The sequence below is a fragment of the Miscanthus floridulus genome, chromosome 15 (genome assembly GCF_019320115.1).
Source record: "Miscanthus floridulus cultivar M001 chromosome 15, ASM1932011v1, whole genome shotgun sequence".
Taxonomy (NCBI): domain Eukaryota; kingdom Viridiplantae; phylum Streptophyta; class Magnoliopsida; order Poales; family Poaceae; genus Miscanthus; species Miscanthus floridulus.
The window spans coordinates 5,885,608-5,946,555 of NC_089594.1; the positions used below are offsets into that span (position 1 = coordinate 5,885,608).

Genomic DNA, 60,948 nt, shown 5'->3' on the forward strand with positions numbered 1-60,948 from the left:
AATGCATATCTGAACAGTGGAGCAGTTTTTAGATCTCAGAGAGTCTGCAACATCGAGTCTATAGTGGCAGCAATTGGAGAGCACATTCGCCCATACTTATCCAATTTGCTAGGGCTGACAGATCTGATTGGATGGACATGCCTATATGTACCATCTTGGGTTCGATAGTTCTATGCTTCACTCTACATTGACCCACAGCACAAATATATTCACTTTGCATTCAGAGGTAGAGACTATAGGTTGATGAGTGGTAGGGTCAGAGAGATACTCAGGCTACAGGAGTAGCCCATCAGGCTCCATGAAGTTTGCTATGGATAGACTGCTCCTCCCAGACATCCTCATGGTGGTTTGGTGCCCCGACGGACTTGGTTCGCCACTGCTTCACTGAGCCGTTTAGCAAAGGATCAAGCAGGACTCCTAGTGATCTCACACTCACTGCTCGAGTTCTTGAGGCTATCATGAGGAGGACACTGCTTCCCAGGATAGGATATAGAGAGGGCTTAACACGTATATAGCTATGGCTCCTTAACTCACTGATGCAGTAGACAGTGTTTGACATTTGGGATCTTCTTCTGTCTGAGATGGAGGACACGATAGCTGAGAGCTTCAATGGTCACAGGCAGTAACCCTGGGCAAAAATAACCAAGAACCAAACCAAAATAACCGGAACCAAAACCGAATTAACCAGAACCGAAAATTTTGGTTCCTATTTCGGTTCCTAGTTCTCAGGAACCGAAATAACTGATCAAATTTCGGTTTCTGGGCTCGGTTAACCAAAAGAACCGAAGGAACCGAAATTCACAAACAAGCCCAATAAACCTTACAACCTAGGCCTAATACCAACTTAACCCGATATATAAAAGGTGGATGACACCCCCTCACAGCCTCATACCCTCACATTTTTTAAAATCTCGGCATTGTGTTTTTTTTAAATCTTTTTTCCTATTTTTTCTATTCTTTTTTGCTGCTTGTGTAAATCCTCGGTTAGTTCGGTCCGAACCGGAACCGAACCAAACTAACCGAAACCGATTTTGCTCGGTTCCAAGATTTGCGAAGAACCGATCGGTTCCTATTTGTAGAGAACCGAATTTGTGTCATAAACTGAAGAACCAAACTAAAACCGATCGGTTAACCGAATGCCTAGGCCAAATAGGCAGCTGCCCTATGCTCACTGGATCACATTCCTTATCCACATAGCAGTGACAGTTAGGCCTCCAGAGCTGCTTGCTGAGTATAGCGGTGCCACCATAGAGTTTCCTGTTTATAACATGGCATAGATGATCAGGCATAGTATGCCATAGGCACCTAGTCAGCCTCGCCAACATCCAGATGTACCAGAATCTACAGCTCAGCAGGACGAGATCATCAGAGACATAGCAGCTACTGAGGAGGAGGATCTAGAGGCACAGCAGGAGGGGAGCGAGCCCAGTGATAGCTCTGACGACGACTATCAGGCCATACCCTAGATGCCTCCACGTCGACATGATGCCAAGGCCGGTAGCTCTAGTTCAGCTCCACCTGCACCACAGACGGACCCCGCTCTTCTTGCTATTCTTGAGCGGATAAGACAGGACCAGGCCAGACAGGCATAGGAGACTGCTGCTACCTTTGCACAGTTTCAGACTCATCAGGACGAGTTTCAGCGATAGCAGCAGGCCTTCCAGCAGCAGCAGCAAGCCATACAGCAGCAGCAGCAGGCCATGCATCAGCAACAGTTACTCATGCAGCAGCAGCTTCTCAGATTCATGCAGCATGTAGTGACAGCGATTGGGGCTCCACCACCACAGCCTTCGCCCCAGCTTGGTCAGCATGGTACCACTTCAATGACTCCAGTGATACAGCCTAGTGGGCTTCAGAGTCAGGGACAGCCGCCAGCACAGTATGCTTCACCTACAGAGTAGGTGTCCCAGTATTTTGCTTCGCCAGTGATAGCCCTGTAGTTCACTCCACTTCAGACAGGTTTCACACCGGTAGAGACTTCCTCGCTGCTAGCGCCAGATCCATCAGTCTCTAGGAGTCCTAGAGCAACTTTTAGCGAGTTGATAGGGCAGCCACACCACCATATCTGTATGCCCTAGGTCCTTCTACAGCAGCTCCCATCGGTGTGACGACATAGAGGCTTCCCTCATTAGTTGCATCTTTAGATCCTCCTTCTACAGGCATACCTACAGCGTCACAGCCAGCACCTATCCGAGCTCAGACCCAGACCGCTTTAGTGACACTGCCAGCTACAGAGGGTCAGACAGCTCAGAGCTCAGGGTCAGATGATGATGGCACCCAGTTCCACCTCGCTCCTCGTACTTTAGCACCCGACTCATCCGCTGCAGCCCCACCGACTAACCCTTAGGTTTTGGTGTTTGACGCCAAAGGGAGAGAGGGTTTGAGTATGTAGACTCAGGGGAGCGGCTTATTTAGGGGGAGCTTAGTTATCTATTAGCTTATTATATATTACATTTGGAGTTTTATGTGTGTGATACATTACATTATGCATTCATGTTTACTATTTATGTGATATGTGATATCTACGTGATTGTGATATATGACATGTGTGCTCTCTACTTTGAATTATTTATATGTCATATCACTTGTGTTATGCTCATTTGTTTTGCTTCCGTGTTTTACTCCGATGCAAATGAGCTTTACTATTTGTACTCATGCTTATTTCATATCTTTTCTTTTGAGTACATTATGTTGGCTTGGGTCATATAAGCTTGCCTAAATCTTTTGTTCTTATTGTCAAAAGCTTATATGATCCAAGCATGTTAAAAACCTCAACTCTTTTACATACTCGAGGTGGTATTGTCATCAATCACCAAAAAGGGAGAGATTGAAAGCATCTAGGCCCCTAGTTAGATTTTGATGATTAATGACAATACAAGATTACTATGACTAACATGTATTTTGTAGAGGCAAATAAGTTAGGTTATGGTAATGGAGATTGATTGGGCAATCATGGTTGTCATGCCCCTATGATGGAAATCGTTTCGGTTTTCAAAGGATGGACGACAAGGTTAAGGATGACTAGCTCTAAGTGTTGATTGGAGCCGGAGAGAGACTTAGAGTAGTTTAGGACTTTGTTTTTCATTAGGGTATCGATGGGTAGTTTGACCTAGATGAGTCTAGTGAGTTAGGTGTGGTGCACACTTGTTAAGTCTAGCTCTAGGTAGCTCCAAAATAGCCCTTAGATCTAATGGAGCAAACTTCATTCACATATGATCGAGAGTTGAAAGTGAATGGAGGGTCAAATACTGACCGGACGTTGGCTCTGGGTTGACCGGACGCTGGCTTAGGGTCTGGTCAGTTCATTTGACCAAGGTGATTGCGTCTGGCGCGACCGGACGTTGAGAGTGAGTGACCGAACGCTGAGGGTCCAGCGTCCGGCCGACTCCAGTAAGGTTCCAGAGGAGAAAAATCATGACCGGACCCTAGGGGTTCAGCGTCCGGTCGAGCACTATAAGGTTCTAGTGAGGGTAAAATGCGACCAGACGTGTCCGATCAGTGCTGATCTGACGCTATCTAGCGTTTGGTCACTACTTGATCACTGCAGTTCGGGGTGAACTGACTGGAGCGTCCGGTCAACATGACCAGAGCGTTCGGTCATCCCACAGAGGCACATAACGGTTCGTTTTTCAGCCCATGTTATAAATACCACCTCCACTCGTGTGTGGGGGTACTTTTGCTTATTCCAACAGCTAAGAAACACATTTATGAGTGCCAAGAAGAGCAAGGTCCTAGTGAGGTGATTGAGATTTGAGAATCTAAGAGAGTAGCCTCATTAGTGAAAGTAAGAGTAGCAAAGTGTGCATCCACCATTCTCATTAGGCTTGTCATGGTCAAGTGAGAGTTCGTGCTTGTTACTCTTGGTGATCGTCATCACTTAGATGGCTTGATGGTGATTGGGAGCTTGGTGATCATCCGGCGGAGCTTGTGGATGGCCCAACTCAAGTTGTGAGCGGTTGTGGGTGATTCACCGTGACGGAGTGTCGAAGAATCAACCCATAAAGAGCACTTGATCCTTGCGTAGATCGAGGGGGAGCTACACCCTTGCGTGGGTGCTCCAACGAGGACTAGTGGGGAGTGGCGACTCTCTGATACCTCGGCAAAATATCGCCGTGTTCCTTTCACTCTATTTACTTTGAGCAATCCAATACTTGTCTTTACATTCATAGAATTGCCATGCTAGAGTAAGTTTGGAACATATGTTGCAAGTCCTTTTGTGCATTAGATTAATAGAAACACTTTTCTAGGCACAAGGGGTTAATTGGGCTAACCGTAGGATTTAATTATTACAAGAAAATTTAGAATTAGCCCAATTCACCCTCCTCTTGGGCATCTTAATCCTTTCAGCAAGCATGTGAACCTCGGGATAAAAATCATCGTGTCATCCTTGTCTTCTCGTTGGTTTGCATCCCCTTTACACAAGCTTATCTTTATATTTCATACATTGTGCTTATGTAGTTGCTCTTGTAATTAGTTAGCTTGTATAGCTTGCTAGTTACCTTCTTGCTTGTGTAGTATAGAAGTAGCTCCCTTGCTTGGCTAATTTGGTTTTGATAACCTTATTAGTGACATTGCTTAGTTTATGTAGCTAATAATTTGCGCTCTCTAATTTAGCATTAGTTGCCTTGTTATGGAGCATTGCTAGTGAGCTTAGGAGCTTTGTGCTTTTGCTTACTAGTTGTGTAGGAGCTCCCCCGTGCTTGAAGTACTTGTGGCATATGTTTGTGTGACCTTGCTCCTAGAATTAGTTAGGTGAGCTCTAGCTAGCCCGGCACCTTAGTTGCTTGTTTAGGATCTTTTCAAGGTGCTTGTGAACTTAGATAAAGGGGTGTAGTCTTGGCTAGACCGATAGTTTCAATTCCACATTTGTTTCGTTTAGCCGACACGATTATTTTTAGAAAGGACTATTCACCCTCCCTCTACCCTGCCATCTCCACCCTACAATGTGTTTTTGAACTTTTTTGAGATTTTTGTTGATTCAAATCTAAGGATCTCTAAAAACTCTTCAATTTTGTTACTACGTAGATGTTACAAATTAAATATGGTCAATTTTATTCAAATAAAAAGATTTTTCCATATGATATTATATTTAAATTTTTGGTTAACCAATTTAACCTCAAAATAGTCTATTAAAAAAATCAAAAGCACCCGAGAAGAACGGACACACATGTGTTCCGTCTGTGAGAGCTCCAGCTCCAGCTTCTCTGAAAAAACAATCACAACCAACCAAACGCTCAAAATGCCAACTAATTCAGGTGGGGATCAGGAGAGAATCATTTCTCCATTTACACTAGAAGCTAGGAGCTAAAAAGACCTGCTTCACCCTAGTCCTTATTATATTTTGGTGGGAATCAGTAGAGAATCAATTCTCGTCAGCTCACCACCTTGCTCACTCTTAGGAATCCAATGGAATCACTCCATTGAAGAATAAGAAGCAGAGTTGAAAAATCAGGGAGCGGAGCTCTTCCAAATGGGGCCAGCTGTCAGCCATGCCAAGCAAAATGGGGTGACCGAATTCTATATGGAAAGTATTCACGCTACACACCAACATATATTTAGTCACGCTAATGCATATGGCGTGGGTGTGACTATTCATTTGTCATGCCATGTCTAGTGGTGTGTTGCTGAAGATTTAGTTATGAATATGTTATTATTAAAATGTTATAATTTTTTCGGTTAAAACAAAAAAGATTAAGCTCTCTCCATGTGTTTGCTGGAGGAAAAAAAATTAGTGGGGACAGTCCTCACTGATCAACCATGGGCAGTCACCGTGAATTCACGACAAGTGTCCATGCGCATGCATCTAACTCATGTTGCTAATTCACGGTGGGTGCTCCTGGTTGGTTGGTGAGGATCGTGCCCACGGATGTTCGCTTATAAAATCGGTGCCAATGGAGACCCATCCATGTATGAAATATGAATGACAGATGAAAAATTAATCAACAACATCTCATCACCATGTCGACTTCTGCCCATGCAGAGCAACAAGAGCCTAACGCCCACAACCACCTTCACCACCGTACTTACGTGGAGCTATATCACCACGGCCTTTACCACATCAAGTCATCGGCGCTGCTGTGCGCGGTCGGACTAGGCATCCCCGGCGCCATCCACCACCGCGGCGGCGCAGCAACAATCTCCGACCTCGTCGCCAACACCGGTGTCCACCCCTCCAAGCGCTCACACCTCCGGCGGCTCATGCGCATGCTTACCAGCTTCGGCATCTTCGGTGCCGGCGAGCAGCGAGCTGCCGCTGCCGCCGCCGATGATGGTGAGAGTGAGACCGTCTACACGCTCACCCCCGTGTCCAGCGTCCTCGTCGCCGACGACAAGGAGGCATCAGGGGCCTCGTCGCTTGACATGTCGGCACTGCTCCGCCTCTTGGCGCGCCCTAGCACGTCCGTCTCCACCTTCTTCGGCTTGGAAGAGTGGTTCAGAGATGGAGGAACCACGACGCTCTTCGAGATGGCACTTGGTGTGCCTCCATGGAGCTTGACGAAGAACGACGCCGTCTACAATAGAGCCATGAACGAAGCGTGTGTCGTGGACACCAGCATGGCTATGGACATCATGCTGAAAGATACCTGCAGAGGCGGCGGCGCCAGCAGTATCTTCAGCGGGCTCAGCTCGCTGGTCGATGTTGGAGGGGGCCATGGCGCAGCCGCTATGGCCATCGCTACGGCCTTTCCGCTCATCAACTGCAGTGTACTAGACCTCGAACAAGTGATCATCAAGGTGCCACGAGCTGGCACTGATCATATTCATAGCACGGTGAAGTTCATCGCCGGTGACATGTTTGAGTCTATTCCACCTACAGATGCTGTTTTTCTAAAGGTAAACATAAATATATTCCAATAGATAGATAGATATATCATCCTCGATCTCCTCCTCGTCATCAATATTAGGTTCTGTTTGATACAAGGAGCTAATAGTTTTAGTTGCTAATAATTGGCTACTTAAATTCAAATAAGTCTAGCTAATAGTTTAGCTAATTGTTAGCTGAATACCAAACTAACAACTATTTCACTTGCTGAACAAAACTAGTTAGCTAATATTAGCTGTGGCCTATTAGCTAGCTAACTACTAGCAGCTAATGGATCAAAACAGAACCTTAGTGGTAGTACTGGCTAGTGATGATTTATGCATGGAATATTCATGTGGATATATAAATGATGTCTATGTATGCACCTGTATGTTTCAGCATGTTTTGGATTGTTGGGATGACGACCACTGTGTCAAGATACTTCAACAGTGCAAGAGAGCAATTCCCGCCAGAGATGCTGGAGGTAAAGTGATCATTATGAATGTTGTGGTCGGCTATGGATCACTGGACAAAGTTGTCAAAGAGACGCAAGTGTTGTTTGATATGTACATGATGCGATATGGTGGGTCTGAGCGAGAGGAGCACGAATGGAGAAAAATCTTTTCAAAAGCTGGATTCAGTGATTACAAGATCACGCCCATACTAGGTTTTCATTCAATCATTGAGGTTTTTCCATGAAGAAGCTCAAGGTGGAAACAATCTATCTATATAATTAAGTACCACGACAATAAGAGATAAATAATGAATAATTGTGACTATATATGCTATTGATGTTTGTTTGTATCATGGAAGGAATTCCATAAAATGTCAACACTTATTATCTCCATATATATTGTATAAGGCTTGTATTTCACAGGGACTTATATATTATCCCCATATATATTGTATAAGGCCTAGCTGTATTTTACAGGGACTTATTATCCCCGGCCCATATATATTGTATTGTTCTTTATAAGCAACTAGGGCAAGGCTTTGTTGTACTTATACCATCAAATATAATAAAATTGAAAGACCATGAACTGAATCTGTGTTTCTTTTTTTTCGTACATATCATCCATTTTCTAGTTGCATTGTTTGATTATTTTTCAAATTTCTTTAGGTTATTACAATAGCTGCATGTCTGCTTATAATATTTTGGTTATTGTTTTGGGACATGAGTGATTTGGGTTAAAAAAGTTTAGTTGTTTGAGAGATTTGAAGTTTGAGAGCCTTAGTGAACTTGTATATATGGACAGTCCATAGCCTTGAGCACTTGCGATAAGTCAAGAATCTCGGTTGCACATTTGTTACATTTGGAGGAGAAGCTTTCTAGGTGATTAGGTGGCGTCCGGTGCTCATGTGCTTGTGATGAATCAATATGACAATTTGTGAGGGCTATTGCCCCGCAAGGAAAAAAGATCATCTCTCAAGAAAAACGGTTGAAAGAGATGACCCATCAACTAGAGTTTGACTTTCAGAGGTCACTCACGCCCCCCTCATCAATATGGATACATAGGGTTCAAGTGAAATTGTTCTTCGGAATACACGTGTCAACTTAAATTATCGTGGCATTATTTTCCCTATGCGACACACAGGCATTTTTCTAGTATAATACAAATATTCAACAACAGAAGTTACTTCTTTCCTCCTGCTTCCATGCGTATGTGTAGTGTTTATACTTCATCAATTTTAGTTGTCTTGATGTTAGCAATGATGTTTACTTCAATTTCAATTTATCTATATAGTTCTTGGTGAACCAATTACCCACAACAAGGCTTCATCAGGGAATGGGAATGAAGAGACAAAGGCACTCCAACAGGCACCATGAAGGAATGGAAGACACTAACGAACTCGCAACAATCGCTGCACGGAAGGCTGTAATAAAAATAATATATTTGCTTTCATGATTTCACTATTTGTCGCTTTAGCCAACACAAGTCAATACGATAAATTCCTATAGCAACGCGCGGGGTATCATCTAGTAATACTAGAGAGGTGTCGCTTTTATAAAATAGTAAACATTAAATGGATTTATTGGTGATGTTGATTAGAGTCTTCTAAATTAAAGAGTAGATATTTCTAATTACTGTAATAATTTTTATGATTTATCTTTTTTCTAGCATATCTCATAAGGATTAACATAGCGTCTCTTTTGGGGCTTCTAATTAATAATAGTAAACATAAAAAAAACCAGTCTTTTGCATAGTTCATTCATAATATACATGTTTGACCTCACAAGATCACTGGAGAGCACTGGGTTTTTGCCTCTCGAAGTTGGTCCTTCATTGTTCCCAGGTTCTGACTCTGTCTTCAGCTCTAGTTTTTTTTTTTGGCAAAGTCTCCAAATCAATGTGCCTGACAAAATCTTTGGTTCGGCTTGATTGACCAAGTCTTCTTTGTTTTCAAGGTTACGCTATCTCTGAAAGAAAAAGAACCTAGAGACAAAATTCAAAAACATGAAGGGGGAGGGGGAGGGGGAGGGGGAGGGGCTGAGGGCAAAGGTCAATAGTCTCCAACACGGAGATTTGGTAATGTAAAACACTTTTGGTTTAATATATAACAAAGTAAGTTGCAATGCAAGTGGGTATGCAGAACCTCTTGTGTTGTTAGCTTAGCTTCATTGGGTTGCCAGTTGTTGACTTCTGTCATTGCTCGATGCATGGTCGTTGTTCGGTTACTATCCAGTTAATTTTTTATTTTTAATATAACCGACGGCTCTACTACTACTTGTTCTATAGAAAAAAAAACTCCTGGCTCTGACTAGTCTAGGTTTTTGTAATTTTCCACTGCTTTCTTTTTCACGCCAAAAAAATATGGACAATTGGTGTGAAGGAAGAATCAAAACAGTAAAGTGTTAGCTTCAACCCAACTAATAAAAGTGAAAACACATTTTTACAGTCAGTAATGATACAATTCAGCATCCACATAGACCGTGGGGAGTCCATTTCAACATTTCCCAAAGAAAGAAAGAAAGAAATGCAGAAATCAAGCTCTCTCTTTTGTATCTCGGAGCAAGGCAGTGGTCGACGAGCCTGAAGAAAGCTTGGAGTCGCCGGTGGTTGTCGTCGTCGTTGTTGTCGTAGATGAATCACCACCGCTGTAGCTCTCAATGGACAAAGCGCCGTAGGAACGTCCAGTGACGGCGAGGTCCGACGCCGCCTTGTACATCTGCGGCGGGAGCGCCGGAAACCTGGCGTCCTCCGACTGCAGGACGTGCATGGCCTGCGCGATGGATGGCCGCTCGCTCTGGTCAGGGTGCGCGCACCACAGCCCGACGACGAGCACCCTCTCCATGCACTCGTCGTGGAGCTCGTCGCCGGCCCTCAGCCGCTCGTCCACCGCGTCAAGGATCGCGTTCCGGCCATACAGACCCCACACCCACTTCAGCAGAACGAAGGGCGGCTCGCCTTGCCGCAAGACCACCGGTGACCGGCCGGAGACGACCTCGAGGAGGACGATGCCGAAGCTGTAGACGTCGGCGTGGGTGCTCGGGTGCCGCGTGTTGACGAACTCCGGGTCGATGTACCCGGCGGTGCCGAGCACGGCCTTGGTGGTCTGCCACCGCCCGCCGTGGTCGCTGAGCCGGGCGAGGCCGAAGTCGCCGAGCTTGGCGCCCAGCGAGTCGTCCAGCATGATGTTACTGGGCTTGATGTCGCCGTGCACCACGCGCTGCTCCCACTCCTGGTGGAGGTACCGCAGCGCGGATCCCAGGCCGAGGATGATCTGGTACCTCTCCGGCCATGTCAAGAAGCTCTCACCGCCGTCGCTGCTGTGGAGACGCCTGTCGAGGCTGCCTTGGGCCACCAGCTCGTAGACGAGCAGGAGGCCATGGCGGCTGTCACACCAACCCAGCAGCTGCACGAGGTTGCGATGCTTGAGCCGGCTGATGATCCGCACCTCCGCCTCGAACTCCTTCCTCCCCTGCGCCGACGAGTCCGACGACAACATCTTGATGGCCACAGGGCGCTCTTCGCCGGCGACAGTGAGGGTACCCCTGTAGACGCTTCCGAAGCCACCGCGACCGAGCTTGCCGTCCTCGGCGAAGTTGTTGGTGGCGGCGGCCAGGTCACGGTACGCGTACCGCCGGGGGCCGCTGGCAGCCACCCCTCTCTCGAGCTCCACCCTGCTGTTGTCTTGTTCTTGGTAATCGTTGTCGTCATCGCTGGTTTCCGTTGGTAGCATTTCTCCCAATCTTCTTCTTCTATTGCGTTTATGCCGTACAAAAAAGGCCAGCACGCCTGCACATGCCAAGAGAAACAGCAGAGGCACGAGCACGGCAATTGTCAAGGTTCCCACTGATCTTTTATTGGGATGCTGGATGTTGTCAGATGTCAGAGGTGGTGGCCGCGGCGGAGGCGGAGCCGGAGCCGGAGCCGGAGCCAGAGTCGGAGCCGGTGCCGGTGCCGGAGCTGGTGGTTCCTGAAGAGTGGATGTGAATGACCATGACAGTATCTGGTGCAGCTCGCCGCCGATGCCAGTCGCCGCCGAGAAGCCCACGGCGACATGCTCTGGTAGGTAGCTCCTCAGATCAACGGTAGCGTTGACGTTGTACGATGTGCCGTTGATGGTGAGTTGGACGGCGAGCAACCTGGTGACATTCACGTACCTCACGGTTGCCATCATCACGTAACCGGCGGAGGTGAGGTTCTTTGTCGGCGAGGTGGTGTCCTCCACTGCCGTGGAGTTGATGGAGTTGACGTCGATGGCCACATGGCTGTAGCTGACATCGGCGTTTTCCGGATTCAGAAAGGTGTCGAACTCGACGGCGACGATGGTGCCGTCGCCGGTGCCGTTGGAGCCCCCCGGGAAGAGGCCCAAGCTGCCGCCTCCGCTGTATCGGGGGATGTCGGACCAAAAATGCCCAAGGAAGAAAGCCATCCCGTCGCCAGGATACGTCCTCGCGTCCGGAATGATTCGAAAGGAGAAGGTGGTGGTGAAGCTGGCCGTCTCGCCGGTGGCTCCATCCCACAGCCGCACTGCCTGCATGTACTTGGCCCGGCCGACGCTGCCTGTGCTGCTCTGGTCAAGCCTGTTCCGCGTCAGCTCAAGTGTGTCTTGAGTGAGCAGCGCGTCGCCGGTGCAGTTTATCAGCTGGGACAGATTGGGGCTCTGGGGTTTGGAGAAGCGGAGGTCGAAGGACAGCGATCCAGCGCGAGGGACATGGATGGACAGTAGTAGCATCCAGAAACAGCAGAGGCTGCACGAGACGTGGAGGCCGGAGGGACGACGGCAGCTCGCGGTCACTGCCGCCATTGTTACTAGGTAAGCTTGAGCAAGGTTCGGAGACGAAGGAAGGACATAAAAATCGACAAAGCCCACCCGAAAATGCAGTCCCACATGTCACAGACTGTCGGACTAGATATTCCAACCACCGGACGGTACGCTGGCGTGTGATTTGTGTGGGGCCAGTCCAGCGGAGACTTGCCGTCAGTCAAGTCGTCGCGCGAGCGCGTCCCAGTCGTCCCGCTTGTGCCAAACTTGTTTTCTGACCACAAACTGCCGTACGGTTCGGTTGGCCATGAATAGTCTTATGGGCAGTGAGTAACAACTTTTTTTTTCTAGCTTGCATACGGCGTGTTCGCTGGTTGGTTTCTGGATTGGCTGGTGCTGGTTTGTTGTGAGAGAAAAATACTATTGACTAATTAAATAAGTTTGACTGAAACCAACAAATGAACATAGTTATAATTGTTACCCACCGATCGAGTAGATAACGGTTAGGAGCTGAAGGTCCCACTTGAGCATCCATTATTCTGCAAGGTCGTCATGGCTGACGCACATGTGCCCACAACAAACAAAGGACTGCAAGCTTTCCTACGAGACAGATCAGCATCGTCATCCAATATTTCGATGGGAACACCTTCACAAGACTTGCATATATTTTTTTAATTAATTCAACCACCAATTAATCAGTTCACATTTTATTTTTAGCAGCTACAGTACGCGTGTAGCAAATGAAAGTGAGAAACCTGAGACTGAACATGTAGAATGGTTAGGTTACCGAGAGAAAGAGCGTGCACAGAAGCTGACCAGTGTCCAGCCTCAGTCACTATAAATATGCTGCATCGGAGCCGCATCTCTCATCTCCTCACACTGCTAGAGCTAGACCATCTGAGTAGCATCACGCTCTTTCTCCTTTGAAGCCCATGGCAATTGCCTTCCACATCCACGAGATTCATCGGCCGGAGCGCCGCCCTAGCGGCCCGGCATCATCACCGGTCGTGTTAAGTTAATCGGGACGGTGATCCCACCTAACTGCCTGTTCGGTTGGCTGGTTCGTATCGTTGCTGGTTCGTTTATGTGAGAGAGAAATACTGCTGGCTGGTTCGCATGAACAGTAGCCATGGGAGGGGACTGGCCAGCCAGCCCAGCCCCAGCGATCAGGCTGTGTGTCCTACAATGATTATGTCATCTACTGCTACTTCCACCCTGGCCTAATCCACATCGAGTCCTGGTCCAAGACCTACAAGCATCACCCCCTGTCTTTGACCGTGTTTAATTCGGGGGCTAAAGTTTAGTCATATTACGTCGAACGTTCGGATACTAACTAGGAGAAATAAATATGAATTAATTATAAAACTAATTGCTCGGATGCTAACTAGGAGGACTAAACATGAGCTAATTATAAAACTAATTGCATAAGAGTAGACTAATTAGCGAGACAAATCTATTAAGCCTAATTAATCCATAATTAGCAAATGTTTGTTGTAGCACCACATTTGTCCAATCATGGACTAATTAGACTTAATAGATTCGTTTCACAAATTAGCCTCAATCTATGTAATTAGTTTTGTAATTAGCATATGTTTAATACTCATAATTGGTATAAAAGATTTGATGTGACAGGGCTAAACTTTTGCCTTAAAAAACAAATACAGCCTTCATCAGTCTCGGAGCGCTGAAGCTCTTCCAGCATAAATATGAGCCCGGACAATGTTTCCATACTCAGCAACCCCTCTATGATTTGCCGTGATTTTGCCGGGACTCAACTCGAGCGCTTACTCGACGCTATCTAGCATGGTGCGCCCACCTAGATACACTGTCCAGAAGAGGTTGTTATACTGTAACAACCTCTTCTGGACAGTGTATCTAGGTGGGCGTACCATGCGAGAGAGCATTGAGGAATTGCTCGATTTGAAGCCTGGCAAGCTCGTGGCAAGCCGCAAAGTGCTAGCCGAGTATGGCAACATATCTAGGTCGTCGCTCATCTTTGTGCTCGAAGATGACCGGCGCTCCAAGATTGATAAAGAAATAGTAAGGTAGCCAAGAGGAATGAGGAAGGCACGGCCAGCCGTCCGATGGGTGGAGCAAGCCGCAACAACGGAGATGTTCTTAGTCGACCAAGATGGTAAATAAATGCGCTTGCTGTTTGAGATTGTTGGGTTGTTGGCTCCGTTCGGCTGGTAGAATTTTGTGTGAAACTGTCTGGAAAACACTGTTCTGGTTGAATTGTTGTAAGAGAAAAACACTGTTCCGGCTGAAAAAAGAAGCTGAACAAGCCGAATATGGGGTAAGCCGAACGGGACTGTTGTGAGCACTCTTCAATTGGACAATGCTATTGCGTAGTGAATGATAAAGAGATATAACTAGGGTTTTTGTAGGTAGCATTTCTATAGAAATTTTTGAATTGGATCGTCAGTTTGGATGACCTTTTTGGTCCATAGCAGTGTACTGACATGGACCTAATAAAGAAAAAAAAATCAAGGAAAGAGAAGAGCCCACTCCCTAATTCTCTACTCTCCACTCCGGTCACTGGTGGGCTGACGACAATCGGGCTGCTCAGCATTGCAAGGAAATTAGAAGCCGTAACGTAACAGAGAAATCGGGCTGCCCAGGCCCAGCACCCTCGCACGCGCCTTGATGGTGTCGACGCAGGCAGAGCTCCGCCGCCACGCGCCTAGCGCCTGCCGGGCCACATCACCACCGTGCGAGCACGGCAGCACCAGCAGCGCTGAACCGCCATGCTCCCGGACCCAGGCGAAGCCAGCGCCGCCACAACCCTGTTCACGCCCGGCCCATGCCTCCAAAGGGATTAAAGAAAGACAACATATCATATGCAAACTAATCAACTTGTGCAAACTTGGAAACTATCAATCAGGACCACTAAATGATGATTCAATGAATGGGGTGAGGAGACCTAAGCGCAAAAAAAAGGCCGACGGGTGGAGGGCTTAAGCGCAAAAAAATCCTACCTCTCACCATATCCATTGGATCAGCATCTAATGGTCTTAATAGGTAGTTTTCAAGTTTGCACAGGTTGGTTGGTTTGCACCTGATACATTGCCTTAAAGAAAACCCAGTTTATAAAATGTTTAAAATAGAACATCGAGTACATAGGCCCTATTCGCTTTGCTGAAAAGACGAGCTAAAAAGTATCGTTGGCTAATTTGTTACGAGATAAAAACACTGTTCCTTCACTGGAAAAGTACGGCTGAAAAGACAAGTAGTACAATTCATCGTTATAACTTATAGGGGTGTTTGGTTCTTTATTCGCTCCTAAAATTTATGTCACATCGAATATTTAGATACTAATAAAGAGCATTAAATATAGATTAATTATAAAACCAATTAGATGGAGGCTAATTTACAAAACGATTTTTTTAAGCCTAATTAATCTGTCATTAGCATATGTTTACTGTAGCACCACGTTGTCAAATTATGGACTAATTAGGCTTAAAAGATTCGTCTCGCAAATTAGTCACAAGTTATGTAATTAGTTTCGTAATTAGTCTATATTTAATACTTCATACATGTGTCTAAATATTTGATGTGACAGAGCGCCCGTAGAAACAACAAGACCGTAGCAAGAGAAGATGAAATAAAGTAATAAACCTAATCTCAGCAAACCAATATTCCTTTTGTACTATTGTGGTAGCTCCTTAGAACTCGGTGTCATGGCACGTACTATGCCACGAACCAACAGTGTTGTGTGTTTTGGGCACTGCTGTATAAAAAAAAGCAAACTACAGCAACCGGCTAAGACTACCGATAGAACAAAAGACGTAATAATGCAGAGGAAAACGAAAGGCCGTGGTGTTGATGATCTGGCTCCGGCCAGATGTTGTGCCTTGGTCGCTAGTTTATTTATTACTATTATGTGGTAAGGGTCGGTTTGGATTCCATAGACTAATAACTAATTAACTAAAGTTTAACTCATGAAGATCTAAACAAGTGGGTATACTCGTATAACCCAGGTTTCGGGGACTAATTTTTGGTACCAATTAGAAAAGGACACCGCCAGCCCCTCACCCATCCGCAACCCGTCGGTTCCTTCCCCGGCTTCGTTCGGATGGTACGGTTCTGGAGGAATTTGGATGGTTTGAAGGAATTCTGAAGGAATTTGTGAGAGAAAAACACTGTTCCGGATGAAAAAAAGAAACGGATTAAGCCGGGTTCAAGGGCACGCGAACAGGGCTGGGCCCATCCTTTCTTCCGCATCCGCATCCGTGCCGCATCGCTCACACCCTGCCATGCTTCCCCTCCGCCGCGGCCGTAGCGGCCCCGGCTGCGCCCGTGGGCGGCCCTGCCACCACCAAGTTCCCCTCTGACTCAACGCCGGCGGCGAGCAGCCTGCACCGGTCCCCAAGTGGGATGGCGTGCTCCGCCTCGTGGCCGCGACGAGGTACCCCTTCTCAGCAAGACCTAATTTTTTTTTTCTTCTGTACTTGGCCATCACACTTGGGTCGATGGATCAGCAAACAATGATTCAATTTTTCTGTACCTGGGGTGTGTTTAGTTGCCCAAACTTTGGACATCCAAAAAGCACACAACACTGTAGCGGTAATGTAGCATTCCGTTTGTTTTTTGTAATAATTGTCCAACCGTTGACTAATTAGGCTCAAAACGTTCGTCTCCCAAAGTATAACCAAACTGTGTAATTAGTTATTTTTTTACCTATATTTAATACTCCATGCATGTGTTCAAAGATTTGATGTGATGTAATGTGATGGAGAATCTTGCACTGTGCAAAATTTGGAGGTGCAAAGTTGGTGGAACTAAACAAGGGCCTGGATGGAACAGATGAAAGGTCCTTGTTTGGTTTTGGTAATTGAGTGACAACCTAGGTGGACTAATTGTGTTTATGTGAGATACACAGGTGATTAGTCCACAGGTACATGTGTGTGAGCAACATATGCCATGAAGGTGAAAATGGCTTGGAGATGTTGCAAAGCTCACACATGTGATGATGAAGGAGCTTAAATGCACATGAGACATGATATTGAGTTATGCGATCAAGGTGAAGAAGATCAAGACAAGACTTAGCTTGATGGACCGGTTGCAATCGTGAAGGGCAAGTCGAAGGCTTTGGAGTGATGGACCGCGTGGCGGTGAAGCTTGAGCAAGACTTGGCGCCGATGGACGATAGCAACGGTGAAGAGCAAGTCAAGTCAAGATTGATGAACCAATATGATCATGTGATGATATAAAGTGGATCATATCATTGTTGATCGTGTTGGTGCATGTGTTGCATCGACATTGGAGGAGATGGAATGGAATGCGCAAGGCAAAGGTATAACCTAGGGTATTTTATTTCACCGATCATAGGTGTGTAGAGAAGTTTATGACCGGGTTTAGGATAAATGGCCGTACTATCAAGAGGGGCAAACTTGTTTGCATATCGGTCATCTAATGCCACTCGAGTGATCTAACTCTACAGCATCGCTAGGATCAAGTGGTATGGCAAGTTGAGTGGCTAACATCCTTTGGGAAATAATTGTGAAAAGCTAACACACATACACATGGTGGTGTACACTTAGTGGTGTTGGCACATTTACAAAGGAGGTGGTGTTTGTAGGGTTGAGATGGATTTAGGTCCCTCTCTCACTCCCGGCTCGCAAGCTCGACGGGATTCGACGCTTTATAGAAAATGGAATGCCTATTTTCTATTGCGCCGGATGCAAATCCTTGTGGTTCGCACATTGGAGCAAGGGTGAAGAAGTTAGAAATGAGAATGAGTTGATCGCGAAGACGCTGGTGTCGGTCAACTGACCGGACGCTGGGTCTGGAAGCTCCGGACGCTGGCAGGGTGCGTCCGGTCAAACTTACGGGTCTGCACAGTACCGAGGGTATTGCACCGGACGCTGGTCTGTGTCCGGTCAAGGTGGACCGGAAGCGTCCGGTCGAAGAAATACGCCTCGGGGAGCTTACTGGAAACGATCGGACGCTGAGGATTCTGCGTCCGGTCAGTTGAAGTTGCTGCGTCCGGTCAGATCAAATGATCGTTGGAATCAGGACACGTGGCCGTTTGCGGGTGACCGGACGCTGAGGTCCAGCGTTATGACAGAACCGCCCAATTTATATAAGATCAAGTACGGTTGTCCCCGCTAACACGTTGACACACCCATACTTTCACTCATATAAACCCGGTAGTCCGCCGAGTGTCCCGAAAGACCTCGGTAAATCAACATCACAACCAAGATCGCGTGATTAAGCAAATACACATCACATACATCAAGTTGCAGCGGAAATAATATTAAAAAGGGGTTAACAAATAATAGTACAAGTTTGGGGTTTTAAAACTGCTTAGTGGAAACAACATAGCTTTCAAATGATTACATTAATATAAGTTCCAAATATATTGCTAGCATAGTGACATCATCCGACAAAAGCATATAGAGGAGAAGTAAGTATAGAATCACCGAGCCCACCGGTGGTTAGCCACCATCATCAACAGGTCGAGAACATCACCTGCAACAAGGTGGGATAAACCCTGAGTACTTGAATGTACTCAGCCAGACTTACCCGTCGAAAACCAAAACAAATGACACCAAGGATCATGCAAGGCTTTCTTTAGTGGGCTAGCTGACTTATTTGCGAAAAGCATAAGCTATCATGAAGAAACCAATTTAAGTACTTTGCATCATCTTTATTATGACCTATCCATCTAGGTAAGCACCTGTACTATAGCAATCACTTGATTAACCAATAGCATCCAGTTACCAATTTAAATTTAGCATATCCCATACCATCCAGATAACCATCATTGTTCCATAATAATTACTACGATGAAGTAACTCGAGTCAAGTGCTCACTATCCAGGAGCGATGGCGATTCGAATCGATTCCTAACCAGCTGGTGATTTATTCCTTACACAAACCTCACTCACCCGCTAAAGTGAGATATTGATCACCGAGTCAACTTTCCAGGAATCTCGAGTTTGCCAGGAACCACATGTACCCGGGGGCCGACCGACTGCACTTTGGTCTTATCATCTCGCCCCCGTGTCCTACCACACCTGCTCCGGCACAGTGCGTTGCGGGCAATCTACTCGGCCCGAAAAATCTCCCAGCTTCGCGGTCGGAAGGTACTTTATCCGGCCAGCTAAATGTAAGGCATGCGTTCAACATGACTCGAGGCCCAACAACGGTCGGTCCTTAATCGACACAGACGGGGATAGATCCACACCCAAGACCTCCATGTCTTGTTGCTTCTCTATCGACATCCCGTCCGGTCTCCATTTACATTACCCCATGGTTACTTCCAGGATATCATTCTTTCCATAGCTAAATTCTTCCAGTAACCACCTATAATGTAGGTGACCGGATATCACCGATCGCTACCGGTCTAAGCAAGGCTAAGCAGTTATTCGATCCTGACCTAACAGGGTAAAAAGGTAATAAGGTAGGCAAGGATAGTAATAAATGCATCAACGGTTTCAACCAACTCCTACAACTTAATGCAACAATATATAACTCATATATAGAAAGAATTGCTTTTATAAATTAGGAGGCTTATAATGCTCCGGGGCTTGCCTGGGATCCGACACAAGTCAGTTCAGTTAGCTTGCACCATCCTGGTGACATCTCAGATCCTAGCACTCGCTTAGTCCTTCCATCTTCGGGACAGATACTCCATACATCGTCTTCGGATTCGGCTCCAACATCACGTCCTTCACGTGGTTCATCTAGCGTACCTAGATGAGATGCAAGAAGCAAGTGCATGAATATGAAGAATAGTACCATGAGACGCATCACAAATAGCAAGCAAGACAAGCATCGTTTACCCTAAACACACTTAAGTACTTTGCGATGCTTAACTTAACATCACACAATCTATCATGCTAAGATAACAAAGAATATTATACATGGCACATAAGTCTCACAAGATCTCAGGTGTATTTAACTTAATTATCAAGGACGTGAACCACACTTAGCAACATGCAAAGCAAGTCAAGGTGAAGCAACAACTATAACCGGAATATGCCAATTTCTGGACTTGCAAACAGCAGCTTCATAAATCAATCATATCTGGAGTTTTATAAATCCAAATGATATGAAACAAGACATTCTGGAAAGCTTAGGAAATTATCTACATTTCCTCTTTAATCATCTCAGCATGATTCTCAAGTTAACTAAGTCAAATATATTCATTTACAGAAACTGGTCCACAATTGACAGAAAACAACCATTTCTGAAACCCAACTTTAAACAGCTATAACTCTTAAACTACTTGGCCAAATGACACCAAATTTTAATAGAAGCTAGATACATGAATTATCTACAACTTTTGTATAAACAAGTTTCACAACAAAGCACATTATCATGAAGAACTTTGCTAAGTTCCCAGATCTGTCCATAAACCACATCGGCAAGAAAATAATTATTAACTTATGTTACAAATACATAATTAGGCAAAACCAACTTTACCAACATGTCACACATGACTAAAGAACACCAGAAAACCTAGTGTCCATGACCAAATAAATTCTTTTAATGCATTTCTTAATTTATTTTAGATAATAAGGTGACTTAATGAACATATACCAAAAGTGCACAATAACTTCTACAAAAATTACAGTGGCTCACATATCCTCTTAATAGTCTACTGTATAAATTTCACTCCATTTGGATATGTATAGCAACCTCTACGAAAAAGACAAGTTGCTAAAGCAAGAATTCATGTGAGAGCAAGATAAACCAATAACTCACTCATACTTCATCCAATATTCATGAAATTTTTATCACACATCAACTATCATATGAGTAGCATGCCACAAAAATTTCACTCCATTTGGAGCCCTAGATCTACAGTTATGAAAAAGACAAATACCACTAGTATTACAAACCTAGCTGCATAAATATATTTTTACAGCTAAAACTTTAAAGTAAAACATGTAATATTATAGATCTAGTGCATAGAGAATTTCACAAGGATTCCAAAAAGTCCTCATTTACTATTTTACGAATTTTCTATGATTTACTATGAATTTCCAAAGTTCCTGCAAAATAATTACAAACCAGTCCTACGGCACTATTCACATGAGTCAATGACAATGCAGTTAGGCCCCTTCACTTTGTCGAATTGTCGCGCGAAGTCCCTGACGCGAATTTTGAACAGAGAGGTCGTCGGAGCTCGCGGAATCCGGCCGGAGAAGGCACGTCGTCGGCGGCTGAGGGGCGGGGGAGCACTAGGGGGCCCTTACGCACACGCTAGGCTGCTCGGCTCGACCCGAGGTGGCCCACGGCGGCTTGGCCACGCGCGGGCAGCGGCTACAGCGGCGGCGACCGGAGCTTCCACGGCCACGGTGGCGGTTTGCGACGGCGAGCACGAGCGCGACGTGAAGGAGATGGCGGCGAAGCTTAGGGCGGTGCTTGTGGGGAGTGAGGAGACTGGGAGCGGCGGGAACGGCAGCGGTGGCATGAGCTTCGCGATGGCGTCCATGGCGGCTTCGTTCCGGAGCGCGCGCAGCACCAGAGAGCGAGGGAAGGAGAGTGGGGAGGCGAGTGAGTGCTCGGGCAGCTCGGGCGTTCGCATTTGGAGGCGCAGGGGCAGGGCAGCGCGTGGCGCGGAGGCGGGACGCGCGGCGGCAATGGAGTGCGCGCTCTGTTGCATGGCTGCCACGGAGACAAAACAACAAACACGTGGCGTGCGTCTCTGTGCCCGACTTGGGGTCCGTTTTTGGGCCAGCTCTGCTCCGAACTGGGCTATGGGCCTTGAAGCAAAATTCTTCATCTTCTGATGCTCTACAAACTTGATTAAGGGTGCTCAGCCATTAGGCTGTTGGATTAGCAGATAATTAGTACTAAACTTGATAGTGTCAGTGATTTGACAGCGATAAGCAAACATCCAAAATTGATGGTCGAAATGAAATGCAACTGGTGCCATCTTCTTGTATGTTCTTCCCCATCATGTAAGCTCCAACTTTTACATTTGGATCAACTGAAGTTGCTTAGCAAAATTTGGAGAACGCGGAATGCCAACGTCGTTGCTTAGCGAAACTGACTTAGAATAATTCTAAGTGTTGAAATCAGCAGCAGGTTCCAACTTCGAGCCTCTGTTTGACTTATTTCCAAGTTGATCCAGCTCTTGGTCCAAAAACAAAGTTTGTTCTACATGATATGGACTACAACTTTCATTTTTGGTCAAACCTCATATCTGGTCCAGAAGTCGACTTTATTTCTCGGTCAACGCAAAGTCCTTTCTGCTACAAAATATAGGGTTTCCATTATTTTCGGACATTTTCACCACCTTCGCTCAACACGAACCCTTCATAACTTTTGTTGTAGAGTTCAATTAGAGTTGTTTGAGCAAGGTTACAAGGTTTGGTTGATTTCATATGTTTCCATTCACTTGATAAAGCAATTCATGCAAAGATATGACTTATCATTTTATGTGACTTTTTGATTCCAAACTTCATGAAACTTTTCCACGGGTCTAGATGGATGCATGTGGATGTAATGTACATGGAAGAAGCATGTTTAGAATTACTCTTGCATAATCTTAACAAGGGTCCATATGTAAGCAAGGGTGCAATATTCCGAGTTTAGGTTGGGGCTTATTTCCATAGGTTTGATCTTGACATCTCCATCGTCTCTTAATCTGTCATGTTTAAGCTTAAACCCATTGCTTAACTGGTGACAAACACCTGAGGTGTTACAGCCCTCCCCCCTTAAAGGAATCGCGTCCCGAGATTCGATGCGAAAGACTTTTAAGGGAAGAGAAACATGTCATCCAGTTTCCAACATCAGTGATAGCATTAGGCTACTTAACTTCGGAGCATCAGAGAGGCTAATTTGGTCAAGACACTTTCTGATACTTGTCCTTTGTAGTAAGTTTTGTCTGAAGAATTTCCTTCGTTGGCCTTCATGAAGTATGGTTACTTTGGGAGGAATCCAAGATAGCAATGTCCTACGTACTTCGTCCTCGATGTACGAAGAGCGATACAAACGTAGACTAAATACTTGCAGCATCTACTTCCCGAGTGGATATAGCACAGACCATATGGACTTTGCACTAGATGATAATCTTCTGAAGGATACTTGTTGCAATGGTTCCATGTGTGCAGTTCTCTTTCTCTGATAACAATATTGTATGGTCTGAGTCTGCTGAGTGAATGGTAAACATAGTAGCTGACTCTGTCGGCTCAACGTTCTCGATGATCATTCCTTAGGGAGCCTTCGTATCCAAGTTGCAACGGTGATCTAGGTGGAATCTAATGCAACCTCTTGGGTAAAAACACATATAAGGTACCAAAGGCATGTCAGCATTGGAGAACCATTGACGTAGAAGGATGTTAGTGAGGCTTGGAGGACAACATAAGTTGCAAGTAATCACAAAACTAGGGACTAGTTCACTACCAAACAGGTTGAGCACAATTTGCCTTCGTGGTGCAGTTGCACAGCAAGTTAGGTTGACTTGCATCGTAGCAAAACCAGCTTTCTTACTACATTTGTCGTCGAGGCTTCCATTCTAAGGCCAATCAATATCTCAAAAACCATAATCCAAGAAAATATATGGTTAGACACCTTTCCAATCGCTTTTGAATTGCAAGGGCACAATTTTGACTTCTAGAACACCTTGACTGCTCACGCATTGCTGATCTAAGAGGGCAAAGGCAAGGCACATAGGGGTGCAATTAGTCTTCTCAAGGGTATGGAGGGTTGTCTAATTAGCAATATACCTACAAGTTGTAATTCCTTGGCATGAATTACAAACACCACCGTCTAATGCAAGTGATGATCGCAGTCACCGCGAAATTGCAGATTCTGTACCCTTTTGTTTTCTATTCATATCTTACAAACTACTACTCCAATATACACAAATTTTGGTGGGCATGTAGATCCATGGGTCTTCTAACTACTCACCAAAATTCAACTCAACCAAACACCGTTTGACCATCCAAACAATTCCTCTACCAAAACTGTTGTGTTCTAAAATGGCAGCAACCGAGCCGACAAGGTATCTCTCAAATCCGATGTTTTACTCAACTAATACTCAAACCAACTTAGGACATTGAAGGGTCCTAAGCAAGAATGAGATCACCAAGTTTGGGGTCAATTCAACTTTGTTTGAGTCGCTAACCGCCGGCTTGAAGATAACCGGTTTAGTGCCACAAAATCTGGACAGATTTCGTGTCCTCTCTTTTCTTCGCTTCGCACATTGAGATGTGTATTTTGCACTCTATAATCTTTCTCATAGCAGCAATAGCCTTTCTCTAGCTGAGGATGGAGGCTAGAGTTTTCCTTACATGCTTCTCTAGTAACACTTCAACCATCGTTCTAGACACCAACTTGACTATGCACAAGCATTGGACTTGTGGGCTGTTTTCAGCAGGGCACAAAACATTATTCCACATGTAGGGCATTTCTACATTGACAAGGAACCATTCCTATATATCCTTTGGCACTTCATCCAATAGAGTCCGGACACATGTGTAATTGGCACCTTGGGGCATAAAGATGCTAACTAAAATCAGGGGACGTGCTTTCACTAGCTCCTACCTAGCCGATACCACATCTTGTACTATATACGTGATTGTCCAAGATGGAATTGACTTGATAGCACATTTGGAGAAGAAGTAGCACTTGCATTGTAGGGCTAGGTTTGCTGTTTCCTTGATCAACTTTGTTCTGTGAGATCTGGCCTTCATAGTTACCAAATAGTCGTTACCTAACTGAAGACTAACTTTCCTACTGGTAACAAATCAGTTGTCCCTCAACACTAAAAGGTTCCAAATCTTTACTCTTGACAATAAAAATTTTTAGTCGAAGCCTACAGATGGTCGCCATTGAAGTCAGTAGAAAGGGGTCACACCAAAGGAGGTCGGTTTGTCTACGTCATCCTTATGCACCTAAAGATTGAGAACTTGGACAGGAATCTCATATATACCAGGTGACCTATTACAGCACATAATCTCCTAGTCCATTTATCATCCGACTGATAACTTGTTCAACCTTAAGTGTGGTGCACCTTTCTGATCCAATGAAAATGACATAAGTTGCTCACTAGATGATCGACGTCATTACAGGGACAGTCACGTCGAGTAGAGTCACTTGTCTACCACCTCTTGCAGTCTATTTATGTTCCTGTTAGTGACCTGTTCTTCAAAGGTTAACCGTTGGACTACTCCAGAAGGAAGTCCTATTGCATCTAGTTCGACATATAGATCGCTTGACATGATAAGGAGAGATAACCAAGGAAGAGCTCAAGTGAGAATAACATATTGGTGTAGTTCTGCAATGGATCATGACTAGAAACCTCGATACCAGCGCGTGCCGAGCAGCACAGCCTTGTGTGTGCACCCACAGGAGGCTCTCGGTTTCGTCGCGGCACCATAGATCGCTAATCGTGGCACCATTACTGAACATACAACCCACAAGAAATCTCACATGGCATAAATTGGGTTGCATAGGAGCAAGCACTATGCGAAGGAGGGATAGCAAACAAAGGTAGTCACAAGGTTAGGAGTCAACAAGCAGGGGATCCGAAAATCAAAACACAACGCAAGAGAGCATAGCTTAATTTCCAAGGACAACTGAGCAGGGGACTTCTTGCCGAATTTCCATATACGTCTTGTGTCCACCAAGTGATTACCAAAACTTGGACGTGGTTCTAGGATAGCGCTCTTCAACACTCGTACGCTTACCGAGGACAAAAGGGTGACAACTACGGCACTACCTAAATAACAAGCATACATACCCACCACTTGGCTAAACTAGAGGACATTATAGGTTTAAGCATGTAACCACAATTATTTCTAGCAAGGCTAAGCACACACTTTTCTCAAGCACTTCCTATTCAAGCAACATGGAACAAGGCATTCTTGTTTAACTTCACACAGAGAAGATAGTAACATCACATTGATCACAAGTTACTTAGTATTAGAACAAGGTGAGGGAAAGCATATTTATGCACAAGCACAATCATGATGCATGCTCGTCCTATTCGTCCTCACAAAATTGCCAGCCTAAGGCGACAATCACGTTTTATGTCGGTGGCATAACACGTACTCTCTCGGTATATAGCTAGTCGTCAGCTACATTCAATCTACGCATTCGTGGTTAGCGTACCTGCAGGCAAATTCATTGCAGCCCATCCCCACAAAAAGATAAATAAGCACACAATGAAAGTAGTAAACTAAGATACTCTCCATATATACATCCCCAGATGTATATACTTTGATATCCATAGCTACCCGACAGATATACCCACAATTAAGTACCTTCATATATACATGTGTGTAACATGTAAATATTCCAGTAACCACAGCTAACTCTCCCCTAGACCGATAGTTGGACGGTCATACTCTCACAACTCACACTTACCTGGGCGTAGAGGCAATTGATCCATACAGTACCATTCAAGCGAATGGCATCCATACAATAGCACGCCGTATGGACGACGAAAGAAAAATTGCAATAAAGTACATCCCCCAAAGTTAGTACTTAGATAGCCACCTAATAGTCCTTAACTGGGCATAAAGGAAGATGTCGCTAGCATAGTTTTGCAAATAAGTTTTGACAAATTTGCCTGTAGCTAAAGTTTTAGTTAAAATAGACTTTTTAAAACCAAAACTTGGCTTTTAAAACTATGTACCTGATAGTATTATGCTTAATCTCGCTCTGATACCAGCTGTGACAGAACCGCCCAATTTATATAAGATCAAGTACGGTTGTCCCCGCTAACACGTTGACACACCCATACTTTCACTCATATAAACCCGGTAGTCCGCCGAGTGTCCCGAAAGACCTCGGTAAATCAACATCACAACCAAGATCGCGTGATTAAGCAAATACACATCACATACATCAAGGTTGCAGCGGAAATAATATTAAAAAGGGGTTAACAAATAATAGTACAAGTTTGGGGTTTTAAAACTGCTTAGTGGAAACAACATAGCTTTCAAATGATTACATTAATATAAGTTCCAAATATATTGCTAGCATAGTGACATCATCCGACAAAAGCATATAGAGGAGAAGTAAGTATAGAATCACCGAGCCCACCGGTGGTTAGCCACCATCATCAACAGGTCGAGAACATCACCTGCAACAAGGTGGGATAAACCCTGAGTACTTGAATGTACTCAGCCAGACTTACCCGTCGAAAACCAAAACAAATGACACCAAGGATCATGCAAGGCTTTCTTTAGTGGGCTAGCTGACTTATTTGCGAAAAGCATAAGCTATCATGAAGAAACCAATTTAAGTACTTTGCATCATCTTTATTATGACCTATCCATCTAGGTAAGCACCTGTACTATAGCAATCACTTGATTAACCAATAGCATCCAGTTACCAATTTAAATTTAGCATATCCCATACCATCCAGATAACCATCATTGTTCCATAATAATTACTACGATGAAGTAACTCGAGTCAAGTGCTCACTATCCAGGAGCGATGGCGATTCGAATCGATTCCTAACCAGCTGGTGATTTATTCCTTACACAAACCTCACTCACCCGCTAAAGTGAGATATTGATCACCGAGTCAACTTTCCAGGAATCTCGAGTTTGCCAGGAACCACATGTACCCGGGGGCCGACCGACTGCACTTTGGTCTTATCATCTCGCCCCCGTGTCCTACCACACCTGCTCCGGCACAGTGCGTTGCGGGCAATCTACTCGGCCCGAAAAATCTCCCAGCTTCGCGGTCGGAAGGTACTTTATCCGGCCAGCTAAATGTAAGGCATGCGTTCAACATGACTCGAGGCCCAACAACGGATCGGTCCTTAATCGACACAGACGGGGATAGATCCACACCCAAGACCTCCATGTCTTGTTGCTTCTCTATCGACATTCCGTCCGGTCTCCAATTATCCATTACCCCATGGTTACTTCCAGGATATCATTCTTTCCATAGCTAAATTCTTCCAGTAACCACCTATAATGTAGGTGACCGGATATCACCGATCGCTACCGGTCTAAGCAAGGCTAAGCAGTTATTCGATCCTGACCTAACAGGGTAAAAGGTAATAAGGTAGGCAAGGATAGTAATAAATGCATCAACGGTTTCAACCAACTCCTACAACTTAATGCAACAATATATAACTCATATATAGAAAGAATTGCTTTTATAAATTAGGAGGCTTATAATGCTCCGGGGCTTGCCTGGGATCCGACACAAGTCAGTTCAGTTAGCTTGCACCATCCTGGTGACATCTCAGATCCTAGCACTCGCTTAGTCCTTCCATCTTCGGGACAGATACTCCATACATCGTCTTCGGATTCGGCTCCAACATCACGTCCTTCACGTGGTTCATCTAGCGTACCTAGATGAGATGCAAGAAGCAAGTGCATGAATATGAAGAATAGTACCATGAGACGCATCACAAATAGCAAGCAAGACAAGCATCGTTTACACTAAACACACTTAAGTACTTTGCGATGCTTAACTTAACATCACACAATCTATCATGCTAAGATAACAAAGAATATTATACATGGCACATAAGTCTCACAAGATCTCAGGTGTATTTAACTTAATTATCAAGGACGTGAACCACACTTAGCAACATGCAAAGCAAGTCAAGGTGAAGCAACAACTATAACCGGAATATGCCAATTTCTGGACTTGCAAACAGCAGCTTCATAAATCAATCATATCTGGAGTTTTATAAATCCAAATGATATGAAACAAGACATTCTGGAAAGCTTAGGAAATTATCTACATTTCATCTTTAATCATCTCAGCATGATTCTCAAGTTAACTAAGTCAAATATATTCATTTACAGAAACTGGTCCACAATTGACAGAAAACAACCATTTCTGAAACCCAACTTTAAACAGCTATAACTCTTAAACTACTTGGCCAAATGACACCAAATTTTAATAGAAGCTAGATACATGAATTATCTACAACTTTTGTATAAACAAGTTTCACAACAAAGCACATTATCATGAAGAACTTTGCTAAGTTCCCAGATCTGTCCATAAACCACATCGGCAAGAAAATAATTATTAACTTATGTTACAAATACATAATTAGGCAAAACCAACTTTACCAACATGTCACACATGACTAAAGAACACCAGAAAACCTAGTGTCCATGACCAAATAAATTCTTTTAATGCATTTCTTAATTTATTTTAGATAATAAGGTGACTTAATGAACATATACCAAAAGTGCACAATAACTTCTACAAAAATTACAGTGGCTCACATATCCTCTTAATAGTCTACTGTATAAATTTCACTCCATTTGGATATGTATAGCAACCTCTACGAAAAAGACAAGTTGCTAAAGCAAGAATTCATGTGAGAGCAAGATAAACCAATAACTCACTCATACTTCATCCAATACTCATGAAATTTTTATCACACATCAACTATCATATGAGTAGCATGCCACAAAAATTTCACTCCATTTGGAGCCCTAGATCTACAGTTATGAAAAAGACAAATACCACTAGTATTACAAACCTAGCTGCATAAATATATTTTTACAGCTAAAACTTTAAAGTAAAACATGTAATATTATAGATCTAGTGCATAGAGAATTTCACAAGGATTCCAAAAAGTCCTCATTTACTATTTTACGAATTTTCTATGATTTACTATGAATTTCCAAAGTTCCTGCAAAATAATTACAAACCAGTCCTACGGCACTATTCACATGAGTCAATGACAATGCAGTTAGGCCCCTTCACTTTGTCGAATTGTCGCGCGAAGTCCCTGACGCGAATTTTGAACAGAGAGGTCGTCGGAGCTCGCGGAATCCGGCCGGAGAAGGCACGTCGTCGGCGGCTGAGGGGCGGGGGAGCACTAGGGGGCCCTTACGCACACGCTAGGCTGCTCGGCTCGACCCGAGGTGGCCCACGGCGGCTTGGCCACGCGCGGGCAGCGGCTACAGCGGCGGCGACCGGAGCTTCCACGGCCACGGTGGCGGTTTGCGACGGCGAGCACGAGCGCGACGTGAAGGAGATGGCGGCGAAGCTTAGGGCGGTGCTTGTGGGGAGTGAGGAGACTGGGAGCGGCGGGAACGGCAGCGGTGGCATGAGCTTCGCGACGGCGTCCATGGCGGCTTCGTTCCGGAGCGCGCGCAGCACCAGAGAGCGAGGGAAGGAGAGTGGGGAGGCGAGTGAGTGCTCGGGCAGCTCGGGCGTTCGCATTTGGAGGCGCAGGGGCAGGGCAGCGCGTGGCGCGGAGGCGGGACGCGCGGCGGCAATGGAGTGCGCGCTCTGTTGCATGGCTGCCACGGAGACAAAACAACAAACACGTGGCGTGCGTCTCTGTGCCCGACTTGGGGTCCGTTTTTGGGCCAGCTCTGCTCCGAACTGGGCTATGGGCCTTGAAGCAAAATTCTTCATCTTCTGATGCTCTACAAACTTGATTAAGGGTGCTCGGCCATTAGGCTGTTGGATTAGCAGATAATTAGTACTAAACTTGATAGTGTCAGTGATTTGACAGCGATAAGCAAACATCCAAAATTGATGGTCGAAATGAAATGCAACTGGTGCCATCTTCTTGTATGTTCTTCCCCATCATGTAAGCTCCAACTTTTACATTTGGATCAACTGAAGTTGCTTAGCAAAATTTGGAGAACGCGGAATGCCAACGTCGTTGCTTAGCGAAACTGACTTAGAATAATTCTAAGTGTTGAAATCAGCAGCAGGTTCCAACTTCGAGCCTCTGTTTGACTTATTTCCAAGTTGATCCAGCTCTTGGTCCAAAAACAAAGTTTGTTCTACATGATATGGACTACAACTTTCATTTTTGGTCAAACCTCATATCTGGTCCAGAAGTCGACTTTATTTCTCGGTCAACGCAAAGTCCTTTCTGCTACAAAATATAGGGTTTCCATTATTTTCGGACATTTTCACCACCTTCGCTCAACACGAACCCTTCATAACTTTTGTTGTAGAGTTCAATTAGAGTTGTTTGAGCAAGGTTACAAGGTTTGGTTGATTTCATATGTTTCCATTCACTTGATAAAGCAATTCATGCAAAGATATGACTTATCATTTTATGTGACTTTTTGATTCCAAACTTCATGAAACTTTTCCACGGGTCTAGATAGATGCATGTGGATGTAATGTACATGGAAGAAGCATGTTTAGAATTACTCTTGCATAATCTTAACAAGGGTCCATATGTAAGCAAGGGTGCAATATCCGAGTTTAGGTTGGGGCTTATTTCCATAGGTTTGATCTTGACATCTCCATCGTCTCTTAATCTGTCATGTTTAAGCTTAAACCCATTGCTTAACTGGTGACAAACACCTGAGGTGTTACAAGCGTCCGGTCAACACGACCGGAGCGTCCGGTCGGCCCGATTTTTGCCCAATGAAGGGGTAACGGCTAGTTTAGCCCTTGGGGCTATAAATAGAAGTGGCCTTCGACCATGGCTGGTGCTGAGCACCTTGGAGGACTTTGTGTCCATGTTTGAGAGTGCTTAGGAGCCCTCCATCTCACACATACTTGATAGCGATCATCCGATTGTGTGAGTGAGCGATTCTAGTGCGATTGCATCGTAAGGTTGCATCGAGTGGCACTAGGTGATCGAGTTACAAGCCGGTGGTGCTTGTTACTCTTAGAGGTTGCCACCTCCTAGACAGCTTGGTGGTGGTCTCCGTGGAAGCCCGCAAGAAGCTTGTGCGGCGCTCCGGAGAAGTGCTTGTGAGGGGCATTGTGCTCGCCCCGCGGGAGCCGCGAAGAGCAACTCTAGTAAAGCGTGTCATTGAGCTACCCTCACTCAAGGGTAGGTTCTTGCAGCGCCCGACGTGCGGGCTTAGCGGATGATGCTAATTAGCCGTCGAACCACCAAGTGAGCGGTCAACACAACGGGGACTAGCGTGTTGACAAACACGTGAACCTCGGGAGAAAAATCATCGTGTCAACCTTATTCTTCCCGTTGGTTTGCATCCCATTACACAAGCTTGCAATTACTTTTATACATATTAAGCTTGTGTAGTTGCTCTTGTAATTAGATAGCTTGTGTAGTTTGCTAATTACCTTCTTGCTTGTATAGCATAGAAGTAGCTCCCTTGCATGGCTAATTTGGTTTTAGTAACCTTGTTAGTCACATTGCTTGGTTTGTGTAGCTAAGTTTTTGCGCTCTCTAATTAGGCATTGGTTGCCTTGTTATTGAGCATTGCTAGTGAGCTTAGTTAGCTTTGTGCTTTTGTGACTAGCATGTGTAGGAGCTCCCTTGTTGCTTAAAGTACTAGTGGCATATGTTTGTGTAACCTTGCTCCTAGAATTGGTTAGGTGAGCTCTAGCTAGCTCGACACCTTTGTTGCTTGATTAGTATCTTTGGAAGGTGCTAGAGAACATAGATAGAGGGGTGTAATCTTGGATAAACCGATAGTTATAATTCCGCACTTGTTTCGGTTAGCCGACGCGATTAATTTTAGAAAAGACTATTCACCCCCTCTAATCCGCCATCTCGACCCTTCAACAGCAAACAATGATTTGTTTTCTGTCAGGTTGATCTGTCTTTTTCAACTTCTCTTATAATTCTATCAGGTCCCGTTCGCTTGTCTTAAATTTGGCTTGTTCGGCTTGTTTTTTCAGCCGGAACAGTGTTTTTCTCTCACAACAATTCAGCCGAAACAGTGTTTTTCAGCCAGTTTCAGCCAAAGTTCAGACCAGCGAACGGGGCCTAAAATAGTATTTTTCTCGCACAATGAAGCAAGAGGAACGGGCCAATGGATCCAGAGGCGAGATTCGATTTTTTTTTCTCAGAGCGATTCGATGGTACCTCTGGTCAATTATTTGTATGAACTATTTGTACTTCTAGAACGAACGTTATTTTAATTGAGACTTATTTGTTGTCCACAGTATTTTAATACAAAAATTTTATAATCAACTTCGGTGAGCGCGCACAAAAATCGAAAAAAAAACGGCGAGCAAGCAACACAGCGTGAGGTGGACGAACGTACATCAGTACATGCGTGGTTAGTTGAACTGCCAGGGGTACGTAATTGTTTGGATCAACTTCCCTCTGTGCCTATTAGCCTAAGGATCCAAACAAGGCTAAACTAATTACTAGTTAACTAAATACTAGTCAGTTAATTACTAGTCCTAGTTCATCCAAACATAGGCCTTGTTTAGTTGGCGAAATTTTTTGAGAAATATTATTGTAGCACTTTCGTTGTTATTTAGCAATTAGTGTCAAATCATAGTCTAATTAGGCTTAAAAGATTCGTCTCGTGAATTTCGTCAAAACTGTGTAATTAGTTTTATTTTTTATTTATATTTAATGCTTCATGCATGCGTCCAAAATTCGATGTGACAGAAAATCTTGAAAAATTTTACAAAATTTTGAGAACTAAACAGGCACATAATCTAAGACTACATCTAATCCCGAGTAGTTAATGGGCATACATTGAAGATTATGTGAAACCTACGGGGGCACAAGCCCCCTTCCCTCTGCCCGAGGCACAGAGGGAGCAGTCCTCAACATGGGCTGCTTGGATTTGAATGAACATGATGGTCCTTGGAAGCCAGATGGTGAGCCCAGCGGTGGCTTTCTGTACGATTCATCAGGCTCAGCGCACTGACGGCCCTGCACCAGTCCTGTCAATCGGAACGGCAGTTCCGCCAAACTACGTTTTGCAAGATGAATATGCAGATTACTACATCCGTATCCATTACTATGGTGGCCTGTAAGCTCCATAGATTATGTATGTACTCCCTCGGTTCATTTATCTCCATCACATTTGGCTCGGGCATGGTGACCAATATTGTGATCAAGGAGTCCCGATAGACAATAAAACGGAGTCCTGTTTTAATTGCGCCGGCGTCGGTTGTTTTACGGATAAATCTGTTGCTAACCGCGCTCCAAACGTCGTTACCAAGCCAACAGCGCACGTTTCCTTCTTTTCCCGCGCGCATTTCCTTCTTTCCCTTTTCACCACGCCCTCCATCGGCCGCACATCTGTTTCTTTCTCTTCCGTGGCTCCAATTTTTCCCTGCTGCATTCAAAGTTTCAAGCCAAAAATCTTTTGCCGCCATTGTCTTCCTTCTGCCTCGGTGTGCCATGTTCCATATGAGCCGGTCATGGCTGGCATCCGTCCTCCATCCCTCTCTGTCTTCGGTTTATTTAGAGATCGACCAAAACCAATGCCATGTATAAAGCACATCTAAATTCATAAAGAGATTGAATATTTTTCTCAAATTAAAAGTGATGGGATAGAGAAAGGTTGTACATCTACATGCACGCATGCGCGTGTCGTGGGGTTTTGGACGGAGGAGATCCAAAAAAGAGAGAGAAAAGAAAGCGATTGGTAGCCAAGAGCGAGGAATGAGAAAGGAAAGAGGAGAGCTCACTTCCTAAGGTTCTGTTCGTTTGTCTTATAATTCGTACTCCCTAAAGTTTTATTCGCTTGTCTTATAATCCGTATTTTTCAGTTTATTTTTTTAGCCGGAACACAACAAATCAGTTAGACCAGTGTTTCGGCTTGTTTTTTTTTTTAACGAACGGGGCCTAATTCTCTACTCTCCGGTCACCGGTGGGCTGACGACAATCCCTGCTCAGCATGTGTACAACGCACAGCCCGCCCAGCACCCTCGCACGCGGCCTTGGCGGTGTCGACACAGAGCTCCGCCGCTGCCACGCACCACATCCCACACGCCCCCCGTGGGCCAGTGGGCCTAGCGCCTGTCGGGCCACATCACCATCATGCGAGCACGGCAGCACCCAGCGCCGAAGCCAGCGGCGCCACGACCCTGGTCATGCGCCCAGCCCACGCCTCCCTACGCGCGCTGCACGATCCCCTCCAAAGCCCAAAAGGGATAAAAGAAACCCGGTTTTAAAAAATGTTTGAAATGGGACAAAAGTAGTACAATTAGTATACAACTAGTATGTTGCGCGCGCCTTTGCGCGCGTCGCAAGTTAGGCGGAAGTGCATCCATCGAGCTGATATGTACATATGTTATATAGAGAAGCTGGAACGTTGGTTTGAATGACAACGTCAAGAATATTCAGTTAATATTGTGTTAAACTGTTATACAACCGAGAAAGGTATCTAAATGGGAAAAGAAAGTTTCTACTTTTGCCGATGGTAAACACACGAGAACAGTTTTGCTGGATTGCTTCGCGGATGTCTTCTGAAAATATATTGCAACTTTGCTTCCTTTCATCTTCAATATAAATGCGTACGCTAGCTGCATTTCCCTTCAACGTAGCATTATGACCTGCAGGGTACATGATAGAAAGAGGAGAAAAGACAATTAGGTACACACAGAAGGCACACATAAGCAACTCGTTTTATTTTGCACCACGCGAGGAATACACAATGCTCACAAGGTGCCTAAACAAAATAAGCAATGGACTTTACTCAAGAAAGAATTGATGTGTTGCTGCTACGGCGTAAGAAAATGACAGGCCATATTATGTAGCAGATGCAACATCATCACCTAATTTGCCAGCCCTAGCTGGTACCGAAAGCACTGCACAGGCAATCCATGTATAGATGACTAATCTATATAACCTACAATCTACTACAAGAAATCTTGCCAGCTAAAAGTAGCAAGCTTAAATTATCCATAGCTACTTTTGAACACATTACTCATCAATAACTATTCAAGATGTTTAATTCTGTTTTTTCTCAGAGGCATTCAATCTATGTATGGAGAAAGTAGTCAAAGGAAGGAAGAGGTACAGAATGTATAATACATGCATAGATAAGTCCTTTGCGTCTTCGATTTGGCAAAGCACTCCTTGTGCCATATAGTGATGTGCACTGCAAATCAAATAAACCGAAACATGAATGAACATGGGAACTGAAATAGCAGCTGAAGAGATAGAAACTTGAAAAGAAGAGCAGTAGACGCTAAAAACGGAGAAAACACCATATGGTTACAAATTGCAATGACGAAGAAAGCCATCAAGATAGATGGAGCAGACTACAGGAGAATGCAATGGCGAAGAAACCCATGAAGCTAAATGAACCAGGATTCTAGGGGAACAAGACCAAAAACATGGAAGGAAAAAAGAAAGATAAAAGATAGATCTGCAACAACCTAAAACAAATTAATGGAAACACCATAACCTTGATCGAGGTCCAAGGTAGGAGCAAAAAAAATAGCATCAATGAAGAGAAAACTTTGAAATCTATGTTAGTTATTTCATGAAGGTACGTATGGCTCAAAAAGTTAGGACCGTAAACATAGCATGGAAAATCCGAGACAGTTTGACATCCTTCATGAAACCCCCTAGAGAATCACAGAAGGTCATCGTTGGGGTTGGTTATATATTGGAGCATCTCCGAAAGAGCTATTTAAAACCACACTAAAAATCCGAGACAGTTTGACATCCTTGCTTCCAATCTTTTCGCGCTCGATAAAATCCGAGGCAGAGGCAGAGCCCTCTTTTTTCTTTTCTTAGCAAACTAAAAAGATCGCAGAAAAATAGTTTGGCGCAAAGAGAAGAAAAAAGAAGAGGCAGGTGCTTTGATGACACACGAAACCTCTTTGGCATCAACACAACATTCTATACACATAAAACGTAAGCAGATGATTTCTCTATAGCCAAGGCGGCCATTGTCAAGTAGTCATAAATAGAGAATGTATGTATTAAAATACTAAATTAACAGGCTAAGAATGAAGTACATAAATAGACTAACAAACTTGCCTTGGGATGAGTACATGGCCGTATCATAGAAGAAGTGAGATATAGTTTGTAGCAATTCTTTGAAACCAAAGCTGGTGCAAAAATAATTAGCTACATGCTGGCAAGTATATATTTTCTTTGGTATACAGAAACAGAAGAGGGGACGAAGAAACAATAACAAAGAATTTTAGCTAATATGGGGACGACATTAGGAAATCAATTTAATAATTTGAACATATTATTCATGCAAAGCACACCAAATGAAAAGATTTGTTTTGTCATGCACTCTTGTAAACAAGAAAAACTCAACGCTGCTAAGGAATAAACATAGATATCAAGGGTATCCTGCATACAGGGAAAAACACACATATAGCAGCAAACTACTAACCACATGGGTTTTGCTAAACATGAAAACACAGTAGAGTGATATGACATAGGTGGAAGAAGTACAATAAGAATTGGTCACCACCACTTTAGCAGTCCCAAAATCATGTCTTCCTTGTGGGAGTCACAGGTCTGAGGTACCAAAACCAGTCAAACAAATATCATTGAACTAAATTTGAAGAAAACGATAATTAGTAAAATGATGATCCAGTCTTTTGTTCATGGCACATATACATCATCCATTGTCCAAAGTCAATTAATTTGAGGGAAACGAAATAATAACCCCAAAGCATAAATAGGAAATATGGTACTCAATAGAACTTAACTGTGAAAGGTCACCATTTACATCTGCGCTATGATTGCACTGAATACAACTGAACTGTGAAAACTCACCATTTAAATGAAGCACCATTATGGCATTATTTGTAGAGAAGGAACAAAAATATGCTACAGCTACTCCACGCCGTAACAAATGAAAGTGAATTTGGCTAGGCTAACTCTGTTAATGCACCACGAAAGGCAACTCGTAGACTGTATAGATACGTGCCATACGAAATTTCTACTACAGCAAATTAAGTGCATCCACCTCAGGCTAAACATGGAAATCATAGTTATTTAATTGATCTAATCCTCGGAAAGTGGCCCGAACATTTAATCCCTTAAGATAGTATGGAATGCACAACGATTCCACTTCAAATATGTAAGCATGCATACTTATCTAAACCTAGGATCTAGTGATTATGCAACCACATTGTTAAAGCATGTAACAAAAATTTAGGTGAAATAGCTTGAACATACAACAAAAAGCGTATGAACCATTTGTCTGACTTACCAATAAAGCATAGCCGAGAACAGAGCCAAGCTGGAGACACCAACATATCTCCACAACAGGAGTAAGCACCCTTCGCTGCGAAGGGCGCACTTTGAAACATAAATGGACCATTTTGCTGACTTACAAATAAAGCATAGTCGCCGTCAGAGGCAACCTGCAGACACCAACATATCTCCACAACGAGAGTAAGCACCCTTTCCTACGAAGAGCGCACCTTGAAAAATAAGCAGAGGAAACAAACATGGACAATGGAATATGACTATATGAGGATAGGTGAAGTGGAATATTATAGAAACAAAAAACTGGAAAGGCACGTTTAGAACACTGACGCACTAAACTATGTAACTGTATATATTTGAAACTAAATAAAAGGCCTATGAACCTAAAATGACTAAACAGAAGGAAGTGGAGGCAAAGGGCATGCTGACATCACTCTCCCATATTCCATGAACCTGAGAAGAACTTTTTTTTGTTTTATTTGTTCCCTTCAAATACAGTAGTAGTATTTTCTTTGGTTGCCCATTGAACTCCCCAATTTTTCTTTCATGATCTAACTACTGCAGGAACGACTATTAAATTTCACTGAAGAAAAAAAAGGGAGGAAAAGAGTGAAGAAGAACAATTAAATGAAAAGAACCGGTGACCCAAAATGTCCGAGCAGAATGAAGCGATTTTTTAAAAAAAATATAGGGGATGCAGGAACCTGGGTCTTTCGAAAATAAGAATTGAAACTATAAATGCGAGCCTACACCATTCGAGTTCACTCCTTATTAGACCAAATTGGAAATAAACCTAAGATTACAGGAACTTCCAAAGCAAGAAAACACTGACCTTTGTTGTATTTCTTGCTCAGGCTTGCAGTTGCAGGTACTCCAATTAATTGAGCTGCAAGAACACCAGTGCACATAATTGTACCGAAAACTCAAACAAACAGGAGAACCAAAAGGTTGACAAACGCGGAAGAAGAGAAGCGCAGGTCCAGCAAAGACGCAAGGTAAACCAAAAAGGTGATCAGTAAATCTAGCTGCGAAAAAATAGAAGAAAATAACACGCATTAGCAAATCTTTCTAGCAGAAAAGGGAATGGCAGAATTCAGTAAACGAAAGCACAGATCTGAAGAGCAGGCATTAGGTCCTGGTTGCCGCCGCTACTGTCGTCGCGACCTGTAGCACATGCAGCTAGGGTTTCCTGTAGCGCATGAAGAGGCCGGAGCAGAGGAAGGAGGCAGCTCAGGGACAGTCAACGCGGCTGAAGGGACCGTGACGCCTAAGAGGGGGGGGGTGAATTAGGCAACTTAAAATTCTAACTCTAAACTATGGCCTCTTTTCTTGCCCTAGCAAAACCTATGCAATAGATAAGCTATCTAGATGTGCAACTATGGTTTTGCTAGTGTGTTGCTATCTCTACCGCAAATGTAGTAACGTAATCAATATAAATGCGGAAGCTAAAGAGCAAGGTAGAGATATGCAAACTCCCGTCGACGACTCCGGTATTTTTACCGAGGTATCGAGAAGCACGCAAGCTTCCCCCTAGTTCTCGTTGGAGCCCCTCGCAAGGAATCCCTCGCAAGGGCCAAGCTCCCGATCGGGTGAGTCCGTGGATAGCCTCGGGCCTTCCCCACGCGCAAGTGGGTCTCCGATGTGCCTCACGGCAAGCCTCTCCCGGATTCTCTCCGCCGTCTTCACTATCAAGCTTTCGGCCGAAACGCCGTGGGCCTTGTTCCCTCCGGTACACGGTGGCGGCCACACCACAACCGCGGTTGGTGTGATCTCGCAAGACTTCAAGCCCCTCCGATGTACAACACTTGTGCTCGCAAGCACGGGGTGGCAAGAGGTATGCAAACCTCACTAAACACTAGGCAAACACCTAGAGCAAGCGCATAAGCGGTGGTCTAATCAACCTAAGTACTTCACAAAGCACTTATGCTAATCACCTAATAAAACACTAAGCACTATGCATGTGGAGATCACTAAAATGGTGTATCAACACCCTTGGTATGTTTCCTCAGTTCCACACACCTCAAATGGCCGGTTGGGGGTTGTATTTATAAGCCCCACTGAGAAAGTAGCCGTTGGGGTCAAACTCCCACAATTCTGCTACTGACCGGACGCTGAATCGTCCTGACCGGACGCGTCCGGTCGTCCCGACCGTTGCAGCAGTGAACCACCGATCGGACGCTGCCAGCGTCCGGTCGCAGTTTCGCGCGCCTGGAACCTCTCTGTACTCGATCGGACGCTGCGTTCCAGCGTCCGGTCGGTTGCCGTCAGCGTCCGGTCCTCGTGTCCGGTCGCCTGTCTGCCGAGCCACCGGTCTAGCGTCCGGTCGCGCTTCCAGCGTCCGGTCCTTGCGTCCGGTCGCCTCTACGAGCTCGTTTCTTCGTGATCTTGCGTACGGCTTGGTTCCTATCTTCATGCTTGGACTTTGCTTGATATCTTGGGTCTTTTCTTGTGCTCCTAAGGTCTTACTCAAGGTGTTGATCATCGGATCGTCACATCGCCTTCGTCCAAGTCACGTCTTGCACCCTGTTGGACTACAAAACAAACACTTGCAAATTCATTAGTCCAATTTGGTTGTGTTGGTCATCAAACACCAAAATCCAAAGTAAATGGGCCAAGGGTCCATTTTCCTTACAATCTCCCCCTTTTTGGTGATTGATGCCAACACGACCAAAGCAAGCAAATAATAAGAATTTGGAAGTTAAAAACTACCTACTTGCTAGGATACAATGCAAAGGGCAAGGTTATATGATACTAATTGATAGATACCAATTGAAACTTTACTTAAAAGCTTGTCTTGCCCTTGTAAATGTCCCCATATGATATTATGGATTTAAAGCCTAGCTTTCTAAAAAAAATTCTCCCACTACTTAGACTAATCCATAAGTCACGTTCCTCCCTTTCTCGGACCATTACCACTTGTAGACATCAACTTGATGCTTGCCTTTGGTCCTTCAAATTCTCCCCCTTTGGCATCAAACACCAAAAAGGAAGACATTAGTAGCACAAGGGAGGGTCAAATTTCATGATCCTTTGTATGTAGAGTGAAATGGATCACAAAAATTTGACTCATATATAGAATAAGCTCCCCCTAAATATATGCATACATATGATAGAAAACAACGCATATGCATAGTTAGCAATTTATTGTTCAAGAGAGTTTAATCTATATAATGCATGGAGAAAGCATGTAAATATGAAATGAAATCAACATGATAAAGTCAATTTGAAGAATGATGCTTAACTCCGGGGACTCCAATTTCCTTACAATGAGACTACTACACATGTGATAGGTTTGAAAGGATTGATACTATTTGAACAAGTGTTAGTCTCCAAGCATCCAAGTTGTAGATTAAGCTCCCTCTAAATTTGTGCACACAAGTGTTGAATTCTTGTAAAATTTGTGCACATTGATTTAAGAATCAAAATACCATTTGAAAGATGATATTTGAGAGAGATTATCTACAATTTGGACTTTGGCACATATTAGATAATTAATTGTAAAACAAGCTATGTGCCGTGCTCCTAAACAATTTTAAACCATGTAGGTTTGCTCCAAGGGTTGATAATGTAACCGAGCAAGCCTACCATATGATATACCTATTGAATGCATAACAAAAGATGTGAGCATGTAAATGCAAACATTAGGCATGAAAGATAACTAGATGCTTTAAGAGTATACCAATTGAAAGACAAAGCCATTTGAAATGAATACTAATTGGAAGTAATGACATCTAGTTACCTAACATGGGAAGGGGAATTTGGGTCCATAGTATTCACTAACCTACTTGGCAACGACTTTGTCCATCATGATGCACCCCATTAAATGCACCCATACTTTGCCAAGTCTCCAAATTCCCCGAATTCCGACGGACTTCTCACTTCCCTTTCGGGATCCAAACTTTCTTGGTGCTCTTCATGTTTGAAATGATTTCTTTTGGCACCCAAAAGCGTTTGACCCCATTGTTGGCTTGCTTGTTCACCTTGATGGCCACCACCTTATCATTTTTCTTCTTCTTCAAGAGATAAGGTGTGGAGGCCTTCTTGTCCACCTTGTTGGTGTAGGTGTTGGAGAGCTTGCTTGTTTGCTTTTTCTCCTTCTTCTTTGCTCCTCCCCCATTCTTCACCTTGCACTCATAGGACTTGTGACCTTCCTTGTGGCACACGTAATAAACCACGGTTTGTCCTTCATCAAGCTTCTTCACTCCCTTGACGGTGTTATCTTGATGAAGTTGGGTTTGCTTCGCCTTGCCTTTCACTTGAGTCAAGTCCTTGGTGAGGCGAGCTACTTCTTGCTTGAGTTGCTCATTCTTCTTTGCAACCTCTTGTGTGCATGTGTCTACAATAACTTTCTCAACACAAACTTGGTTGCACAAAGGTGAGTCTAAACATAAATCTTTGCAAGAAGTTGAGGCATCCTTTTTAATGATCGAACTTTTCTTTTTAGATGCCTTGGTGGGGGTATTTTTGACGGCCTCAAGATTAGCAACTTTATTTGTTAGCTCATCACAATGTTTGCACATGATTTCCATTTTAGCAAGCAAACTTTGATAATCATTTTGTGAGCTAGCTAACTTTTCTTTTAATTTTCCATTTTTCTTTAAAAGTTGCTCATCCTTGATTGTGCATGCATTTGTTGTTGCACTAGCCTCAAGTTGCTCAATTTTAGTAGATAGTTCAACATTGAGATTTGCAAAGTTTTCATATTGTTCAAGCAAATTTTTGTATGCTTCTTGTGAACTACCTAGCTCTTCTTTTAAATTTTTGAGCTTCTTTTGTTGACTAGTGCAAACTTTAGCATATTTAAGATTTTGTTGCACAATTGTATTATAAGAAGGCAAATCATCATCACTATCGCTCTCACTAGAGGATGAGCTTTCATTACCTCGTGCCATAAGGCACACACGGGAAGAGCTTGATGATGAGTGCTTGCGCCCTCGCCTCTTGTGATGGTTTTCTTCTTCACTTGAAGAATCATCCCATGACCTTATTGTTGTGAGGGCTTTGTTCTTGCACGCCTTCTTCTTTGTCTTGGGTGTGGGCTTGTTTGGACAAACTTCCACAAAGTGCCCCAACTCGCCGCATCCATAGCATCCCCTCTTTCTTTGCTCATTTCTTTGATTAGTGAAAACAAGGTCTTGAATTTGGATGGGCACACCCTTGACATTGAGCCTAACGATCATCTTCTCCACCTTTTTGATAAGTTTGATTGATTCTTCATCAAGGTCAGAGGTGGAGGAGGAAGATTGATCATCATCACTTGAATCTTCATCATCATCATCATCCTCATCTTTTTCTTCTTCACTTGAGGAGCTTGAGCTTGAGCTTGACTCAACTTTCTTGCCCTTCATCTTTTTCTTCTCGCTACAAGCGAGAGCTTTGCCTTTGCTTGATGAAGAAGCATCTTCTTGCCCCATCTTATGTGACATTTCAAATGCCACTAACTTGCCAATGACAATGCCCGGGGTCATGGTGCTCAAGTTCTCCATGTTGTGAAGGATGGTGATAATGCTTGCATATTTCTTTTGTGGTAGAACGGAGATGATCTTCCTCACGATGTCGGCATCATCTAGCTTTAATAATCCTATTGAATGGAGCTCATTGATAATTAGATTCAATCGAGAATACATATCACGAACAAGCTCATTATCTTTCATAGCAAAGGAATCATAATTTTGCTTAGCTAGACAATGTGTTTGCTCACGGACATTACTTGAGCCGTCATGGAGCTCTTGGAGTTTTAACCAAATTTCATGTGCCGTATTTAATGTGAACACTTGGTTAAACACATCCATGCTAAATGATTCAAACAAGCAATTCTTAGCTCTAGCATTAAAATGCATTTCTTTTTTATCACTCTTTGTGGGTTTTTCGGGATTCTTGATGGGTTTCATCCCGTCACGAGTGATTCTCCATACACCTAAATCAACCGCCTCAAGGTGGCAAGCCATTCTTGCTTTATAGTAAAGGAAGTTAGTGCCATCAAATTGTGGAGGCCTAGCGGTATCCATCCCAACCACTCTTACAATAGCGTCGGCTCAACGGCGGTTAAGCCAAAGGTCCAAATATGAGCCAACCGGCTCTGATACCAATTGAAGGGACCGTGACGCCTAAGAGGGGGGGGGGGTGAATTAGGCAACTTAAAATTCTAACTCTAAACTATGGCCTCTTTTCTTGCCCTAGCAAAACCTATGCAATAGATAAGCTATCTAGATGTGCAACTATGGTTTTGCTAGTGTGTTGCTATCTCTACCGCAAACGTAGTAACGTAATCAATATAAATGCGGAAGCTAAAGAGCAAGGTAGAGATATGCAAACTCCCGTCGACGACTCCGGTATTTTTACCGAGGTATCGAGAAGCACGCAAGCTTCCCCCTAGTCCTCGTTGGAGCCCCTCGCAAGGAATCCCTCGCAAGGGCCAAGCTCCCGGTCGGGTGAGTCCGTGGATAGCCTCGGGCCTTCCCCACGCGCAAGTGGGTCTCCGATGTGCCTCACGGCAAGCCTCTCCCGGATTCTCTCCGCCGTCTTCACTATCAAGCTTTCGGCCGAAACGCCGTGGGCCTTGTTCCCTCCGGTACACGGTGGCGGCCACACCACAACCGCGGTTGGTGTGATCTCGCAAGACTTCAAGCCCCTCCGATGTACAACACTTGTGCTCGCAAGCACGGGGTGGCAAGAGGTATGCAAACCTCACTAAACACTAGGCAAACACCTAGAGCAAGCACATAAGCGGTGGTCTAATCAACCTAAGTACTTCACAAAGCACTTATGCTAATCACCTAATAAAACACTAAGCACTATGCATGTGGAGATCACTAAAATGGTGTATCAACACCCTTGGTATGTTTCCTCAGTTCCACACACCTCAAATGGCCGGTTGGGGGTTGTATTTATAAGCCCCACTGAGAAAGTAGCCGTTGGGGTCAAACTCCCACAATTCTGCTACTGACCGGACGCTGAATCGTCCTGACCGGACGCGTCCGGTCGTCCCGACCGTTGCAGCAGTGAACCACCGATCGGACGCTGCCAGCGTCCGGTCGCCTGCCACCGGACGCGTCCGGTCGCAGTTTCGCGCGCCTGGAACCTCTCTGTACTCGATCGGACGCTGCGTTCCAGCGTCCGGTCGGTTGCCGTCAGCGTCCGGTCCTCGTGTCCGGTCGCCTGTCTGCCGAGCCACCGGTCTAGCGTCCGGTCGCGCTTCCAGCATCCGGTCCTTGCGTCCGGTCGCCTCTACGAGCTCGTTTCTTCGTGATCTTGCGTACGGCTTGGTTCCTATCTTCATGCTTGGACTTTGCTTGATATCTTGGGTCTTTTCTTGTGCTCCTAAGGTCTTACTCAAGGTGTTGATCATCGGATCGTCACATCGCCTTCGTCCAAGTCACGTCTTGCACCCTGTTGGACTACAAAACAAACACTTGCAAATTCATTAGTCCAATTTGGTTGTGTTGGTCATCAAACACCAAAATCCAAAGTAAATGGGCCAAGGGTCCATTTTCCTTACAGCGGCGGCGACCGGCTGGGCCGGTCACGCCGCGCCGTGGCCGAAGACGACCACCACAGGGGCGCACGCGCGGCACCGCGGCGCAGGCCGGGAGCGTCTGGCACCCCCAGTGCCTTGTGCCGTGAGCCTACGGCGCTGGGCCACCTGGCACGCCACGATGCGAGGGGAGAGGAGGAGGACCGTAGCCACCGCGTCCGCACCGGTGGTCGCCGCGTCCGGATCGAGAGGGAGAGGGAGCTAGGGAGAGAGAGGTCGACGGGGAGAGAGAGGAGAGCGACGGGAAGAGACGAGATCTTTCCAGATGGGTTGAGAAGGAGAAGCTGAAGCTGGAGTATATATTTGATTGAGTGGATTTGGATGGGAAGCCGGAGCAGGTAAAGAGAAGCTAAGTAAAAGCCAGCTAAGGTCAGGAGAAGCAGGAGGAGCAGCTTCGCACGAGAGCAGATTCAACAATTTTAGGCCACATGATGGGAAATCGGACGGCCACAAAATTTTGGGATGACGTGGACGATGGTTCCTTCGGGAAACCATCACGGGCTTGTTTAGGTAAACTCGTAGCAAGAGAAGAGGAAATAACCGTAATCTTAAGGAAACCAATTTTCCTTTTATACTATTGTGGTAGCTCCTTAGAACTTGGTGACATGGCGCGTACTACGCCAAGAACCAATAGTGTTTTTTTTTTGGGGCCGTGCTGTGTCGGGAAAAAAAAACCCGGCAAAGATTGCCACAATGTAAGAAAATATCGATGACGAAATAAGAGAGCGTTTGAGCCTCGGGTCATCATATTGCAGGGCTGATGGCAACTTCAAAATTTTCTATGGGTCCTGTTCGCTTCGCTGAAAAAATAAGTTGAAACACTTTTCTGGCTAGCATGGGCTCGGTTCGTTTCGCTGAAAAAACAAGCTAAAACATTGTTCCGGCTGATTTGTTGTGAGAGAAAAACATTGTTCCGGCTTAAAAGATAAATCGAAAAGTATGAATTATAAGATAAGTAAACTGGGCCATTAAAGAAAGTAGATGACTCGATACTTGCCAGTTAAAAAATGAGTTATTAACCGGCTGGTGGTCACTCAATCACGGGTACGAATGAGTGGTGGTTCTCTAACGAGCTTGACCCACCCTCGATGATGAACATTGTGCGGCATGAGGAGTTCCAAGCATCGGGGCAGTAGCATGCACATTGAATTTTTCTGACGTGGAGAACATTCAGCCTGTTTGGTTGGTTGGTTCGTATTGTTGCTGGTTTATGAACTAACTGGTTCATGTAAGAGAAAAATACTATTCTGACTAAAAATTTACGATCGTTTACGATGAACCATAGCCAAACGAACAGGCTGGGTGGTCTAAGGGAAGGGCATAGCCGCCTAGCTTGTCTTAAAAGCGGGCACGTGGATTGGGCCACGTCGCCCAATAACCCGCTAACCGTACGATCGAGTCAGCTCGTCGCCGGAACCGTTGCATGCGAATGTTAGCGGGTCCGTGACCCATTAAACCGTGAAACCGGGCGGAGCTCATCCCCTCCTCGCAAGTTCGAGAAGGTGCTGGTCCCTGCTTTGCAGCCACGGGAGACGGCCGCCCCGCCCTCTCCTCCCAGTCCCAGAGTGCCCTGGAGCCGAGGGCCGAGCACTCACCCGCCTGGGACACCGTGGGAGGGGAAGGGGAGCCGCCGGGGCTCCCGAGGCGGCCCCACCCGAGCCATGGTGGCCGAGACCGCTGCGCCGTGCGCTCGCGCCAGGTTGTACTCATGTGTGTCAAGCAACAGGTACGATGGTTTCTTCTGGCGGTCACAGTAGACTGCAGGGAGCGCGACGATGGGGGCTCCATTGGGCTGGCCAGCCGGTGGAGCAAGACTGCGACGAAGCCCATCTAGCAGCCGTCGACTATCAACCGCAGGTGTAAGCTCCCCCAAGTTCGTCTTTGCCACTGCTGCTCCTTTGCTTCTACTGCTCTGGCCTATGAAATGATTGCTTGCAAGTGTTTGATAAAATGCCAAGTGATTTTGCTTTGTATTTACTGTAGAAAAAACGTGATTTCACCATTAATCTTCGACATTTGTTCTAAATCTCTATTGATTAGCTGCCCGCCCAAAAAAAAAAAACCGTGCTCATCTTGGCTCCGCCCCTGTTCATATGCAAAACAATTTGTTACTCCGTGGGTTAGTTCTCAAGTTTTCAGACATGTAGCCTTCATTTAAATGGATTGTTTCCCATTAAACTTTTTACTCTATATTTTCTCAAATCCCAGGATTGTATTATTAGAAGGATTATAATGAACAGCAGACATGTTCCACACAGGATGCATGCACCTGCATATCAGATTTTAGGGGAAAAAAAATATTCCGACAGAACTTCATCAAACGACACACTACTTACAGAGAAGATGACTTGCAGCAGCAACAATCTTTGTTGAATAGTGTTGCTTCAGTGAACAGCTAGCCTTCGAGGCATTTCGTCAAGCAACTGTGAATAGACAAACATAAATGGTTTGTATTGGCCTGATCAATTTACTGTTTCTTCGTATTCCTAGATATTAGCGTGTTTTCAGTAAATTTTATATATATTCCATACCTGTTGCCTCGGAGGATATAATTTATAATGTATCAGTTTACCCATTATGAAAACCTTCCGTTGCCAAAGAATGTGAATTCAAATTTCATAGTAAATACATGCGTTCTTTGAGGAGTATTTCTGTTAGCGCCCTTATTGTCAAAATAGCTTGTACAGTTGAGTTCTTACGTACACCACACGAAATGTGGCTTTGCAAGTTCTAAACACGGAGATAACTGCTGGTTATACTAGCCCAATCTAGAATAGGTGCTCCAAGGAGGGCACCTATTATAAAGGAGCGAAGCGACTGCCTATTATACTAGCAATCACTGATAACCCATGGATAGCACACAGATCTGAGTGCAGGGGCTAGCCATTGATCGGATTCGGGCGGTGAAGCGTCACAGCTGGTGGCTGAAATTGAGCATGGGGTATTGCTTGCAGGTGGGAGCACATGGGAGGCGTCGACGGCGGCAAAAGGCACTCGTGCGACTGGAGCAATGCCTGCATGCCGTGCGCCAGTGGACCAAACGCAGCGGGGCCGGACGGACGTCGCACGCATGGAGGAGGCACACTGTTGTCTCTCCACCACCACCGCTGGGCCGCAGCAACATGCTGCTGGTTAGCCACATCACACAGGGATGCACCAACAGGCCTGGGCCACAGCTACAAGCAAAGCCAGTGATCAAATCGGGAGTGTAAGTACTTTCACGCTTACATGAATCTAAAAAATCGAACCTTGGTGTTGGCTCGAAAGATAGGAGATGTATCTTCCTGATTGGAGTCCATGAGTATAGTTGATTTTGCTTAGCTGACAAAATGCTTCTTCCCTTAGTGTTAAAATTATCGAAGTAGGGGAAACATCTCGCAAGGTATATAAAATGATTTTACCTGATCCAACATCCATCTCAATTCATCTTTAATATTTGTATCTCTGAAATCGTTTGTAAACTAAACATGTTAACTTGCAATCTCAATTTGTCAATCTGATATTTTGGATCTTTATTCCTAAAGTTTGACTATCTACCGTGGTAGATGGTGAGTTGAATAGAGTGTGAGTAATGTCAGGTAAGCACTTTTTTATTTACCAATTATAAAATCTCAGTCCAATTCCTGCAATTCATACTTGGTTTAGTACTATGGTTTGATTTGTAATGACCTTCAAAGTGGGCACTGCTGAAATGTCTACATAATGTTTAACCTATTTTCAAGTTGCAGAACTCAATACCTCAATACTATGACATTGATTGTATACTGCATTCCGGCTTAGTTTAATCAAGTTTATAGACCATTTACTAATTTAATACATTTGAGGGGCAAAGTATATTAAGTATTAACTGAAAGTTCTAACTGGAAATTCCAACGCTGCTGGCCAACAACTCCTTGCTTCTCTAAATTATTTCTCGAATTCATCAGCTCCAGTTTGGGTTCAGTTTGATATAGTTCATTGTTTTGTTGTCAGTAACAACACAACTTTACCTTTATTGGTGATTCTCTCCACTATCAAGTGCTGGGAACATACATGGAAGACTATTTTTTACGCTTACTTTATCATCAAAAGATTTGTGCTATCAGTTCATATGGCAAGCCTTCCTATCTTTTACACAGCTTCAAGCTAAGTTAATGCCTTCTCTGTTTAGATTTGTATGTTTTGCTTTGATATTCTTATGCACATGGTAAGCTTGCACCTTATGGCTTGAGTACTAAAAAATCCATATATGGTACAGTCTTGAGACGTGGGTCCTCCTTTTTTTTTTGTAGCTTTGTTAAAGTCGGACAGAGTTCTGTTTTTCCCTATGACCATCACTGCCACCAAAAAAATTGTGTGTAACATCTGGTTTTTCAATTTTGAACTATCATAATTGATACCTCAGTTTCATCTTTTACACAAAATCACCAAACCAACTTTGTCGTTTTCACTTTTCACTAATATTTTTTCAGCTCTAAATATTCAGATCTCATTCAATTTTATTCTTCGATACAAAATATATGAACATGCACATATACTGGGTGGCTTCTGAAAAGTTTTCTGGATTCCCTGGACAATATGCTCCCAACCATCTGACTTCAGGTGCCCTTATTGTGCTACTTGAATATAGCCTTTGAGTTGCATAAGATAACTTCTCAAGAAAGTCATCACGACCCACCCCCGCGTCGTCTCTGAGGTGACTCGGGGGGCCTCCCGCCGCCACCCCCTAGGGGGCCCTCGGGGCCAGCCCTCTGGCCGCCGTCGCCGCTCCCTCCGACTTGCGGTGGCGGCGGCCCGTGGTGGCGTTGCTCAACAAGGCAGCGGTCGCAGTTTCCTCTCCCCCCGCTCCCTCTTTCCCCCTCGCTTCGCCCTCCCCGAGCTTTCCCTCAGCCGACAGCGTTTCTTGGCGTCGATCTGCCGATGTCTGTGGAGGTGACCGGCGTGGAGGGCCAGCGGCAGTACCCTCGTGCTGGTGGCCGGTTTGGCGCCTGGCCTGGCTAGCCCCGCGCTGCCAGCGGGCGGCCTAGAAGGCCAGCGGCCGCGTCCCCTGCCTGATGGCGGCGGGATCTGGCAGACCCGGCAGGCGCGCGCGCCCCCTGGTTTGTGGTGGCCGGATCTGGCATCAACGACCACCCCCTGGCCGGAGGCGGCTGGATCCGCCGGTCACGCCTGCCCCTTGGCCGGTGGTGGCTGGATCCGGCGGCCACGCCCGTCCTCTGGCTGGTTGCGGTTGGATCCGGCGCCCACGTCTCACGTGCTGTCCGCGGCCGCCGAGGCAGCGGTGGCTGGCCTTCCGCGCATCGCCTGGGCCCGGGGCGAGGCGACCGGGACTTGGTGGCCAGCCGGCTTGCTCTCGGACCAGCAGTCGGTGGGGGTCGGTTGGCTCGAGCCCTCGGTTCGTGTTCGTGTTCGAATTTGTTTTTCGTTGGGTATCACCCACGCCACTAAAATCAGTCTCCTTTCTTTGTTCGGGAGCAGAGCTGATAAAGAAAAGATGGGATTTAAGATGAGAGCCAGATGTGCGGCCCTGGCCATCCTTGGATGCGTGGAGTTCTGAGCGAAAGCTCAGCTCGGCTTTAGCCGAGCGGACGACGGTGACGACTCGGGCGCCACATACCTCCTTGGGGGCGTTGTTATTGAACCCCATGTTTCCTACCGATGGCCTCGGATTTTGGGCGCAAGCCCCGCCTTATATGTTGCAAGGCCAGTGGCGATGGCGTTCACGGTGGTCACCTTGGGCGTCACCCCCTTCTTGAAGGCGTCGCTGAAGAATCCCTTTGGCTCGTCCCCGTGTGATCGCCGACATCACAGCCTCGTTAGCTCGTGGTGGAGTTCCTCACTGTGCCTGTATGTGCCTATGTTCTACTCGCAATGGTTTCGCCTGCAGCAATCGAGTTTGCCGTCGTCGTCTAGCTCTCATAGCGGATGCTTTGCCGCTATCGTTCTTCTGGCGGGATGCTCTGCTGTCGTTGTCGTTGGCCTCCGCTCTAGCATATGCTTTGCTGCCGAGTGTGTTATGGCCGCTCCCCCCTGCGAATGCTTTGCTGCAGTGGGCGTTTTGGCGGATACTTGGCCGCCGTGGTTTTCGTTGGCGGATGCTTTGTCGTTGTTGCTGCTTTGGGTGGATACTTTGCCACCGTGGCATTGTCTTGTTTGTAGGCAACTATCGCGCTGTTGTATCCTATTTTTACAGGCTCAGTTTGTAGGTTCGGGTTTTGAGGGCGGTCGCTTTTTCTTTTCTCCTTTTTTTTCATGTTGTTATAAATTGTATTCCAGGCCACTCACCATTACCTTCGTGGTTTGTAATCTGTGCTACGAGGGTTCTCTCGTAGCTGCGTCGTATAATTCTCTTCTTCTTAATGATAAAAAGGGCTATATCCCCGGGCGCGAAAAAATATAGCCTTTGAAATAAGATCCAACCAATAGAAATTCTGTGTTTGTAACTTATTATTTTTGCTTTAATAGGTCATCAGAGTAAGATGCAAGCAATAACTATTATGTGTTTGTAACTTATTATTTCATACTTTTTTCTGCAGGTACTGTTGTCCAAAGCTACTGACTACTCATTTTAAAGATGCACAAATATTTAGGTGACTGGGCATCATACGAATTCCACGTTATCTTTGGAAAAAAGATGCACCATTTGGTGTAGATATAGGCTTCAACAAACTTCTGATATATGTATATAGCAGCACAGGCCACTACTCCGTACTTTACTAGGATCAAGTAGATTAATTAGGAGCTCGATCAAAAGATTTTGATCAATACGGCCCCTCAACGGAGTATATTTCACTGTAGAAGATATTGTCGTCCTATTGAACCAAGATATGTGGAATGGCGATGACCATAGTGTTGTGCCCAACAATCAAAACCTCCGGCCTGTTCGCCGATTGGTTTCTGGGCTTCTGGGCTGATTAGCCCGACTGGTGCTGGTTTATTGTGAGAGAAAAACATTGTATCATGGCTGATAAGCCCTGGCTGAAGCACGAACAGGCTGCTCGTCTCTATTCTTATTGCCAGTGGCCCAATCAGAAGGGAATGCGCCAGTGATGTTTGTGTTTGTGGTTTCGCTTTAGCTGCTGTTAGTAGTGGTTTGCTACTTGATAGAGTTATCTTAATTAGTCTTTGTAGATGTGATCCTCTTTTGCAAATCTCTCGTGGGGTTAGGTAGGTGCCAGTCTTTTTCTTTATCATCAATATAAATCTGCAGCTATCATGCTCGGCTCGTTTAAAAAAAGTTCACTAAAAAGGGAAATTGGAGAATTCCGGGATGAGAAAAAAAACTCAAAACTTCATTAGTAAGGAAAGAGAAGAACTCTCCTGTCCGGTGGTGGGCAGCGACATGCATATCCACCACATCACGCTTGGCGACGAGAATCCCCCGTTGCCTTCTTCAGTTCTCCTCGCTTCCTTCCCTTCGCCTCCCCAGCCAAGCAAAGCGAAAAAGCAAAGCATAGCCGACCCCCCACCCCACTCCAGCCAGTCAGGAATCGCCACCGGCGGAAGCAAGCCAAGCATCATCCCCCATCCACCAGATCGATTCCGCCGCCCACCCGCCCGTCCATGGATCCGTCGGCGGGGGCGGCCGAGCCGCCAGCGGCGGCGTGGCCGCCGTGGACATCACTCCTTCTGCGGGCGCTCAGCCGGCGTCGGACCTGGGTAGCGCTCTTCCTGGCGGTGTACGCCGCGCTGCTCTCCTCCTCCTGGTCCCTCCTCGCCTCCGTCCGCGCCTGGTACTACTCCTCCACCTCGGCCTCCGCGGCGCCCGCGTGGCCCGCGGCGCTGTACGCCTCGGTCATGTACGGCGCGGTGTTCGGGCTGCTCTCGATGGGGGCCGCGCTCGCCGTGGCGGCCCCCGCCATGCTCGTCACCTGGACCACCGTCCTCGTGCTGCTCGCCTTCGCGGGGCGCCCGCCCCGGTCGCTCGTCGCCGAGGGCCGCCGCGCCACAAGGGACATCGCGGGGCTCGCGCTCCGCGTCCTCCTGCGCGAGGGCAACGCCGTCGCCGCGCTCTGCGCCGCCGCCAGCTTCGCCGCGCTCCTACTCGGCCGCCGAGACGACGACACAGGCCGCGCTTCTCCTAGTTCCTAATTAGTAGTAGCTGTAACCTGTAGCCGCACCCCCTTTTACACCTCTTCTTCTTCTCAAGCTAGATTTTCTCCCCTCCAGTCCTGTCCTGTCATTCGGACGCAGCCACCTGCGCAATCCAATGTTGTGATAGGATTTGGGGGCGGGCGTCTCGGTGTGGTGTTTTCCGGCCTCTCTTCTTGGCCTGCGCTGATTTGTTTACTACTCACTAGGTGTAAATTAGTATCACACCAAGTTGTTTCAGTTACTCCACAAATTGGACAGTGTGGCATCTGTAATGAATGTAGCTTGTCTTTAGCTCTTGGCCATGAAATTGAATTGGGGGATCATATGCTGTACAAGATACCAAAATTGGTTCTCGTATCTATACCTATGTGCTCAAGTTCAAAAGATTGTTTGGATGACAAAATTGATTTCAAGGCTGACTAACCTTGCAGAAAGCATACATCCGTTACTGCTAGCACAACAAATATTCGAGTAGCGCTTTCTTTCAGATAATGTGATCTTCTGTTAGGGAGAAGAATATTGGCTGCTCTGGTGGAAGCCATCTTGGTCCAGTTGGAGCCAGCTATTACAGATGAAATTGTAAGTGTTGTTTTCTTCTTTCTTCCCCAGACGGCCAGACTTCATTCTTTTAATTAGCACAACAAATATTCGATTCGACTAGCACTTTCTTTGAAATGATGAGTTGTATCTTTATGAAATTTCAGTTGTAGTTCTTAGCTGAATGTGTGGCTTATCTGTCATGCGCAGTATTTATCCTCAGAATATTTTTATTTAACTTGTGTTGTTGTGTCAAATATCTGAGTTGTGCCTTGAAATTGTGAAATGGCAGTTCCCTTAGAGTTGTCAGTCACTGTACAGTTATGATGCATGCCCATTACTACTTTATTTAGCTTGGACACAAAATTAGGAAGGGCCAACACAACGACAGTGGTGACAAATTTGAAGACTAATCAATACAATGACATAAACATTACTACTTTACTTTGAAGTTGCACAGATATAGGGTTATTTTCAATCTTTTTATGGGCTCAACAGTAAATTGAAAATGTCTAAGCTCCCCCTTCTCATGCGTACCATCATAAAACCCCTGACAGAAATTGAATGAAAATTCTTCATATGCTGATTTGGTGGGGGAGAAGCATGTTAAGTTGGCTTCATGCAACCATCTCTTGTCCGTCATCCAGCTTCTGGCCTCCAGCCTGAGGAAAGTACCAGTGCAAGGTAGGCTTCATTGTAATTCTAGGTAGATAACTCTGGTATAATATTGCCTTTACTATGTGTTCGAGAAAAAAATGCCTTCACAGTCATGTAATATGATTTATTACTTTGTCAGGTATTGAGGACTTTATGCAACTGGCACTGGCATGTTTCCCATTGAGCATAACTGGAAGAATTTAAACAGATGAGTGAGAGATCAGTGATGCAGAAAGATCATTAGTGTTGGCTCTCTTCAGAAATGCCAGATTTTCTAATGGCGCAGCTTTGTCATTGTCCAGTACTGAAACTCTGATATTTAAATATTTTTAGTCACCTGTTTTACTAGTGGAAGAAATGACAGATGGCATAAATGATTCATTAAAGATGGGGACTGACCAAGGTTCAGTTAGTGGACTGTATTTGATTCTTGTCTCCTGACAAGTCACAGCCAATATTTCACGTACAGTTTACCGCTCTATTTCCCAGCCCTTCTGTCAATTTTCATTGGTCAAAGATTCTTCTTTGGGAGAGAATTGCTCATCTGCTCAACAATATGACACAAGCCAAAGTGCTGAGTTGATGCCAGATTCAGAACAGACCCTATGTCTTAGAGATGAACTCTCAGCCTTAATTGAGTCTCCTAATTTCAATTCCTGAAAACAGAGCTGACAGCACGAGATAAGTTATAGTATATAACAACAACACCAAAACCTTTTAAGTCCAAACAAGTTGGGGTAGGCTAGAGTTGAAACCTAGCAAAAGCAATCAAGGTTCAGGCACATGAATAGCTGTTTTTCAAGCATTCCTATCTAAGGCTAAGTCTTTGGATATATTTCATCCCTTCAAGTCTCCTTTTATTGCCTCTACCTAAGTCAATTTCGGTCTTCCTCTCCCTCTCTTCACGTTACTATCCTGGCTTAGGATTCTACTACGCACCGGTGCCTCTGGAGGTCTCTGTTGGGCATGTCCAAACTATCTCAACCGGTGTTGGATAAGTTTTTCTTCAATTAGTGCTACCCCTAATTTATCACGTATATCATTGTTCCGAACTCGGTCCCTTCTTGTATGACCGCAAATCCAACGCAACATACGCATTTCCGCGACACTTATCCGTTGAACATGTCGTCTTTTCGTAGGCCAACATTCTGCACCATACAACATAGCATGTCTAATCGGCGTCCTATAAAATTTGCCTTTTAGCTTCTGTGGTACCCTTTTGTCACATAGGACACCAGATGCTTGGTGCTACTTCATCCACCCTGCTTTGATTCTATGGCTAACATCTTCATCAATATTCCCGTCTCTCTGTAGCATTGCTCCTAAATATCGAAAGGTATCCTTCCTAGGCACTACTTGACCTTCCAAATTAATATCTTCCTCCTCCCGAGTAGCAGTGCCGAAGTCACATCTCATGTACTCAGTTTTAGTTCTACTGAGTCTAAAATCTTTGGACTCCAAAGTCTCCCGTCAGTAACTTCAGTTTCTGATTCACTCATGTCCGGCTTTCATCAACTAGCACTACATCGTCCGCGAAAAGCATACACCAAGGGATGTCCCCTTGTATGTCCCTTGTGACCTCATCCATCACTAAGGCAAACAGATAAGGGCTCAAAACTGACCCTTAATGTAGTCCTATCCTAATCGGAAAGTCATCCGTGTCTCCATCACTTGTTCGAACACTAGTCACAACATTGTTGTATATGTTCCTTAATGAGTCCCGACGTACTTCGTTGAGACTTTTATGTTTGTTCAAAGCCCACCTATATAATATTCCTTGGTATTTTATCATAAGCCTTCTCCAAGTCAATAAAAACCATGTATAGGTCATTTCTTCTTCTTCCTATACCGCTCCATAACTTGTCTTATTAAGAAAATGACTTCCATGGTTGACCTTACAGGTCATGAAACCAAACTTGGTTCATAGAGACTCGCGTTATTACTCTCAAGCGATGCTCGATAACTCTCTCCCATAGCTTCATAGTATGGCTCATCAACTTAATTTCCTCGGTATATTTACATCTTTTTAGATTCAGAAGCTGTTTTCCTTGTCTTATGCGTAATGGTTCTTTGGTGTTTTCTCATAGAGGTTGACGCCTTAGTTACATGAGAATTGTTGTTGTCACACCTGCAATCACTACCATCATCCATTATTAGGGAAATTGTACTTTTCAATATATAGGTCAGCCCATGCATATTGGATTGCATTTTTCAGAACATCCCAGTACGAAAAATGCTGCACCTAGTGGGGAGAAAAAGGATGCTGAAATACCCTGTGAAAGCATTTCTCATAGAGGTTGATGTCTGAATGTTTATCTATTCAGCACTTGTTTTACTAGTATTCAGTCATGTGTTGCGATATAAGATGAGAAAGAGAGAGCAGAGTAATGGGTGGATTAGCCAATGTATGGCTTTTATGGTCGCCTGTAATCATTTTTAATTAATTAATTTTAGCAAACAAGTGATTACACTAGTTATAGCTGTACTATGTATCCTCTGAAATACCCTGTGAAAGCAATATGATCAAGCCTATCAATATATTCTTTTAAATTGCAAATATGTAAATTTATTTGGTTGGTGTAATGTCAATACTTTTGCTACTATTGCTTCCATTTTAACAACAACTAGCTCCTGAGCTGAAATATAATTCGTGCCAAATGTATCGATTGCTTTATGTTATAAGATGCACACTGAAAACTATAATAATGTACTGTTTTGAAAAACCAAATGTGGTCATCTCTTTATGTTTTGCTGACTCTTGTTTGTATTTCAGCCATTGAACAAGTTGGAAGCAAAGGAACTGATGATACAAGCATGCCGATGAAGAAGCGCAAGTTGAATACTAGAATAGATTGGCTATACGAGCAAATTACGTGGTTGTAAAGTCTATCTGTTTACTTATCTATTATATAAAATGAAGCCAGTAGCTGTATGCTTCGGTACTATGTATTATATCTCTCAGGCACACTGACATGAGAATAGGGCATGGTTTCTTGGTTCATATAGTTTCAGAGAACACAACAACTCTTCAGGTTTTCGGTGGCTTTGTTGTTGTTGTGGCCGTTCAGTTTCAGCACTCACACTTATCTTCGTTATCATCTTTATCTCTGTTGTTTGCATGGAGTTACAGTTTATCATACAAACCAATGTGGTCTTAAGTTGTTGAAAAAAAAACAGTACTAGTAAAGCTATGAATTTCTTGTACATGAGTTTTTTTTTCTTTGAAGAGGTCTGCACGTTCCACTTACATTTGCTTTTTCTTGCCTTGTCGTCGGCGTTGCACCGTTGTTTTGCATTAGCTATGGTATTCCCAGTGACCATCCGCCACCACTACAGAGCTACCCATACCCACTAATTATTGCCCATTACTCATTGGATACGGATTATTAGAACACATTGGATACGGGTAATTAAAATTTGAATGGGTTGGAAACGGATAATTAAAATTTGAATGGGTGCTGGGGAAACGTGGACAGGCGGTAATGCCCTGGACGCTCGCTTGTTGGGCCTGCGGATCAGCCCGGCGACCGGCCTGCCTTCTTTGCTCGGGTGCAGCTGCTCTACCCAATCTCTACTGCGCATAAGTCATCCATAATATTCCCCACTCCGCTCTGACCGTCATGGCCGCCGCCACCGCGCCATCCGCCCGCCGTAGCCGCTAGCCGCCTCCACGATGGATGCTCCAGCAAGCAGGAGAAAGGAGGAGCTTCGTGTGACGCTGCCCCGCCGGCGAGTTGCCCATGCCGCTGCCACACCGGTGAGCTCCATGCAGTCGTCAACCTCCGCGCTGGTGTCGAGCTCCGCAGTGACGAGTCTCCATTTGTCCAAGAAGGAAGGTGATATTGTGCTGAAATCGTATGTTGCAAGCGTATGTTTCAACTGTTTTAGATGTTTCAGAGGTCAGTTATGTTGCAAGTTTATATCGATGTTGCAAAGCAGATCAGGATGTTGCACATGTTGCATTGGCGAAACACGTATGTTTCAAGTGTATATTTCAAATGTTTCATTTGTTTCAGACGTATGTTGCAAGTGTTTCATCTGGATGTTGCAAAAGTAGATCTGAATGTTGCATATACAAACATGTTGCAAGCACATGTTTTAAGTGTTTCAGGTGTTTCATACGTATGTTGCATGTGTTTCATCTTGATGTTGCATATGTTTGCAATCGCTACACAGTGTTTTCAAGTTTTTTCTGGTGTTTTACAAGTAGTTTTAGACAGTATGTTGTAATTGTTTCATCTGTTTCAGACCTATGTTGCAAAGTGTTTATCTGAATGTTACAAAAGTAGACCGGGATGTTGCACATATTGCAATAGGACCCACCTACTGGGGTGCGGCCGAGCAAGGTGCAGACGGTCCCGCGTGCATGTGCGTGGGAAGCGGAGGAGGCAGCGAGCGGTCCCCGAGTTGAGTCGGGCGCCACGTGGGCGCGCGAAACAGGTGCAGGCACAGGTACTGTCACTGGTAGAGAACCGAGCTTTACTCCCGGTGGGGAACCCCCTCTAGTCCCGGTTCCCCACCCGGGAGCAAGCATCCGGGACTAAAGGGGGGGTCCTTTAGTCCCGGGTCAGGAACCGGGACTAAAGGAGGACCTTTAGTCCCGGTGGGTAACACCAACCGGGACTAAAGGTGCCTCCTGACATGCCACGATGGCCGGCACCTTTAGTCCCGGTTGGTAATACGAACCGGGACTAAAGGTTTTTTTCTTTTTTCTTTTCTTTTCATTTTTTTGTTTTCTTTTCAAAATAGGTTTTCGAAGTCGTATTGTACGCTGCTAATTATACATTTATATGCGCATATAGTATGTTTCGGTTCAAGCACAATGAACGTATTAAATCACACAATTCAAGCATAGAAATATATATATATATATATATATATATATATATATATATATATATATATATATATATATATATATATATATATATATATATGCATGCATCATATATATATTTACATGCATGCATGCATATGTGTATTTTACATTATATTATTTCATGTGCATATATTACAAAAGATTGCATTATAGTTGTTGTGACATAACAAGTTTCTTCTCATCCTCTAGCTTGGCTTCAATGGCAGTGTTGGGTCGAAGTAGAACTCGCCCTTGGAATCGATGACCTGCTCATTAAAAAATCCGGCTATAGACTCTTGAATTGCTTTGATTTGGTCTTGCCGTATGACCTTTTCCTCCAACCATCGAGTCTACAGGTTTGAATTAAAGGAAAATAAATTAATATATGTACATATATATATATATAAAGACATAGTAACACAATCAATAATAATAATTAAATGAATATATAGTGTATTTTTAACGTACTTTGAGTCTCTCTGTAGGAGTTCTTTGGGAGAGCACCTTGATAAACTTGCAAACATAGTAACCACAGTAGTTGTTCCCCTGTTCCTGCCTCAGACACCACTTTACGAGAAAAAGATTTGTCATCCAATCTGGTGATCCGGTGAAAGCTATATGTTTAATTAATAAAGATGATGCGATTCAGGGGACTTACTTTCAATGGGATTACATTCAGTGGCGCTTTGCATTTTTCCATGTGTTGCTTCTCAATAAAGGTTTTCCAAACACTGCCCAATAAAAAATTTGCCACGTCATCAGATATAGTTAATCATCATGTTTGTGTGTATATATAGTTGCTAGAGATCCCGAAATTACCTCTGGATAATATCTATCATATCTTGGTAGTCTTGTTGTGGTTTTCTCATCGAGTCATAGATTATCAAGTGACTTTTCACCAGATCGATGTCCATCAATATCCAGTGATTGCTGCATGTGTTTATAGGATATAACGCATAACACTCATTAATTAACTAGAATCAACATATGAGCCATTAAGGCTATGATCGACATGATTAACACTCACTTGAAGTTATAGGGAAAGAGTATATCCTTCTTGTGGCGTTGGTTCACTAAGAAGTTCATGATGTTACTCTCTGACTCAGACTTCCAATTAGTCATTGGAGTAATTGGGTCTTTGAATACTATATGGGGATCAACAAAACCAATTTCATTGCAGCCTTCCTTTCTGAGCTCTGTCATTGTAAATCTGCATATATATAGTACTTGTTAGGATAATTTATATGCATATGCACACATATGATGAGTTTAATAATAGATCGAAAGAATTATTACTTACAGGCAATAGCAGCTAATGATAACTTTGTCCAGAGAGGTAAGGTGGCATAGTTGATGAAATTCTGCAAAGTCAACATACATAACATCATCGCCACGGAACCAATGTTCGTCTCTAATTCTGACACCAACGCAGAAGTCTCCACTGGTAGACGCCTGCATGTACCACTTGTTTAGCAGGTATATTTGCGTCCCCAGATC

General features: G+C 44.7%; 3 protein-coding genes and 3 long non-coding RNA genes across 6 annotated transcripts; 4 read left to right on the forward strand and 2 right to left on the reverse strand.

Annotated features, from left to right (window-relative positions):
• The first annotated feature begins 5,958 nt into the window (after nucleotides 1–5,958).
• Nucleotides 5,959–7,703, forward strand: LOC136509646 (acetylserotonin O-methyltransferase 2-like). The gene is made up of 2 exons (XM_066504392.1): nucleotides 5,959–6,834; nucleotides 7,202–7,703. Exons 1-2 carry the CDS (start codon nucleotides 5,959–5,961, stop codon nucleotides 7,499–7,501), a joined length of 1,176 nt encoding a protein of 391 aa, XP_066360489.1. The 3' UTR covers nucleotides 7,502–7,703.
• A 1,944-nt stretch (nucleotides 7,704–9,647) lies between these two features.
• Nucleotides 9,648–12,373, reverse strand: LOC136508948 (L-type lectin-domain containing receptor kinase IX.1-like). Its single transcript, XM_066503727.1, has one exon. The coding sequence runs from the start codon at nucleotides 12,053–12,055 to the stop codon at nucleotides 9,788–9,790; it is 2,268 nt and encodes a 755-aa protein (XP_066359824.1). The 5' UTR covers nucleotides 12,056–12,373; the 3' UTR covers nucleotides 9,648–9,787.
• Nucleotides 12,374–34,822: 22,449 nt separating this feature from the next.
• LOC136508959 (uncharacterized) lies at nucleotides 34,823–37,777 on the reverse strand. Its single transcript, XR_010772159.1, has 3 exons — nucleotides 37,044–37,777; nucleotides 35,642–35,708; nucleotides 34,823–35,160 (listed from the first exon to the last, which is right to left on the reverse strand). It is a non-coding gene; the product is annotated as an uncharacterized lncRNA (long non-coding RNA).
• Nucleotides 37,778–46,824: 9,047 nt separating this feature from the next.
• Nucleotides 46,825–52,318, forward strand: LOC136508958 (uncharacterized). Its single transcript, XR_010772158.1, has 3 exons — nucleotides 46,825–47,183; nucleotides 48,281–48,534; nucleotides 51,842–52,318. It is a non-coding gene; the product is annotated as an uncharacterized lncRNA (long non-coding RNA).
• On the forward strand, nucleotides 48,541–51,195 carry LOC136508957 (uncharacterized). The gene is made up of 2 exons (XR_010772157.1): nucleotides 48,541–50,700; nucleotides 50,784–51,195. It is a non-coding gene; the product is annotated as an uncharacterized lncRNA (long non-coding RNA).
• Nucleotides 52,319–52,663: 345 nt separating the features above from the next.
• On the forward strand, nucleotides 52,664–54,641 carry LOC136508956 (uncharacterized). Its single transcript, XM_066503735.1, has 2 exons — nucleotides 52,664–53,978; nucleotides 54,494–54,641. The coding sequence occupies exon 1, from the start codon at nucleotides 52,869–52,871 to the stop codon at nucleotides 53,394–53,396; it is 528 nt and encodes a 175-aa protein (XP_066359832.1). The 5' UTR covers nucleotides 52,664–52,868; the 3' UTR covers nucleotides 53,397–53,978; nucleotides 54,494–54,641.
• The last annotated feature ends 6,307 nt before the right edge of the window (nucleotides 54,642–60,948 follow it).

Bases quoted from the DNA above. Each gene is read 5' to 3' on its own strand.
- LOC136509646 (XM_066504392.1), top strand. From the start codon at position 5,959: ATGTCGACTTCTGCCCATGCAGAGCAACAAGAGCCTAACGCCCACAAC. The intron at 6,835-7,201 runs GTAAACATAAAT...TGTATGTTTCAG, and splicing joins CAGATGCTGTTTTTCTAAAG to CATGTTTTGGATTGTTGGGA.
- LOC136508956 (XM_066503735.1), top strand. From the start codon at position 52,869: ATGGATCCGTCGGCGGGGGCGGCCGAGCCGCCAGCGGCGGCGTGGCCG.
- LOC136508948 (XM_066503727.1), bottom strand. From the start codon at position 12,055: ATGGCGGCAGTGACCGCGAGCTGCCGTCGTCCCTCCGGCCTCCACGTC.